Below are 72,089 nucleotides of genomic sequence, written 5' to 3'. Positions count from 1 at the left end.
AATCGGGGAAAATTGATTTTATGAAGAAAAAAAAATGTATATATTTTTTTTTTGCTTTACAAAATTAAGTACTCTAATTCCCTACGCATTTTCCGTCAATTATCTGTTAAAAAAATAAAATTAATGAGGTGCGATTATACACTGCCGCATATTTGTGCATCTTTTTTCCTCAACCTCAAAGTATTGAATCTTACTTATTAACCACAGGATGAACTTCCTAAGATTGCTTCTGTGTCTGTTAGGTTGTTTATTTTACCTAGCTTGAAATTTCCTTTTACACTTTCAATGCTACGTAAAATAAACAGCCATACAGGCAAAGAGGAAGCCTTCATTAATGCCTTAGCTCCTTTGCCTTTATTCCATTGTCTCGAAGTTATTAGCGTACTGTAATCAAGATTTCAAGAAGAAATATTTGGTTTTTGAATTAATACAATAAAAACTTAAAAAGTTATTACTTCTTCGCGTTTTTAATTTAATTGCTAAAATTGAACTTTCAATAAAAAAACTTTGTTTTTTGCCGTTATACTATTTGCTGTCACCGCAGATTATAAAGGTTTTCTTTTCTTCAGACTTAAGTGATTCTTTAATTTTATAACTAAGTTGTATTCTTCTTTTATATATTTTGAAATGAACTAATTGCTTTTTTCCCCCTTGCATTTCAAAGTTGTTTGTTACAGAAGCAATCTAAGATTTTTTTTTTTTTTGTTGCATACTGAAATCATTTGAAATAGTTAACTTGTAAACTTAAGTAAATATCTTTATCTTTTTATTGTTAAAATGCTGTATTCATTCATTAAAACCTATGTTCTTGATTAAAGAAAAGCTCCCTATGAATGGATGTCAAATGGTTTCATCTGTTATGCATAAATATGTCAATTAGTTATATAAGAATAACTACAATACTTCTATTCTTTCACTATTACTCGTTATTCTTGCAACAATTATTATACTGTTTGAAAACTTAGTTAAAAATATTTTCAATTACTTTTTAGTTCTATCATAAATACAATATGTTTTTAAGAGTAATTTTAATATTTTCTTAAAATTCTTATGCTAAGTGGTTTCTCGAAATAATTTTTTTTAAAAAACTTTTCTATAATCTTTCCATGTAGAAAAATTTAATTTAACTGTTTTGTAGGGGTTTCCCCCCCCCCCCCCCAAAATTGACTTGATATGTTTTTTTTAACTATTTTATTAAAAAAGTAGCATCTTTTTAAAATATATCTTTAGTTCAACAACTTTACACACTTTAAAACGTTTAAAATACTGCATTTTATACAAACATACAATGGATTTCAAGTATAGCAAAGAAAGAAAACCATTGTCATTGGTAACGTAAATCAGGGAAATTTGGTGAACTTAATCAGGGAAAAGTCGGGGAACTTTTTTTCACAGTTCCTGTCGCCACCCTGGAGAAGCAAAGGGATGCAAGTGGACTATTTTAAGTTTAGAGTAAAACATGTTTAAAGAGATCAGATTCTAAGTAGGCTTTCATTGAAATTTTTTTCTAAATCATGCTGTATAGCAGCACCTACCAGGGCTACTAGTACAATCTCTTGCCCCAAGACGGAGGAGAGGTTCACCTACCATTTGTACTTGTTATCTCTAAATTTTTAATTTTGCCACTTGCATCCCTTTGCTTCTCACTACCTCATATGTGTATATTTGATTGATGGTATTGTAGTCTCATGCTGCTCTGTCAAAGTTTCATTTAAAAAAAGGTTAGTGAGCTTTTTCATAAATTTATGGCAAAATATTTCTTGCTGTAGGTAGCTTTGATTGAAAAGGCAGATTTTTTTTCTAACAAAAAGATAGTTTTCAACATTTCAACTCATATTTTTGGGTTATTTTTTAAGTTTTTATTTCAGAATAAAATTTAATAAGTGTATTGAGATTGCTTTTCTCACATAGAAATCAAACGCAAGTGAAAAAGAAGAGGTTTCATCAAAAAAGCAGAAAATGGATCAAGTTAATATGCCTACTCGACCATACTTGGATGCTACAGTTGTGCCCATTTTATTGCAAGCACTATCTGCTTTGGCTCGAGAAAGGTATTAAATTCTAAAAAGGAAAATATATTTTCCAAATAAAATTGATTGAAATGCATTTTTTAAAATAGAAAATGAAAATGATTTAAATAGGGAAGTATTTGATTTGGTAATTTTATTTTTATATGATAGAATAAAATGCCTTAACATATCTGTGATGAAAAAAACTGAAATGTGATAAGTACTTAAAAAAAAATTTTTTTTTAAGTTCACGACACTGTGATGTCATCGCTCTTCAACAGCAAGAAGCTTGGTGACTTAGTTGGCTGACATTCTTTATCAGCACAAGCTAAAGATCTTGGTGCAATGGGGGGCAAACAAGTTCCTTCAGGGCTACCGTAATCCGTGAAAGTCGCCAAGTAATGCAATTTTAAAGATTTATATCTTGTTTTCTCGGAAAAAGTTTCGAATCATAGCTTACACCTGTGGCTGGTTATTCTTATTGCTATTTGATGAATCCAATCTTCTCAGTGAATTAAGACCTAGATTAATCAAAACTGCAAATGCAAATTTGCTTAGAATTGTGAAGCTTGCAGTGTTGTGAAAGTCTCGAAACAATTTCTAATAGCCAAAATAGGAATATTGAATAGGTTGATACTTTCCTATTTCAACTGGTTTTGCTTTTATCCAAATGCAATGCAGTATACATCACTGTCTTTCTCTTTTAAATGAATTGAATACCTTCTTTAAAAAACTTTTCCCTCCTACAATGATTAGCAATCAATTATCACATCAAAGCAGGGTTGGGAGGTGTCTGCCGATTAAAACCTCTGGTAAAATCTTGCATGGTGAAAACCCCTTTCTGCTAAATTTGAGGTAGTGAGAAGCAAAGGGATGTAAGTGCCAAAATTAAAATTTGAAGATAATATTCACCTATAGTTGGACAACCTCTCCTCCGTTTTGGGCCAAGAGATTACTAGGGGGCTACAAGATACTTGTAGCCCTGATAGATGCTGCTGTACAACATGATTTCAAAGAAATTTTCAATGAAAGCCGACCTACTATCTGAACCTTGAACGTGTTTTACTCGAAACAAGCCCACTTACATCCCTTTGCTTCTCATAATATCATTTGTGGCAGAACTTTAGAAGATAGTAATCATTGATATTGTAAAGTGAATGCTTAGGAAGAACATTTTTTAACTAAAATACAATTTGTTTACAATATTATCACTATTCAAAATTAAATACTAGATTGTTTGCACTCTAGAAGTCTATAATGCGGTTTTGAAACCTAAACATTTTCAATTTATTATGCACAAATAAGAAATTTGAGCAGATTTTTTCAAGTTCATCAGACCTAGATGGCATTACCATTAAAGAATAAGCAAGATTTGTGAAACTTTCATCTTTGCACAATTTTTTCATCTGGACCACTATGTTGTAGGTAGTTGTCAAAACTAAACTGGAAAAATAAGTTTCATAAAATTGTCCTGATTTGTTTTGCAAAACTATAAGATAAGGTACAAAATCAGGGTCAGTATTGGCAAATAAATTTCTAGCACTTTCTTCTTGAGCGTACAGAATTGGCAAGTTTCTGCCGAGGCGGTTAAAACCACTGGTAGAAACCGGTTAAAATCGGCATGGCAAAAACCACTTTCTGCCACATTTGCGGCAGAAACTGGCAAAAACTCACAAAATGACAAAAAATTAATTACTGACATACAATAGAAAATGCTTGGAAAAACATAATTAGTTGTTAACCCCAAAACACACTTTAATTACAATATCTTCACAGTTGAAACTTAAATGCGACATTGTTTTAACCCTGCAGTTGCTTCTTAGAAAAGGTGTTTTCTAAAATATAAACAGTTTCTCAATTTAATGTGCACAAACAAGAAATTTTAGAATATTCTTGCTACAGAAGAACTATTAGGCAATGCATCAAGAAACAAGCAATGTTTGTGAAACTTTCATCTATTGTATATTTTTCTAAACTGTTCCACAATGTAGTAACTGGAGTAATGGTAAAAATTTGACTGGAAAATAAATTTTGAGAAATAGGGCCAAATGGCCTATTTATTTTACAAAGCTGTGACATAGCGACAAAATCTACGCTAATATAGGCAAGTAAAATTCTGGCACTTTCTTGAAGCACACAATAATTTCAATCACAAGCAATTTAGATGAAGCATATATATAAGCAAACAAATTACAATCAGTGATGCCTGTTTAATTCTGTATGTCACTCCTATTTCCTGAGCACCTGTATTATTTCTCGTCCTTTGTTCTATTAATCCAAATTTTTCGAGCATCTGCAGTTGAAAAGTTCCTTTCTGAACTAAATCAAGGCCACTAGCATAGGATTTTAGTTTTTAAAATGATGAAATGAAGTTTCATTTTTTATTTTACTTAAACAAATATCATTTTTTAATTACCTGAGTTATTAAAACTGCTTTTTAAGTTTCTGCCACTGGCACGGCAAAAACTAGTTTCTGCCGGCAGAAAACCAACCCTGTGAGCGTATGATAACTTTAATCCCAAACATTTTAGATGAAGCTCAAAAGCTAGCCAAAGATAATCAGGGGCTGCCTTAAATCTGTATGTCATTTCTTTTTTCATAAGCACCCATGACATTCTCGTCCTTTGTTTGATTAATCCTAATATTTCTTGCATTTGGCATTGAACAGTTTTTTATCGGAACCTCAAAGGCAATAAGAATGGGTTTCATTTTTTTACAATGATGTAATTACAATTTTAGTTTACTACTGAAATGAATCATTTTGTAATTGCTAGAACTGTTAAAGACTTTTTTAGTATTTGCCAGTTATAACCAGCTTCTGCCTCCAGTATGTATTCATTAATTGTTCACTTGGTTATTGATTCATTTGACAAAAACTAACTTACAAACTAATTTCATACCAAATTTCATGAAAATCGGCAGAACGGTTTAGGCGCTATTCTTGTCACAGATCCGGGCAGGTATCCCAACAAAGATCCAGACAAACTTTGAGTTTTTTAATTAAGTAGAAAATATTTTGTTTTCACTCTTTCTCATATATAGGGTATAATGAAAATGTTACAATTCAAGTTGTGTTAACATTGTTCCCTTTTGTACTGTAATTTTCAAAACAAATTTCTAATTTTTTAATTTTGAAAAAGGTAAGCTGTCCTCTTAACTACTTTGTTCCCGATTTTCCTACTTGAAAGATGAAATGCTATTTTGTATGAGATTGAACGAAGATTCAATCCACATACTAAAATGCCATGTAACCATTCATTCATACAGATTTAAAGTATTAAAAAATTACATCTGTTTAATATTATGATGGATGTATTTTTTTTCCTTTTGATTTTTCATCAAATGTTATCTGTATATATAAAGTAGCTTGTCCTGACTGACAATCATCGCACTGCCAAACCTACTGAGGCTAGAAAGCTGAAATTTGGAACATAGGTTCATTTTGTGACGTAAGCGTGTGCTAAGAAAGGATTTTTGGAAATTTCAATTTTAAAGGGGTGAAACAGGATGGGAAACGTCGCGCACTAATATGCGAAGTTCTCTAGAACATGTTCCCGAGTTCAGGGTCGAACCAGGTATTAAAAAATTCGAAATTTTACGAGGATCACTAATATTTCAGCCTCAACCACGTAGGACACTAATTAACGGAGACATTAATTAAAAACTCAATTTTACGTCCACTTGAACATACATCTATGCCAAAAAATGGTTCGATTTTTTTCGGCTTTTGTACCGCTGAAAAGCCCATAAAAAATAATTATTTCAAAAATATTGACAAGGACTAATGCCACAGACATCGAAAAATGACTGCAAAAAAAGTTATAAGCGTTTGAATTAAAAATTAATTTATTTCAAAAAGAAATTTCTTCCTCCATTTTTTTTGCGCAAAATTAATTTTAGCTTGAAGAAAAGCTGGACAATATTATTTGTTGCCATTTCTTGCTTAAGTATCTAGAAGTAAAATTTCTTGCATTCTGTTTTTAATGCATTGATGCTTTGTCTGTAACACGGCATTTGAAACATGTTTCCCTTTTGATTAGGTTTCCGCAAGTCAATGTTTTCATGTACGATTTTAATGGATGTGTAGCCTTTTTGAAAATCTGACTCTTACTGGTTATGTTAACGTTAATTTTAAATGTGAATGATATGTTTGATTTAATGGTGATATTGAGGAATATTTTTCTTATTTGAAAGAGTGTATTTTATGCTATTAGACGCATTCTCTTCGCTCGCTAACATCTATGTTACGGTAGTGTGGTCGCTTGACACTAAACAATAGATTTGCAGAATTATTTTACATTTGTAAGATGCTATTTGATGTTTAAAGCAACAGTAAATCTAATTTAATGTTTTGGCGAGTAGTTTTAAATTCCTAAGAAACTTTAATAGGTTTTTTTTTTTTTTTTTGAAAAGGTGTGTACTCATTTTAGTTAAAGAAAAAGGATCCTATCACATCATTGGGAGAGGAGGGGATGCTTCGATTTTAATTATTTTTTATTTAACGGACTTCCTTTAAATTCATAGCACGGGCATCACCGTGCGGGTACTGCTCGTTAAAAATAAAGTTCTTAAACTTAATCAACACATGTTTTTGTGACATAGTATGAATGTAATGAAGTTCAACTTTTTGTTTTAATTGAATTTTCATCTACTGTAGCTTTCGTTTTTTTATTCATTTTTCTGTATGATTATATTTATTGCAAAATCAATTTTCTAGGCCTCAAGATCCAATACAGTTTCTAGCTGATTTTCTTGTCAGAAATAAATCACAGTATGCTCCTCAAACTGCAGATGTGAATGAATAATTCTACCTGCTCGACCCCATCAAATCATTATATGCAAGTGTGTTTCCAAAGCTCATTTTCCTCCATTTCAGAGATTCGTTTTTTTTTCTCATCTTTTATATAATTGGGATTCACAAGTTTTATGAAAAAGAATTATTTAAACATAAATAACTTCAAAACATGCAAACATCAAAGTTCAATAATTTTGTGCATTGAAATTTTCTGTTAGCAATTTATTATGTATTTTCATGTTTCATGAATTTGAATTTATTGTATATATCTTACCTATTGCTGTTATGCAATTTAAAGATGTAGAATATGGTAGCGACCTTAAGTTATTTGTTTGTGTGCAAAAGATGTATTTTTTTCCTTTTTTGCATTCAATTTGAATTCAACTCTTATGTAAAAAGACCTAGTTAAAGCTTGTGTAATTCATTTGGGAAAATAAAGTTATTCTTAGGACATATGAAAAGTTTATTTTCTGCTTATATTATTTTTGGCATTTGAAATAAGTGATGTTTCACACGATCCAGGGTAGCAGCGAAAACATTGCTGTTGTAAAAAATGACTTCTATTAAAAAAACCTATAAAAAATATCTGGCAATTAATTTCCAGGTCATTTCTTATAAATTTCAAACTTGGTTGGTTCAAACTAACAAAACTGAGAGATTATGATGCTTTCTGCTACACTTTGCTGGTGGTAGATCTATGATAGTACATTTAATTTTCAGTTAGTGGCCACTGGTTAGTATACACTTCTATTTGTTAGTGTAGTAGCTACTCACGAAGCACAATGCTTTTAAAAGATGAAAAGGTCCATCTTCAGAGAGTTTTACTTGTCCGGGTTTAACGATTTTCCTTATTAAAATGGGGGTGAAATTTTGGAAATCCATACAATTAGCCCTGACACAAAGTTTTTACTGATTTACAGTTACTAAGCTCATTATGCTGGATGATTTCTTCAGCAATTATATAAAATACTAGCTGCGTGCCCGGCGTTGCACGGGCTACCTAAAAAATGTAAGAGCAGTCCAGTTGATGCTTTTGTAGTACACTGACACTAGTTTCTAACGCGTTAAGGAATAAATAAATGCGCGTAAAGCAAGGTTTAACTAAGGTTAGGTAACTAAAAATAAACTGCATGTAAATCACTCATTTACTTTACGACGTGCACGGTCCTCCTCGAAAATGAAAGTTATGTCATGTGACGCGTATTTAACAATCAGGCTTGAACAAAAAAAAAAAAAAAAAAACAGCAAAATTTTGCTGCAGATTACGGCAAAATAATCGAAAAGTAAACAACTTAAACACCCTGATTACAGGAAAAGCCTTAAAACAAAAGCCTAATTTTATTTCTTTATATTCGAGAAAAAGAAATGGCAACAGATCTTTCATCTCAATGATTTTCTTCACGCTGTAAATTTTAATAAAAGCGTTGTTGCGGAAAGTTGAGATGAAGCACTGAATAATAATTTGAATGGAGGAAAGCCTTCGAAAAATAGGGATTAATTATAAATCGAAAAATTATAAATTCAATAATTTTGATCCAATTAATTTCAAAAATGCTTAGAATGTTTCAAAGTTTTAATTGTTTTGTTGCAGATTTCTCAAGGGGCATACTCAGGCAGAGGTCTTTTAACACCTCTACAAACATATTTCACACATTGAAAAATGGAAATATGTCTCAAAAATATTGTTCAAGCATGCTTTTACACTTTGCACTTTTAATTAAAATTTAGCATTGTGGAAAATTGAGAAAAAAGCGCAATCTGAATTTTCTTAAAAAAATTTCGAAAAAAAAAAAAATAATAATAACGACTTCAAAATTGCTCTAAAAAGTGAAAAATAATTTTATTCTTTGAACACCATCGATAATGCTTTTAAACATAATTTTTGAAGTTGGCGCAAAAACAAAACGTTAAATCCAGTGTAACCATGCTTTGTTCATATTTTTTTCAGAAAAGCATCCAAAGTTACGAATGAAAGATTTATATCGTTATTCAAATATGCTGTCATCAATGCATAATGTCATCAATGTATGTGATATTTAGAAACTGGGCGTGGTTAAATTTATAATTATAGTTGAGTTACGGCTGTGAATGATTTTATCTATCGTTTTTGCGCCAACTTCAAAAATTATGTTTAAAAGCATTATCGATGGTGTTTAAAGAATAAAATTATTTTTCACTTTTTAGAGCAATTTTGAAGTCGGTTCTATTTTTTTTTCAAAATTTTTTTTATTTCATTCTTTTTAGTGTAAATGTAGGTATTTCAGAAATAGTAAGAAGTTACCATCACGAAACTTCGCCTTATTTTTTTCATAAAAATGCTCCATACTAAAAAAAAACTATAAACACGCATTAAACTTTAGGCGATTGGCACTAAAAACTTATCTTTGTTCCTCTCTGGAATTCATGTGTAGTTAATCTAATTATAACCATTTAAGTATTACGTTTTCCCTAACTAGTTTCCATTTCACAGCATACAAGTTGCTTCTTATGCAATCCTGTATTTTCTTACTTATCCCTGATCATCTGTTATTGGCGTAGATGATAACGATAAAAATACTACTGTGTAGTTGAGGCAAACCAAATGATAGCATTGTGAAGGCTAAGCAGATCCTAATCACTGCATCATCTCGCTTCCAGGTTAGGTTTACCCCCACTATGGCGCAATAGCACTGAAGAAGGGAAGATTTCGATAATTCACATAGGCTTACTATAAATCAGCAGGATTACCAAAATCAAATTATTTATGCCAAAAATGAGACTACAGTTCCAGATTCCCGATTATAGAAATATCCTCCTGAAGAAATTTGATGCTTGCTTCAGAGAAGCCTTCATTCAAAATTATCACTACAATTACTATTAATGTTACTGTCTTATGGCACCAAACTTTCATAACAATGGGTTTTATATTTAATCATTTTATAGGGAAATTGCACGAAATTTGTTTTTTGCTCATAACTTTTTTTCTAAAGGACAAATATGGTCAAGCAAAGTGATGGGACCTAAGTTGAGCCATCCCCTCCCTATCCATTAAAAAAGAGTCGTCAAAATCGGTTCACTAGGTGAGACGCTGTGAGTGGACAAAAAAAAAAAAAAAAAAAAAACATACATACGGTATGAACTGATAACCGCCTCCTTTTTGAAGTCTGTTAAAAATACAAAATGTCAAACATTTTTACAAGTTGAATGTTTACTCCTTTCTCTGTCATCTTCCATTTCATCCTTCACACTCAATGGTCTTTAGTATTCATACAAATATGATGACCAGCAACAGGCTTCGGGCCAATAAGGCTGGTCCTTGTTGATTTACTAGTCTCCAATCAAGATCAATAGCCGTCTTAAATCTGTCTAACCCCTTGCTCCCTCTTCTGATAAGCTGTTCCTCTACTAAGGTAGACATTTTTCCTAATTTCCAGGTTAGTCAGAGATTTGAATAGTTTTAAAACGAAGTCCTTTCTTCTGTGCACAAATTAACATATTCATTTTTATAAACAACTGAATCCCCCCCCCCCCCCCGTCTCCTTTACTCCAGGCAATACATATTAAGCCTTTTAAGTTATTATCTAAATCTGAAAGTAGTCTTACCCTTCTTTGAACCCTTACCAATAAAGAAATGTCTTGAGACAAGACCAAAACTGAACTCTACTATTGAACTCGCTAAAACTGAGCATACTCTAGATGAGGTCTTACCTAACTTTTATACAAAAGCAGAACCTTCCTACATTTGTTTGAAATAGATGTATTGATAAACCCAAGCATTCTATTGAATTCATTACTTGTAAGGCTAATTAAACTTGGAAGTCCTGATTTATTAAGACACCCTCTGTCTAACTACTGACTGAACCCTGTAAATAATAATCCCTACAAAACATAAATAAAATGGGAGCCAAGTTTGGTCGAAATTAATTTTGGGGTAATCACCTCCAAAGAGTTCAAATGTAACGGGTATCAAGTTTCATAGCAATTCCTCATAGATGTTGTGGTATTGCCCCGCATGTCCTTCAACTTATTTAGAAAACATGTTTTTACTTTTCTTCATATTGGATTTCAAACTTGCGGCAAGTTATAGTCGTCAGTTAACTATTTTCAAAATATTTAACTACTTCAATTATAAAGTAACTTGCCAAGTTTTAGATCCAATGTCAAAGAAAGTAAACTGTTTTCTAAATAAATAAAAGAACATGCGAGACAATACGAAATCTATGAGGAATTACTATGGAACATAGTAACCTTTGTAGATCTGAATTCTTTTGTAGGCGACATTACCTACCTCAAACATCCTTTCGACCAAACTAGGCTCCTTTTCCACATTTATGTTTTGTTAAAAGATCATTAATTTTTGAAAAGCTAAACCTATAAAGTTGTGTTCTAATTCTAACTTTTTTCTTCGTGTTAGCCGGTTTTAAAAAATTGTTTTGAAATTACATTAACATCACAAATGTCTGAAGCCTACGTTACCCCAAAGGAGGAATGGAATACTTCAACCGTAGGGTTCAATTGTAGAGAGTTTTTGAAAAATGCTTCACTCGATCAAAACATCTTCAGTAGCTAACCTCATTTTTCGGCCTGTTTATGCTACAGTTCAACCCACACTTGCAACTGTTAATAAATTTCATAGATGTATTTTTGAAACAAGCATGGAAGTTAATAAAAAAAATAAAAAAATCTTACTCTGAGTTAATTTAAAAAGGCCCGGGAAAAAAATAAAAATTCCACATGATAAAGTCAAACAATGATTTCATATTTTGTATGAACCATTAGATTCAGTTTCTTATGAAAGCAACACAAGTTATGATAATTACTAGCTGCGTCGCCCGGCTTTGCACGGTCTACCTCGAAAATAAAAGTTATGTCAAGTGACGCCTGTTCAACCCTCAGGATTGGACAAAAAGAAAAGAAAAAAAAAATCAGTGAAATTTTGCAGCAGATTGCAGAAAATCCCCAGATTACAGGAAAAGCCTCAAAACAAAAACAAGAATTTTACCTGTTCATATTCGAGAAAAAAAAAATGGCAACAAATCTTTCATCTCAATGATTTTCTTCAAACGATATACATTTTAATAAAAGCGTTGTTGCGGAAAGTCGAGATGAAGCACTGAATAATAATTTGAATGGAGGAAAGCCTTCGAAAAATAGGGATTTGATTTTGTAATCTAAGAGTCATAATTAATAGTTTTTAATTGATATCTCCGCTAATTATTATCAGAGGATTATGTTAAATAGCCAAACATGAAGACGGGAAGATGACGAATCCATCGATACCTGGTTCGATGGTCAGTTCACTGTCGTTCGGGAGAAGAAGCTTGGACATAGATAGATAGATAGATACTCAGATTTTATATGTATAAGATTTTTCTGTATTTTTGGCTATCTGGATTGGATATTGAAAGCATACTTTTACTCACGGGTGATTTTGAGAGCAAGATCTAAAAAGTGTGTTTTCATATGTAACTTTTTGTTAATTCAATTATATTTTAACTATACCAATCAGCTTGGCTAGTCAAAAAAAAAAAAAAAAAAAAAATCATTTTCATATTTTAGAGAATTAATTTTGAAGCATAATGGGCAAAACAAACTTTTATCTTTAGCTGTACTGACAAAAGAATACGACACTGGGTATTGATTGTAACAGAAGTAATTATATAGTTAATTTAGAAACAAGATTTCCTGTTCTTTTTGATTCCAAAAATCATGTATTAAAACTTTACTAGAAGGTAAAAACTGTTCTATCAAGATGTTTTATATGATGATTTATAGTAAAATGAATGAAAATTTTTTATCACAAAAATTTAAATTGTTTTTAAACACAAATTTTTATCAATGGATTACTTCCTGTTAGCCAATGTGTTTTTGCTACATACTAAGGTAGTTAATATTTAAGAAAACCGACCCCCCCCAAATGAAATGCCGCCCCTGTCTATTGGGCATACAAAATTTATTTCCTGTTTAAATAGAAGCTTCATCTGGTACAAATTGGCCGTCCTTTGCCGTGCAGCTCTATCCCGAAATTTTCTTCGCAAGTTTTGTAACAGCTTCATTCGATTCTAGTCGCATAACAATGTCATATTTTTCTTGTATGGTTAATAAAATTTTTTTTCTTAACGGAAGTCATCATAAAGAAGAAAACATGAGTTTCAAAAATAAGAAAGACAAAGCGTAAGTTATATTAGATCCCTCGGCAGGTCAAAACACAACTTCACTGATGGCACTCAAGAAAATTCCGATTGAAAATGTAGCAGCAGAAAAAGAAAACCGACAGAATAGCACAGAAATTTCGAATTCTGGCCAGCTGCCTAACGTGACAGAGAACAGCAAATGGGTTTTCCTTCCTTTCCGCTTTTCTGGAATAGAATTGTCGACAAAGATAAGTGACACAAAGTGAACTCCCCCTTTTCAAATCCTGCTACAAAGAAAACTTCTCGGCTCTTGAGATGACAAGGAGGTGATTCTTTGCACTTGTTACAATCAGACGGTGCAATAACATTTGATTATACATCATTAAACATCGCCCTAAATTTTTGTCAAAAGTGGGTTTTTCTAAAACTATAGGAGTTTCAGTATTTTCGAAAATGAAAATCAAGATAATACCTGAAATACGGTAAAATACCAGAACACAATCATCCCTTCTATAACAGAGGAGAGGTTCTCTTACCATTTGTACTTTTTGTCTCGGCACTTACACCCCTTTGCTTCTCGCTGCCTCATATGCATTTTGATTATGTAAAATACAACCTCAATATCTCAAATCTCTTGGGACAGGAAAAAAATCGAGATATCAAGTTATCAAGGTTTTGGAAAAATTCTTAACTCGGGAGAAACGCTGAGACAAAAAGAACTACACAACCCCCTTCATACTCACACTCTCCTTCCCTTATTATCTTGCTCCACTTCCCTATTCTCGAAATTTCCAAGAAAAGCGAAGAAAAACTTTAGGCAATCGTCTCTGGAACTGGTTTTACTGCAAAATTTGCCCAAGAAAAACAACAATTGAAACTTGCTTCAGTGCAAAAATTTCGACATTTGAAGGGTTTCCAAAAATATTTCGACATAACTATGGAAAATACATAATAGTTTTATGAAAAATGCCGGGGAATTTTTTTTTTTCTCGAGGCATCAAAGTTTGACTGTATTTAATATAAATAAGCTAAACAAAACTGAAAAGAAATTTGAATCAAGTAACACAAAAAATAAATATTTTTTTTTAAAAGCTTTATTTCATGATACAGATGAAAGATGAAAATGTTATTTAAAAAAGTAATACTTTACTAATATACACAATTAAATCTTTTTCCATACAAAAATATATTTAAAAGTTTGTGAAGCTCATCTTCACTTTAAAACTAGAGAGAAAAAAAAAATTATTTTTTCTTTGCTTTCGGCTTTGTTTCATTTCTTTTGTTAAGTATTTCCAGCATTGCAGGAGTAAGTACAGTTCCAGGCTCAAACTCTACTGGTGTATCAATTTTCCTCTTAGTTTGAGGTTTTCTGGCAGGCTTACTTACATTTTCTTTACCTGATGTTTTCGGCTGAGGTTCTTCCAATTTCTTCACAGGTTTCTGAAAAATTGATTTTTAATTAGAAATCAACAGTTAAAAAACTACACTAGTTGCATGTAATAAAAATAAAGCTAACCTTTATAGAACTTTTGAACTCTAAAGTGCCATCTTTAGAACTTCCGGTCTTCTTTAACTGATCTTCTAATAACTTTCTGCAGTAATTATAATTAGGCTCTTGTTCAAATTCAAGATCTCCAACATATTTTAAAAGTTTTACAATTCCTTCTGCAGAAAGTCAAGAAGTGAGTAGATTAGAATATGTCACTAAATACAAAGTCATATTTTAAAATTAATATTGTTTAGTATTGCCATCTCATTCGAGTTTTTAAGCTACCTCAGAAACCCGGGCCATTTCATGAAAAAGGTACCACAGAATCTTTTTGCATTTGCCATTTCGAGGCATTTAATGCATTACAGTCTTTTTGGCGATCTTGTTCTTAATGAAGTTAATGTTGCAAAACATAAAATTTGATAGCATTTCAGAGTGAAATTTTCTTTCTATTATGCATAACAAGCTGAAATTTTGCTTTCCTTTGAAAATATTTACTTTAGCTGCTTAATCATATCTCTTACTCAAGATATTGAGAAAGAAAAATAAAAATGTACACAAATCAAATTTTTAAATAGCTTAATCTCTTTATATTAAAAAAAAGTAAGGTCAATGAAAATTTTGAAAGTAAGTCTGTGGCGAGCCTGCGTCCAGGAGACCCCATAGCACCTACAGCCTTGAAATTTTGTACAAAATTACTTCAAGTTCCACCAGGTTTGCACCAGGGGTTTTGTTTTTTAAAATTCGAATTGGTTCTTTTGTAATTTATTTTTAAGCTTAAATTTTGCATAAATAGCCTATTAAAGTGTGAAAAATTACTTGCACATATTAATATTATATTTTGTTGGAAGGGGTAGAATTTTCTGTGTTCTACGCAATTTGTTTCAATGCTCTAATTTAAATACGGGGGGAGTTATTTGCGTTTTTAGCTCGAACATTTTTAGGAGGCTTCGCTAAAATTTAGGCACTACTTTGTTCATTAAAGCTATCAATAGAAAGTGAAGGAATTGTCCCACAATTTTCTTTTTGACACCACTGGAAAGAGCGGCTTTTTTTTACTCCAGATCTAACTCGACCTATGGTCAAAAAACTTAACTTCTATCTCCAAAGAAAAAAAGTTACAAGCAGTTTTAATCAAGTTCGAAAAAATCTCATTTCCATTCAAATGATTGATACTTAATTTGGCGTTGCCATAGTTATGTCTTTCCGATTTGTTTGTTTCTTCCTTCTTATTCAAATTTTAAAGGAAAATCTTAGGCTTGCTCAACGCAATTCAAGCCCTGAGCTAAAGAGTAAAATATATTACTAGAGACCACAAATATAAAAGCAACTTTTCAAATGTACAAAACTGCAGTTTTGCAATGCTCATCTTAGCCCTCATCGCTCTGCAAGTTAGTACAAATTATTTTGAAACCCGGGGAATGGATGCTTTTTGTTCCACAGAGAGCTCATATTTTAATCTGTTTCTTTCTAACTGACAAGTTAAATTTTTGAGAATCAAATAAGATTGCGAAGCAATCTTCGGGGGTTGGTGAGAGCTAGCAAGGAGGAGACAGACCCCCTAGTTTTGCAAAAAAAATGTTGAAAAATCATTACTGACTAGTGATGGGCATGATTGAGTTATTTTGGTCGCTACTTTAGCTACCACTTTGATAGGTTGCGTAAGTATACTACTTTCAATCGGGGAGCATTTCTTAAAAGACGACAAAACATACTTGATGTAAAACACTAAAAAACATTTGTTTAGTAAGAACAGGTAAATGCTAAAACATTGAGAACACTTAAATTGTAGCCACGAACATTACGAATCCACACGTAGTTCTGCACGAGCGCCGGAAGCACAACCAACAAACAGAACGTGCGAGGAGGAAGTGACTGACAATTCAATAGCGGCGGTTTCTCTGACGCATTGTTTAGTGGAAGTGGAAGTTAAAGTTTATAATTTTTCCACCACAGTACTCCCCCCCCCCCCAAGTGCCAAGGGCACTGAGGGCTACGAATATCTTGGGTTGAATCTCACTCGTCATCCAGAGCGAGTTATTATAACAGGAGCTTCAAATGTTGGAAGGGTTGAACAGACTGATGAGCTGGATCTGGCGGTGGATGGTCTGGTTTGTGGTTGAGAAAAAGGCAGGCTTTAGTCTGTTAATATTGATTATGGAAGGTTTACCTTTGATGTTTAAGGTGAAGGTCTTGTCTGTATGTTGCATTACTAGGTAGGGTCCATTATATTTAGGTTGAAGAGATTTTTTAACACTGTCGAAATGCAAATACATAAGTGGCTTTACGTAGAGAAGGATGAATGAATATCGATCTTTTGTCGTGAGAAGCAGTAGGAGCAGGTTTTAACGACTACATGTATTGACGAAACTGTTGTAACAAATCGTGGGGTTCAATATTGATTGTTGGTTCCTCTAAGTACTCTGCTGGTAATCGAAGAGGCACACCATAAACCAGTTCTGCGCAGGTGCACTGAAGATCTTCCTTTACTGTCTCTCACATTCCTAATAGAACCAGGGGCAGAGCACGATTCCATTTGTCATTATGGCAGCAGAGTCCTTGTATCAGGGTTCTGTGTTAGCTCTCAATCAACCCATTCCCAGAAGTTTGGTACGGTGATGTGTGCGTCTCTTGAACTCCCTGTACTTTGTTAAGTACGGAGAACAGGTTTCTGTGGAATTGCCGGCCTTAATCGGTTGTCATCATAGAGGGCACTCCAAATTTGGCAATCCAATGAAAAAGAAAGGGGTTTGCGACAGTCACTGTGGTCATGTCGACGATAGGGATGGCTTCAGGCCATCTTGTATATCTTTTAATACAGGTGAGCAAATAGTGGTAACCATCAGACAATGGAAGTGGGCCCACGATGTCTACGTGGACATGTTGGAACCTTTGGCGAGGTAGCTCGAACTGTTGGATTGGGCTGTGCGTGTTTGATCACTTTCGACTCTTGACACTGCAGACATATTTTAGCCCATTCCGAAATGTCCTTTGACATACTCAGCTATACGAATCGTGATTTGATTAACCTCCTGGGGGCATGAAATCCAGGGTGGTAAAGGTTAAGTAAAACATCGAAGACTTGCTTGTGGTGGTCTTTATCCTTGATAATGTGTTGGCAACCACATTTTTGTCCCCGGCGATGTGCTGAATATCAGTTGAAAATTGTGCGATAAAGTTTAGCAGAGATTTCTTTATTTCTGTTGATATAAAATGCTAAAACTCATAGCAGCAATGACAATTTCACAAAAATAAAATTAACACTAACGTAGGTGCAATTCTGAAAAAAGAAATAAAAAATTGAATAAATAATAAACATCAAAAACTGCGTGCTTAATAAGCATAAAACATCTCCATAACAATTCTGAAGGGAACAAATTGCCTGTATATACAGCTTCCATTCCTCTCATAACATTCATACATATAGATTGGAATTTAGTTTTTAAATCTTCAATGTAAAAAACATTTTAGGGGTAGATACCAAACCCTAATGTTTCTCGTAACATGCTTGAAGATTAAATGCGTTTTGAAGACTTCAATTTCAAAACAATTCAGAAAGGAGGCTTCCAAGTTTTCCAATTCCGGAATATTGATCCCGTATCCAGCACAATATATAGCAGGATTAGATGAGAGGAGCCCCCAATGAATTCCCTATTGTTATCAAAATTATCCTAAACTTACACTAAATTTTAGAAATAATCCGAAAACACCCTCTTTTTCCCTTACTTTTACAGAAAAATTAACCTAATTTGCGATTTCACACGTCAGCTTTAAAAATTCTTCTAGGTACCGTAGATGGTTTATCTGACCTCTAATGCACCCCCCCCCCCCCCAACCTCATATCCGCTCTAAAACTGCTTTTTTAAACTTCAATTTCAGAAAATTTCAAAGTGGAGGTCCCCCATTCCCTGCAGTCTATTTCTGATTTCACCAAAGACAGTCTAAAGCTGCTTTTTTAGAACTGGTAAATTTTGGTGCATTTAAGGCTCCTTCAAAACAATAAATTGTTCACATAGGCGGTTCGTAAAGGGGGGGGGGGGGGAGCAACCATTCCCTCACTTCCAAAGTGAAAGGACTTGTTCCCTCACTTTTCAGAGTTAAACATAAATGATCGAGAGGAAATTGGTTTTTTTAGTGCAGCGGTTCCCAACCTTTTTCTCTTTGCGAACCCCTTGGAACAGGCAAAAAAGTTCGCGAACCCCCTGATGTTGAAATTAGTAACATGTAAGAAACAATAAAAAAACAGCATGTTTGCTTTCCATTTTTTGCAGCATTTGATTGCAATAAACAAAAATATAATTGTAAAATATCATTAAGTGCAAACATTAATAAAAAGTTAAAACTACATCTACAAGAAAAATTATAAACAAGAAGTTTTATAAACCAACTATTTTTTTTTAAGCATACTTTAAATTGGGGAAAAAATCCTTAATGCGATATTTGTGGCTGTTTGACGGAACAAAGAAACTGAAAGTTTGGTTCAATGTCTGACAGTTTGAGTCTTAAATCAGGCTCTGCATTCAATCTGCTTCGGTATTTATCTTTGAGATAAGTATAGGAGGAAAATCCTTTCTCACACAGATATGTTGTACAAAATGGTAATAAAATTCGAATTGCTTTTTTGGACAAAACGGTATAGTCATTTCTTACACTGAGCCAGAAGTCAATTAACGAGAGCTCTTTAAAGGTAGTTTTCAATGAATTATCACAGGATAACTCGATGAGCATTTCCTTTTCAGGTAATGTCAGGGTGTTCTCTAAGCATGGATTTTTTCAAAAGGATTGCGTATCCAGTTGTTTGAGAGAGGGACATTGCGCCTATTAGGAAAATACTCGTCAAAAGTTAGTTCAAGATGTTGCAGATGTTCACATACATTTCTTTAACGCTTTCATCAAGTTTCATTGAGTTTTCTGATAAAAAACTACTAAGAGAAGTGAAACAAGAAAACTCACCCATTTCCAGGCATTGGATCCAGAAATTCAATTTTTTTACCATAGCTTCAATTTTATCATATACAACGAAAATATTAACAACTGCACCTTGCAAGGATAGATTTAATTCATTTAATTTTGAAAAGATGTCAGCTAAATATGCAAGCCTTTGCATCCAAAGAGGATCGAATATGCAAGTGGACAAGTGAAATGGATGATCAACAAAAAATGCTTGGACTTCTGACTTCAATTCAAATAAGCGTGTCAAAATTTTGCCACGGGAAAGCCATCTAACTTCTGTGTAAAGAAGTAAAGTAACATGAAGGCTTCCCAATTCCTCACAAAGCGCGTGAAATAGATGGCAGTTTGTGGCACGTGATTTTATGAAATTTACAATTTTTACCGCATCATTCAAAGTAGCGGATAATTCTGCGGGAATACGCTTACATGCTAATGCTTGTCTATGAATGCAGCAATGAGTCCATTCAATTTTCTCGTTGATCTTCTTTACTCGCACCACAAAGCCAACAAATTTTCCTGTCATTGATTTTGCACCATCCGTGCACACACCCACACACAAAGACCAATCTATTCCATTTTCTTCAAAGTAACTGTTGACCAGTTTGAAAATTGCTTCTCCAGTTGTGTTGGTTTTCAAAGGTTTTGCAAATAGTACATCTTCTTTAATTGTATCGTTAAAAATATACCTAACATAGACAAGTAATATTGCAGCGTTTGCTACATCAGTCGACTCATCAAGCTGGATCGCAAAATTATTCTCTTTTATTCTATTCACAAGTTCTTTCTCCACATTACTTGCCAAATCAGTAATTCTGCGTGATACTGTGTTGTTTGATAGCGGAACCAGGTCAATTTTTTTTTGCTGACTTTTCTCCCAGCATACACTTAGCAATATCTTTAGCACACGGTCCAATTAAATTTTCTGCAATTGTATGTGGCTGTCCAGATCTTGCAATTCTATAACTGACTCGATATGAAGCTTCAAGGGCCATTTTACTATCTTCGTTGGATTCTAACAGACTAAAGTGTAACGTAGAGACGCTACACTTTTTATTATATTCCAATTTTCTTTTAAAATATTCTATAGGTTTGTCCTTGTGTGTCGGATGCTTTGTTTCGAGGTGTCTTCTCAGAAGTGACGGTTTCAAACTGCTGTTCGCTAGAACTTCGTTGCAGAGAAGACAAAGCGGTCTAGGTTCAGACTCTTCTCCAGTAAAATAAAAGCCCATTTGTAAATAGTCACTGTCATATTTTCGCTTTTTTCCTTTTTTCTCCCCTAGTTCACTTTTCTGTTTAGTCGGGGGAGGCGGCAGTTCATTACAGCTATCTATTTCAATATCCTGTGTTGATTCGAAAGTTACTGCTGATGTTGAGGGTTGATCGATTGACTGCTTGTCTATTTGTCGCTCAACCAAACTACCAGTTTTCAACCATCGATCCATAACAGCAGAAAGTTATTAAATCATAAAAATTACCAAAACGATTATAACTTCACAAACAGAGTAGCAAGTTCACGTAGCAAAACCAATTGAAAACAAAATCACTTGTTTTCAAGCATCTCTAAAGTATCTCTAAATACGTCTGTTAACAACTATTTCCCCAGAACTATGAGCATACTGATGTTATATATTTTTGAAAACGAACAGATGGGTAAAATCCAGTAATAAATTTTAAGTTTGGAGCCTTTTGCTGTCATGTCTGCTATTCGATAACTGAATTCGACGGAAATTCCTGAGTTATATTTCAACCAGATTAGAAATAATACCCCTATGATGCATTGTTTGAGAATTCTTTATTTTTTTCGACATATGTATATTATGTATATTGTTTGATTGACTCCACGCGATGGCGCCTTTTAAAGGTCATCGTGATCCCCGCCACAGCTTAATACAACGTTTATGCATGGCGCCTCGCAATAAAGAAGGAAGGATATCTCTTTTTGTTGTCTATCGAAAAAAAAATGAGAAAATTTCTTTTTAACCAAGATTATAAAACCGCTGAAAGTTTTTTTTTTTTTTTTTTTTGAGCTTAATACAAGAGTCTGGCGCGTTTTCAAATTAAAAAAAAAATTTAGTAACTATGTGTGCAAATTGAATATTTTACAATTTTTTACCAAACTAGGAAAAATCCGCCATTGCACCGAAATTTTCGCGAACCTCCTTCCTGCACCTCGCGAACCACCGGTTGGGAACCTCTGTTTTAGTGTGTGGATTGATTTATTTCACGAAAACAAAAACTAAAAATTCCAACTAAATAGAGTTTTCTCACCGTTATTTCACGATAATTGAAGTTTGAATTAGAAGAGCGAAGTCTATGGTGGCCACATTCCACATTTGGAGGTCATTTAATCAATCATGTTAAAATCCCATAATATAATTCAATTTTACAAAAAAAACAAAAAACAAAAAAAAAACAGCTGCAGGGGCACCGCCCGCTAATCCTCACACTTCTTTTGTCCCACCACTTTTTTCGTGCACCAGTCGCCTATGGTCTATACCAGTGGTTGGATGTAGCGCACTACAAGTAGCGACGCTACTGTAGTAGCTACATTTTTGAGTAGTTTGTAGTGTAGCGCATTACTTTTTTAAAAAAGTAGTGTAGTGAGTAGTTAACTACAAAAAATAGTAATTTGTAGCGATTTTTGGAAACTACTTTCAAATAAACTGAAAAAAAAAAAATCAAGGTTCACACGAATTTGACTGGCGCAAATTTTACACAAGTACATCAGCGGATGCAATGAGAAATAAGACTCATTAAAATACGAGTTGACCTCAGGCATTTCATTTTGACGCCAGTAGTTTGCCGTTTAAATTTCCATATTTCACTAATATTTATAAGAAAAAAGCACTTATTTTCATGAAAATGAAGATATCGGTGATTTCGCGAATTGAAAATTTGTGAATTTTATATAAACAGACCGAAGATTGAAAAACAAAAATATTTTAGCAAGGCTTAAATTTTCGACAGTATTCTTCAAATAAAAAAAAGCTACTGAAAATGTTATAGAGAAGGATGAAATTGAACTGTTCTGGAGGACTTACAATAAATACGAGCATTATAGTGTATGAGAGTATAATAACGGACATTTTTCTTAAGTGTCTTCTGATAAGCTAATTTATTAATCTTTTTTTGTTCAATCCTCCTACGGTGTGTGTGTGTATTAGGGTTCCCCCCCCCCCAAAAAAAAATCGAAAGTTGATTTTTCAAGTCGCGCTCTCTCTTATATTTTATCCTTTTACATAAAAAAAAAAAAAAACATATAATTTGAATAACGGCAATAAGTGCCGATTATGTCTGAAAGTGTGAACCAGCACTTGTGTAATGCTAGGCCAAATTAAAATAAAATGTTTTTTTAGAAACTCAAAATTTCTGTTCATAAAACGTTGCTCCTATACCCCACATATGCACCACAAAAACATTTATTGAAATTAAAAACCATTTAGATATCCCACACGTGGCCTAACATTTATATTTTTCTTCAAAAAATTAAGTTTTTGATACATATTTTTAGTAATGCAAGATTTTACGAAATTATCAAGTTGAAAAATATAAGCAGTAAAGTAGAAAAGTAGGTAATTAGCGCTAAATAGAAATTTTTGTTTTCCTGCAATTTTTAAGTCTCCCACATAGTACTCAAAGATATGGATTTTCGCCAGGTTGACTTAAATTTTTCATTTAAAATACAGTGAAACCCCTCCTAACGGACACCCCTTTAATGCGGACACCCCTCTTATGCGGACAGTTTTTAATTCCCCGGCAGAGAGACATTAAACCTAATGTATAAGGAACCTCTCTCGTACGGACACCCTCAAATACGGACACGGACACCCTTTTTGAAGTCATTTACATTGATATATCCTTTTTTGCGGACAGTCTTTAAAACTTGAGAATTAAATAGCTACTCCATTGAAAGGCTTCATTTAATGCAAAGTCGACCAGCTTATACGGAGATAAAAAAAAATATTTCTTTGCAATTTTACTTTGCATCTACTGCGTAGCAAAAAATTTTCAGCTTGACACCGAAATGCATTTTTCATTCCAAAAAACATCATCAAATCGTCAAAAATAAAAGAAAAGAAAAGAGAAAATGATTATTCTGCAAGTTTCTGTCTGTATACCCTCCCCCGTTGCCTTGTTCCTTTTCAGATGACTAACAAGCAGGCGTGTTGTGTCTAAGTGGAGCCGAGTTGACGCGCCATCTAACAAAAATATTTTATAGAGAGTAAAAGTAAAGCCAATGCAATATCATAAAGTAAACTTAAGGGTCAAAGCATTCAGTTGTTTCATCGTTCTCATTGAAATGGCTCTGAATACTCATCGTCAGCGTCGTACTCTTTCTCTTAAAGAAAAAATTGAAGTTATAGATTTCGCAGAAAAAAATAAAATTGGAATACGGAACATTGCTGAAAAGTTTGGTGTGGGACGCACACAAATTTGCTGTATATTAAAAGGAAAAGAGAAGTTTAAGAAAGAATGGTTCATAAATGGAAACCAAGAGAAGAAAAAAGATTTTCCTAAAAGTAATGCCCTTGCAGTGGATGAAATTGCGTTTAAATGGTTTGTGTCCGCAAGAAGCAAAAATATTCCGATTTCTGGCCCTATTTTACAAGAAAAGGCGAAAGAAGCAGCTACTGAAATGGGTATAGAAAATTTCAAAGCTTCCAATGGATGGTTAGATCGTTTTCGAACGAGACATGATATCGTTTTTAAAAAAATATGTGGTGAATCCATGGATGTGGATGCTGACGTTTGCGAGAAATGGTTTGAGAAAGTGCCTAGTTTGATTGAAAATTACGAGCCATGTGACATTTATAACATTGATGAGACCGGTTTGTTTTATAGAGCTCTGCCAGATAAAACCTTAACTTTACGGAAAGAAAACTGCTCTGGTGGCAAAATCTCCAAAGAACGCTTAACAGTTTTGTTGGGTGCCAGCATGGGTGGTACAAAATTAAAACCAGTTGTCATCGGAAAAGCAGCCAGCCCTCGGTGTTTTAAAGGACTGGATATAAAAAAATTACCTGTAGACTGGTATTCAAATAGAAGAGCGTGGATGACAACCAGTGTCATATCTGATTGGCTTGTAACTTTTGATAAGAAGTTGGGGAGAGAAAAAAGGCATATTGTTATTTTTATGGACAACGCGCCCTCCCATCCCAAAGACTTTCACTTGAAAAATATAGAAATAGTCTTCTTGCCAGCAAACACAACATCGAAATGCCAACCTATGGATGCTGGGATAATTCAAGCATTTAAAATTCAATACAGACAACTAGTTATGAAGCATTTAATCAATAAAATGGAAGAAACTAAAACAAGTAGCGAATTGTCCAAAACAATTGATGTGTTAGATGCAATCAGCTGGGTTAAGCACGCATGGAAGGAAGTTAAAAAAGAAACAATAGTAAGTTGCTTTAATCGCGTTGGATTCAAAAAAGGATCTGCCAAAGAGGAAATTGACAACGAAGGTGATTGTGACAATGATGGATCCGATTTGCAGTCGTTAATGCAACAAGCAGGGTTCACAAATGTGACCGCTGAAGACTATGCTCCCATCGACGACCAAGTTTTCACTGAAGAAAGCGAAACAGAAATTGCAAGCATAGTGCGCGAAATTAACGAAGATCATACAGTTGAGGATGACGATGAAGATGAACTGTCCGTAAAAGAAGACGTTAAAACAATTAAAAATGTTAACGAAGCTTTAAGCGTATTAGATGGACTCAGGGAATTTTCAATTAAACACAACGATCCTAAAGGACTAGACTTGGTACAAGAACTTAAGATACATTTCGAAAATGAAAGACTTTCATCGATCAAAACATATCAACAGACATCAATCGAACAATTTTTTAAAAGTACAAATTAGGTATGTAATTTTTATGCGAACCTGTTATTTAAATCTCTTTGAGTGCGCAAAACTGTAATATTTGAATTTAACCTGATAAAATAATTGTTTATTATGTATATGTTGGTAAAAACTAGTAAATTAAAAAAAATCTATGCATATGAAAGAGTAGAATTCACACATATTTCATTTAAGATTTCAAAAAACATAAACAAATAACTAAAGTTAATTAAATTAAAAAAACCTCTGTAAAGCGGACACCCCTCTCTTACGGACAAAAAAGTTTGTCCCGTTAGTGTCCGTAATAGAGGGGTTTCACTGTATATTATTTTTTATTCTTCGTTTGTAATTGTTGATCTGTAAATGTTCGCCAGTAATTTTTGAACTTGATATTCTATTTAAATTTATATGTAATTTTTTAAAAGATAACTGAGAAAAAAAATCAATCTTTTAAATAAAATTAAAAATTTTAGGTCAAGCGTGTCATATCTAAATGTTTAATTTGAATAAACGTTCTTGTGGCACATGTGGGGTGTTGGGTACAGGGGGGCAACGTTTTATCAACAGAAATTTCAAGTTTCTAAAATTTTTTTTTTCCCCCGATTTGGCCTAGCATACAAGTACTGTTTTAAACATTCAGATGCAAGTCGGCACGGGTTGCCGTTGTGCAAATTATATGAAACTTTTTTTCAGGATTGTTTTGACACAAGAGGAAAAATACAAGAGTGTATGCTACTTAAAAAATTGACTTTCATTATTGTGTATGCTTTTTATTTAGTTATTTTTTAGAAAGTAGCGAAGTAGCGGCTACATTTCAAAATAGTTTGTAGTTGCTACATTTTGGAAAAAGTAGCTGTAGTTGTAGTTAACTACATTTGTAACAAAGTAGTTGTAGTTCGCTAGAAAAAATAGTTTTTCCAACCACTGGTCTATACATATAAAGCAGACGGTCTTTCGTTCTTTCTTTCTTTGTACCAGATGGCTAGAAGCCCCCATAGCACCTACAGCTCTGAAACTTGGCACAAAAGTCGAATGTACCCCGGGGGTCTGCACTTCAAAGCCCGAATTCTAAATTTCTAATTAGTTTTTCATAATTATCTAATTAAGCTGAAATTTCCACGTTTTTTGCCTAACTAAGGGGTAAAAAATCCCCCACCCCTTAACATTATATGTTGTTGGAAAGAGCTTTCCTTTCCGAACAAGACAATGTTTGTTCCATTTCTCTCAACTAATTAGAACAGGAGATATAAGCGATTCTATTTGCGATCCTAATTAAGCCAATTTTCAAGGCTAAACTTGATTTTTGTTTCTGCAGTGACGTCATCTTTGGTATACGGTTGCGTTCAAATAGTAGAACCGGTGAATTCTTTATTTGGTTATTACGCTGTTGTCATTTTTGTTAAATTCATTGTGCGAAGGTTAATTGATTTTCTTTTTAATTTTAAAGTTGGCTTGGCGAATTCAACGATAAAACAATGCAGTTGCGGATTATTTGTTTATTTCGCAAAATATTTCAGATTTCAAAGGATTGCACTTAGGTTTTCAAAGGGTGTTCACGCATTTTAGTTTAAAAATATGATTACTGATTATTTGACATCAGACGGGGGGGGGGGGGGGGGGGGGGGTATTCTAGATTTTTTTCCTTTTCTCAGACAATAGCTTTTCTGTAGTTAAATTTAACATACGGGGTGCGGGATTTTTTAATTGTGTTGTTTTTCTGCTGGGGAGTTAAATCCTTTTTTGTACGGGATACGGGATTTCCTTTTTGTCCTAGATGTACTGTAATTTTTAATCGCAATTGCTTACCGCTGTAGGCGTCAAACTTGGCGTAAAAACAGGGGGAGGGGAGTGGATTTTTTATTCAACGGACTCCCTTTAAATTCTTAGCACGGGCATCGCTGTGCGGGTACAGTTAGTAGTGTATAAAGAATCTCAGAGCTACTTTTCTTACGTTCTTGAAAATTCACTTATTTTTGTGGGCATTCATTCATTCATCAAAAAAAGAAATCAAACGTGAATTTAGAAACTTGAAGGAAGACGACCAATAAATTGCTGCAGTTTTGATTCCTTGCCTGCCTCAGAAAAATCGACGGCATTTCTCCAATTTGAGCAACCATTCTGTAATGGGCCCCGCCATCATTTTCCAATCGGGCCCCGCATGTGCTAGCCGGCTCTGAAGTTTAGATGTCTGAGCTGACAAGGCTATCCCAGAAATCGAAGTTATAAACAGAAGAACATTTACAAATAACCTTTGCAGATTTCTGGGAAGCTTACTATATTTGGAAAAATTCTCATTCTCTTGTCCTTGTCAATGATTTCTCCAGCACTACATTTTTTCATGATGTTTGGAAGCAATTTCTATTATAATAACTTTTTTCGGTTTCTTTGTTGTCTCTCACTCTTTATGTCTCCTGGCTTCTGATTGGTTGTCTCTCCCCCTTGCTCTGAGCCTGGGGTTGACATGTTGTTTGCTGATTAGTTGTTTGTTGTCTTGTGTCCTGAATTCCTATTGGGTGGTCCTCTTTGGTATAAATACCGGCACCCATGTAGTCATTGTCAGTTCTCTCGCGACTTTCGGTTGAGTTAGTGAGCTTTTTGCACTGATGAAGAGGCTCCATTGTAGCCTTGAAATAGCTATATGCTGTATTTTCTACAAAACTTGCTTTATTTATGTTGGTTTTTCACTTTAATCAAGAAGACTAGCTCCCAATAATCTCAAAGCTGTGAAAAAAGAATTTGAGTGTTTTCCCAGGGCAGAATCTGCCCATCTAAAAGCCCTTTGGCAAGCCCCTTGCATGTCGTAAAAAAATCAAATGTTGAGTATCGTCCCTGTGGCGACTACCGTTGTCTTAATTCTATAACTGTACCGGATCGCTACCCTGTCCCTCACCAGGGCCGCACCTTCCCTATGTGCAAGGTCGTGCGGAGCACGACGGCGCCAGTATCAAAAAGGCGCCGAACTCTACTAATCGAAAATGCTCCAAATGAGTGGAAAAAATCTCCAACCAAAAAAATGAAAAAAATTCAACTTTTCATTACATCTAATAGTGATGGTGAAATTATACTGCTCATTAAAACAAGCAATCCTCCTCGCTGCCTCTCTAAGAGGGAAAATATTGCCTTGTTGTGTCCAAACATGCTACGCAAAAGCGCAATCTTTTACACTGAAAACAAATGATGCTAATTTATGCATTCTTGAGCATTTTTCTTCATTTGTGGAGCCGTGAATGCTATTTCGGTATATCTATAATTTCACAAGGTTGAGCATACAAAGCGCAAAAAATTTGCTATTCCCCATTTTGGTTCTTGCAGTGAATATGTTGTATTGTAATTTATGAACCTCCGGAATGCTGAGTTGAATGTTTTTCAAAAATATTCTTTATTATTGAAGAGAAAGAAAATGCTTCTTAGGAAAACAAAGTGATTTTAAGAAGAAAAAAAATAATGATGTTCGGGAAAAACTTAAGTTCCTTTCAAAAAGAAATCTTTGAATTAAAAATTTTCAGTAGTTATAGCTAATTGTTCAGCTACTCCGACCTCTGTCTTATTTCTTTTCTTTTTTCTTCAATATTCTTTCTAGTTCGTCTGAAAGTAAGATTGTCTTCAAAATGCTACTCCTCCATTTCTCTCCCTCTCCCGCCGCCAAAAGCATTACGGAGCATCTCAAATTTCGTTTCCAATTCTGCAATTTCGCATAAGTTCCAGGGAAAGTCCTCGAATACCAAACAACATCGTTTGAAACTGCGTTCGAAAATCACCTAAAATTGCGTTTTTGGAGCTCCAATTTCGAAAGATTTCCGGCTCTAATGTTCCCAAATATGGTCTTACAACCGCGTTTTTAAGACTTATCAATTTCAGAAAACATTCGGGCAAGGGCCTCCGAACCGCCTTCCTTTAATATCATTAAAATTTAGGTTTTTAAAACCTGACTTACGTAAAATTTAAATGAAATAGCCTCTGAACTCCTGATGTCACAGAATATTGCTCGAGTTTTTAGGACTTTAATTTTGAAATATTTTCCAGGGGGAGCTCCAAAATCTCTTTCCCGTAAAAATCTTCAAAGTTGTCTACAGTTGCGTTTTTGGAAGTTCAATTTCAAAAAAAATTGGTGGGGAGAGAAGGAATTGATTTCCGTCTCTTTTACAAAAAAAAAAAAAAAAAAAATCGGGTAGAATCCCAGAGTTCCATCTTTTATTCTAACGTCAATAAATTTGGCCTATAACCGCGTTTTAAGGCTTCAACTTCTACAAATTTTCGCGGAGCACCTTGTACCGTTTTTCCCCACAACACCACCAAAGACCGTCTAAAATTGCGTTTTTAATGCTACAAATTTCAAAAATTTTAAAGTAGAATATTTTTTTTTTCAACGTGCTCCTCTAAAAATCCCCTAAAAATATCTAAAATCTCCTTTTTTATCATTTTTGTGTTTTTAAACGTTGTTCCATTTTTAGCTAATTTTCCTCTAAAACTATTTTGTAGTTGCACCACTGCTCCTGTTGTCATGATTTGATATTCATAACTATTTTATTAATTATTTATCACTTAGAGATTAGATAGATACTCACAGTGGCGTGAACTTTGGTATTTCAAACATTTTTCTTTTTCCAAAATGCATTATTAGCATAGCAGAGGAGCTGCTGAACTCTAAATAATTTCGAGACATGAAGTAAAAACGTGCACCATATTCCAAAATTAAATATTCACACATTATTTTTTTAATAAATTAAATGCCAAACGTATTTTTTTCCATTATATATTTGTTTACAAAACCTCTTTCCAGGTGTTAACTATATTTTCCCCGAACGCCATAGCATAATGGCGCTCAAAAAACATTTGCACGACGGCGCTGTTCAGGCTTGGCGCGGCCCTGTCCCTCACATTCAGGACTGTTCTCAAAGCTTTCACGGAATATGAATTTCCAAGTATTACCTTTTAGAAAGTTACAATGTAAAGGAGGAGCAGGGTGGCAAATACTGCGGGAGAGGGGGGGGGAGGGGATTTGGTTGTTTAAAATAAGCCTTTGATTCAGTTCAAACTAACGTTTAAACCAAACAACCTCATGTATAAGTACAGTCAAACCTTGTTATCACGTTACTCAGATTTCACAACACTCCGGATGTCACATCACTTTTTCAAAGTCCCAAACTTATGCCATATGATTTTAATGTTAAGTGGCTCCATATTTTATGACAATTTTTTTGGTGCAACTCCGGTTACGACAACACTTCGAGCTGCACAAACTGGATCAAATATTTCTTTTCAATCGAAATATTTCCAGTAAAATAATGAAAATATCTAGAAATGTTTGTTGTAGGAACTTCAGGCTCCGACAAGAGATTTGACCAAGCATGACACCTCAAGAATGGCGGGGGTGGGGGTTGACTAGATAAGTTCTGAAAGGTACAGACTTCAGGCTTTGATAAAAGGGACAATAGAAAGGAATTAAAAGCAGGTGGATTATAATACTGGATGAGGGAAAGAGCAGGAGAAGAGAAAGACTATAGCTACCTTAAGCTGTAGGTGGCCACTACAAGTTTCTCCCATGAGAGAAAAAAAGATAAGAACTCCTAATTAGATTGAAAAGGGACACACAACTCTAAAGTGAATAAAAGAATTCAAAGGGTTTTTCACCTTGGAGAGGTGGGGCTTAGCCGTCAAGATCTAATAAAATTGCAGACAAAACTGAAGTCTTGAATTAGTTTCTTTCTTGCTGATAATTTCGTGGAAAGGAGGAGTGTTAAAAATAGTCATCAAAAGTTTAGCAAACAGTTATTAGAAAGTATTTCAGGACTGAAAAAAAAAAAAAAAAAAAAAAAAAAGAAAAAGAAGTATTTTAAAAATAATTTTGTTATATCTACGAATAATTCAAATTTACATTACTTAAATCTAATTAAAAACATATATATTTATGTATTTAAAAGACACAATTAATTTCTTCCTTCATTAAATCTAATTTTATTGTTAACTAAAGCTTAATTATGAATTTTAAAACTATTCTGGTTATGATGACATTTTGTTGACAGTCCCAAAGATGTTGTGATAATGAGGTTTGCCTGTATTTACATCATGCCAATCCTGATAAACTAGTGTAAGATGCTTAAATTTATAGATTTCTTTATAAAAATCCATTACCTGGGCAATTTTTTTCAGGAAATAAAACAGTTAAAAAATGGTCTATATTTTCCATACACCTGAAAAAAGCCAAGCAAAACATAAAATTACAAAAAACACACACACAATAAAAGAAAAGATTTTATTGCAATGAAATAAGCAAATTCTTTAACAACAACTTTCTATTGATTAATTATACCAGTCTTAGCTGATTAATTTGCAATCTTTATGAGATTTTAAATAAATATCTGCATTCAAAATAAAAAAAATTAATTTTAAAATAAAATTCAACTTCTAGCAAAGAGACTGACATGAAAAAGACTAAATGCATTACTATAATTATTACTATGGCTTGTTCCAAACTGTATATTTTATAAGTAATATTAATATTTTATAAGTTTTTGTTGTAATAGAAAGCTATTTTAAAAATTAAAAAACTTTAAAAACAAAAACAGCAATTAACTAGGTTTGTTCCATTTCTCTATTTTAACTCAGGAAAATTTACAAGGGGTCTTGAGTAATCCTAGTTCAGGGTGGCGACAGGAATTGTGAAAAAAAAGTTCCCTGACTTTTCCCTGATTAAGTTCACCAAATTTCCCTGATTTACATTACCAATGATAATGGTTTCCTTTCTTTGCTTTACTTGAAATCAATTGTATATTTGTATAAAATGCAATATTTTAAACGTTTTAAGTTGTGTAAAATTGATGAACTAAAGATATATTTTAAAAAGATGCTACTTTTTTTAACAAAATGGTAAAAAAAAACACATAAAGTCAATTTTTTTGGGGAAAAAAAACTACAAAACAGTACATTAAATTTTTCTACATAGAAAGATTATAGAAACTTTTTTAAAAATACTTTACTTCCGGAAACCACATAGCATAAGAATTTTAAGAAACTATTAAAATCACTCTTAAAAACATATGTGTATTTATGGTAGAACTAAAAAGTAATTGAAATTATTTTGAACTAAATTTTCAAACAGTATAATAGTTGTTGCAAGAATAACAAGTAATAGTGAAAGAAGGTAGGAGCAATGTAGCTATTTTTATATAACTAATTGACATATTTATGCAAAACAGATGAAACCATTTGACATCCATTCATAAGGAGCTTTTTTCTAATCAAGAACAAATGTTTTAATGAATGAACACAGCATTTTAACAATAAAAAAATAAAGATATTTACTTAAGTACACAAGTCAACTCTATTTCAAATGATTTAAGTATGTAACGAAAAAAAATCTTAGGTTGCTTTCGTTACAAACAACTTTGAAATGCAAGGGAAAAAAAGACAGAAAAAAAAAGCAATTAGTTAATTTAAAAATACATAAAAGAATACAACTTGGTTATAAAGTCTGAAGAAAAGAAAACCTTTATAATCTACGGCGACAGCAAATAGTATAACGGCAAAAAATAAAGTTATTTTTATTGAAAGTTCAATTTTAGCAATTAAATTAAAAACACGAAGAAGTAATAACTTTTAAGCTTTTATCAGTATTAATTCAAAAACCAAAGATTTCTTTTTGAAATCGTGATTACAGTACGCTAATCACTTCGAGACAATGGAATAAAGGCAAATGAGCTAAGGCATTAATGAAGGCTTCCTCTTTGCCTGTATGGTTTATTTTACGTCACATTGAAAGCGTGAAAGGAAATTTCAAGTTAGGTAAAATAAACAACTTAACAGACACAGAAGCAATCCTAGGAAGTTCATCCTGTGGTTAATAAGTAAGATTCAATAATTTGACGTTGAGGAAAAAAGATGCACAAATATGTAGGGCTCGACCGATGGCATTTTTTGGCCAAGGGCCGATGCCGATTGTTGGCCGATTGCTCAAAGATGGCCGATGGCCGATTGTTTTCCTCCAAATGGCCAAATGCCGATGGCCAAAAAAAAAAAAATCAAACAGAAATAAATTGATAAGATTGTCAGGGATTTAAAGGATCATTGATTCATTTCACTTTACTTCCTTTCTACAAATAAGGAATTGTAATCACAAAAAAAAAAAAAAAAAAAATCAGATTTCGACCTAAACTTCTATTTTACGATCACCCAATTTATACTTCACAAGTTTTTTCGGCACATCTGTACATAAATATGTACCTAAGAACATATAAATAACCGAACTATCCATTTTGAACGCCTCCTCAGTTAATTATCGCAAATTCTCTTGTAATGTCTTCATGCGCGTAAATTTGTGTCACTCAAAAACGTTATGAAATAGTAAGTTGAAAACTCATACGTACGTAGTATGATTTAAAAGTTCGAGGACAAGTTGTACAAAACCTTACACTGAATAGTTCCCTTTACTGAGGCACATCTATCTACAAAATAGTCACCTTAAACGACTATGCACTTCTGCCAACGTTCGTATAGCTTTTAGAAGCACTTCTGGAAGACATTTTTCGCAACCACCTGTATGGCCTCTTGCGCTGCCGCTTTAACTTCATCGTGGAGAAGAAGGTAACTTTTATATTGAGGATGCACGGTTCGATTGATCAATATGCTGATATGACAAACAAATAACAAAACGTTTCGTTGGACTTAGCTCCGTGCAACTTTTACCTGTTCCCAGCAAAAAACATTTGCATGGACACCGCTTTCTTCCGTCAGGAGAAGATAAAGCTGCATCATAGAAGGTAGTGAAAAATGGCTTCCAGGAGTGTTTCCAAAAGTTATATGAACACTGGCAGAAGTATATAGTCCCTCAAGGTGACCTTTTGAAAGTGGATGTGCTTCGGTAATGTGAACTATTCCGGGTAAGGTTTTATGCAGCTTGTTTACGAACTTTTGGATCGTACTACATACAATCTGTATAGGGTATAGTTATGTTTCTCCTTTTTTGACTGCTGTATGATGAAAGAGAAAGAACAACAACCAAAAAACAAAAAAAGAAAGAAAGAAAAAGGAAGAAAAACAAAGAGACTGTTTAATAACCAATTGATTTGTTTTTTTTAAATTGAACATATAACTAAGATTTCAGTAATATTGTAATAATGTATGGATTTAGGTACATTAAACATAGTTAAAAAACATTAAACAGGGTGGCGACAGGAAATGTGAAAAAAAGTTCCCTGACTTTTCCCTGATTAAGTTCACCAAATTTCCCTGATTTATGTTACCAATAGTAATGGTTTCCTTTCTTTGCTCTACTTGAAATCCATTGTATGTTTGTATAAAATACAGTAATTTAAACGTTTTAATTTGTGTAAAGTTGATGAACTAAAAATATATTTTTAAAAAATGCTACTTTTTCAACGAAATGGCAAAAAAAAAAAAAAAAAAAAAAAAAAAAAAAAAAAAAAATCAAGTCAATTTTTTGGGGGGAAAAAAAAGACAAAACAGTATATTAAATTTTTCTACAATGGAAAGATACTTTGCTTCCAGAAACCACTTAGCATAAGAATTTTAAGAAACTATTAAACTCACTCTTAAAAATGTATGTGTATTTATGGTAGAACTGAAAAGTATTTGAAATTATTTTGAACTAAATTTTCAAACAGTATAATAATTGTTGCAAGAATAACAAATAATAGTGAAAGAATAGAAGTAATGTAGTTATTCTTATATAACGAATTGACATATTTATGCAAAACAGATGAAACCTTTTGACATCCATTCATAGGGAGCTTTTCTCTAATCAAGAACATAGCAGGGTTCATACTCAACTTGGAAAATCAAAAGTAAGGAGTTTTTAAGGAGTTTCGCAGGAGTTTATTTTATTTTTTAAGGACTAGTTACCTGTTTAAAGAGGTATTTTTTAAAACTTATTTCAGAAAAAATATGTACAACTCTAATATTATTTATTTATGTTTTCATACAAAACATTGAACGCACAAACATATTAAAATTATAGTAAAATATGCATTTACTGCATTTTCTTTGACGTGAGCCGCCTCGGTATCAAATTCAAATGCAAGGGGGGGGGGGGGGGGGGTACATAAAAGAATTTATAGAAGCAAAAAAAAAAAACTTTGGAATGGTACTTTAACAAAACTACAAGATGTTATTTTACAAATAACTATCTACATAATCGTCATAAATTTGAAAAAAAAATTCGGATGTGGGGAAGAAATTTGTCTAATGAAAAAATCGGATTTCCGGTATTAGCAGACGAATAAATAGCGGAATTTTGGTAAAATTTGGTACAACGTAATCACTCCTATCAGATTGGCGATAGAAAAACATCTTTAAAGCAAATGTAGAATAAAAAAATAAGGAGTTTGTAAGGAGATAATAGCAAAAGTCAGGAGTTTTAAGGGCCCTTATTTTCTTTTCTTAAAAAGCAGGAGTTTATAAGGAGTTTGTAAGGAGCGTACGAACCCTGCATAGGTTTCAATGAATGAATACAGCATTTTAACAATAAAAAATAAGGATATTTACTTAAGTATACAAGTTAACTCTATTTCAAATGATTTAAGTATGTAACGAAAAAAATCTTAGATTGCTTTTGTATCAAACAACTTTGAAATGGAAGAAAAAAAAAACAGAAAAAAAAAGTAATTAGTTAATTTCAAAATATATAAAAGAAGAATACAACTTGGTTATAAAATAAAAGAATCATTTAAGTCTGAAAAAAAGAAAATCCTTATAATCTGCGGCGACAGCAAATAGTGTAACGGTAAAAAACAAAGTTTTTTTGATTGAAAGTTTAGTTTTAGCAATTAAATTTAAAAAATGAAGAAGTAATAACTTTTAAGCTTTTGTCAGTATTAATTCAAAAACCAAAGATTTCTTCTTGAAATCGTGATTACAGTACGCTAATCACTTCGAGTCAATGGAATAAAGGCAAAGGAGCCAAGGCATTAATGAAGGCTTCCTCTTTGCATGTATGGTTGTTTATTTTACCTCGCATTAAAAGCGTGAAAGGAAATTTCAAGCTAGGTGAAATAAACAACCTAACAGACGCATAAGCAATCTTAGGAAGTTCATCCTGTGGTTAATAAGTAAGATTCAATACTTTGACGTTGAGGAAAAAAAATGTACAAATATGCGGCAGTGTATAATCGCACCTCATTAATTTTACTTTTTCTTTGAACAGATAATTGGCCAAAAATGCGTAGGGAATAAGGATACTTAATTTTGTAAAGCAAAAAAAAAAACTTCATAAAAACAATTTTCCCTGATTTTTTGCTATTTTTCCGAAATTCCCTGATATTTCCCTGATTTTTCCCTGATTAATAAAGTTCCCTGACTTTTCCCTGATCTCCCTGATTTCCCTGATCTGTCGCCACCCTGTTAAATTATGTTGTTTAATCATTCAAAAAAAATTAAGAATAAAACTCTGAAATTGTCAACAAATTTCGCAATTAAAGTGGAAAGATTGCACGTAGACATTTTTTAGTCATCAAATAAAACAAAAAAGGTAACAGATAAATTACAATATTGAATCAGAATAGGAATATTTTTATACTTATTTAAAATTAATGAATAGAAAAGCTTGCCTTTTTCATACAAGCTATAACAGTGACATAAATTTTGCTGAAAAAAAGAAATAGCCATGAAAAGAGCGAGGTTCTTAAAACGCAGTTACAATAAACAAACTCAATATTTACACCAAGTTAATAACTGAATACATATACTACTTGATCTGATGTTTGCACACATAATATTGAACAATTTGATTGTTTAACCTTTTATGAAGCTTTACAAACAAGTTCAAATTAAATTTTTAAATTTAACAATAATTTTCTGAAATTAAAAAAATTGCATAATAGAAAATCCTTGAACCTTTTCTATAAAAAAAGAAAATAACTTATTCATTGATTTTATATAAATACATAAAAATAGTTACTTACAACAGAAAAAAATCGATTGACATTTCTTGACCGAAATAAATAATCGCGAAATATTTAAGAAATGCTTGAAACGACGAGGTAGGGTAAGGGGGTCACCCTCTGATTTTGGAGTAACTCACACTTTGGCCCCAACCTCGGCCTCATTTTTTTTGTACAGAACCGCTACCACCAACGCCTCGGAAGAGTTTCTGAATCTACTTCAGTACTTACGAAAAACAAATTCAAAAGTTCCTTTGATTTTCGAATTATGTCACCATTCAAAACGTCTTTAATCAATTTCTTAAATTAATGCTCTAAATTCTTTCTAAGCAATAGATAAAGTTTTAAATAAAATATCCAATTTTATGAATGGTGTTACTTTAGACAACTCAGACATACAACTAGAGTTTAATTTCAGGAATTGAGGGAGTGGGAGGAGGGGCACGCAAGTGTTCTCGGAAATTCAAAAAATAGTTGTAAAAATAGAGTTCAAAATAATCATAAACATTAAGCAGAAAAACCCTTTCAAAACTTGCACCCGGGTTTGTTTTGACGTGCAGTGGCGGATTTAAAATATAGCAAATGTCGCAATTGTGCGAGAGGGCCCATAACCATAGGAGCACCGTAGGAGTTACAAAAATGCTTATGATAAATACTTTAAAACTTCTGTGATAGAGAAATAGGGTCCCAAAATGTATTTCGACGGGCCCCAAACTTGTAGCTCCGACGAAGCGATACTGAAAAGACTGCATTGCTGTGATTCATATTACAAATATCGAAAAATTAAAAATTACCGTCGGTTCAACGGGAATCTCACAAAATGAAGCGAAATCGGTTTTGCCATGTCATATTTGTTTCCATGGTCTCCAATTCAGCAATATATCAACAAGTGATCGTCAGTCTGAGACGCTATATTAGTTTTGCATTGAAATAAGTAATTAATAGCTACAAAAAATGAGTAAACAGCCTTTTCAGAACACCCGATTGAAAACAAAAAGGGAAGTGCACAACTGGAACGTACACACACCTCACATGCGAAAATTTATCCTCCCTTAGCTTACCATTTTTGAGTTATGACTTATGAGAGATACATAGGTAAATCCAGCGGCGAGAAACAACGCAATAATTAACTTATTTGGTACCTGAATGCAGTATTAAAACCTCTTTCAGGGGGGACTAAAATAGAAATTCATACTGAAATTTAAGTAAACAATTTTATATGAAAACAATAACTCCCTTTACCTTGTATTGAAAAGTAAAACAGCCAAGGTCATTTTTTTTTCAAAAACATCGGCCAATTCCATCGGCTTTTCGATGTTTTTTAAGGCCGATGGGCCGATGTTTCCCGCAAGTTAGCATCGGCCGCCGATGCCTAAATTATTAAACCATCGGCGCCGATGCATCGGTCGAGTCCTAGAAATATGTGGTAGTATGTAATTGCACCTCATTAATTTTACTTTTTTTTTGAACAGATAATTGGTGGAAAATGTGTAGGGAATTAGGATACTTAATTTTGTAGAGCAAAAAAAAAATTTTTTTTGCCCTCATAAAATCAATTTTCCCGGATTTTTTGTTATTTTTTCGAAATTCCGATATTTCCCGGATTTTATCCTGATTAATAAAGTTCCCTGACTTTTCCCTGATCTGTCGCCACCCTGTAGTTACCTAAAGTCTTTTATTTTCGAGTGTACAATTCCGCTGACAAGAACTTAAATTTCAGTAGGCAGCTTACTTTATAAATGTTTTTTTTCTAATAGCACCTGCCAGTAGCTGGTGTTTTTCATTTGTTTAGAAACCTAATACAGTTCTTGAAAAGCCATCCACTATAAGGGGCAAAGGGTGATATAATGAAAATAAAAATTCTTTTACTAAGGCACAAGGGAAAATCTTGAAGGCAGTTAATTTTTAAAATGGAAATTTGTCACGAATTGTAGTATCACATTATTGTCTCTCAAGCTATCAGAACCAAAAGACTTTGTTTACAATCAGCCTATAACCAAGAAATGTTTTAGCTCAGAAATAAGCTCATTGAAAATAGTATTTATTTTAATTAATATCATCAAAAACATTTTTTCAAGTATAGCCTTTAATAAACACTTTGCTTCTCTGTAACCGTTTAACTGTTCAAGCTTATGAATTAACCTTGAGAAACCACGCATGTGGATCATGATTATCAATGTACCATTTGAATGCTGGTTTTACAGATCACCTGGTGAGTTTTTCGATTATAATTTTTGGTTTCTTATATTTTTTATATGGCTGATTTTGTTACTTTCCTACAACCGGACGGGACCGTTACATGTGAGCTTCGGATTTACTTTATTTTACTCCGAATTTAAGATTTATATAGATATTGCTTGTGCTGAATGGTACAGTGAAGTGTTATTGTTAATAGCTTTTAACAGAGGCAAAACACCCCAGCTATAGTTTTAATTATAAGTTCTCATTTATTTGTTTGCAGAGTAGCAGTTGGCGCGTTTAGCCCAATGCTATTCTGTTTAGTAGATTTTCAGAACTTATACAATTCTTTTAGTCTGAAGTTTTAATTTTTTTGGTTTTTCAGCCATAAGATGGAATTTCTACCACTGAAGAGTACCGACTCCATCACTTTAGCTTTCTATTAACCTTTGTATTGCTGTTACTAATTTGTTCTGTTTGCACTTTTATTGTTTCTCTAGCAAATTATTCACTTGGCTTATTAGGTTGGCTGCTTTTGCCATCTATAAGCTTTTGGGTTGTTTTTTTTAACACACACACACATATATGTATACAGTCGCACCTCCATATATTGAACGTCCACATAACAAAATTTTCTATAGATCGAAATCCCAGCAAATTTTCTATGTCCATTATATAGAAAAGTTGTTTCTATGTATCGAAAATTTTTCGAGACATACATAGATTTTTTTTCCCACTTTAGACTGGAATGAAAAATCTCATGAAAAATGAAAGTTAGGGGAGAAAAATTACGTTCAGGGTCACCTAGTCTTTTTAGCTTCAGTGGAAATCATTCAAAGTGGATTGATTTTTTACTTTTTTCTCGATTACATTGTCAAAACAAAAATCCTCTAGTGTTGCGGATCAAGTTGAATTGCCGAAGGAAGGAAGATGTATGAAGGCGCAATAATGTTCCTTTCTGGTAAATTTAGTATTTTTGAAAGCAGAGTTCCTGCTATTATGAGAAATAAAAAAACTGTAATGAAAGTACTGAAACTTACAGTAAAAGCACTCAAAAACATGAAAGGGCATTACAGTTGTCCAAAATTAGCTTTAATTTTAATGGTTTAGGAGTTTTTTATGATAAACTAAGATCATTTCTACATATCCAAATTTCTATAAACTGAATTTTTTTCCGGCAATTCGCTACTTCGATGTATGGAGGTCCGACTGTATTTATGATTGAAAACAAAATCTTCTGAAGCTGAACTCTGTTGTTGTTACTAAGCTAGATTTTGTTAAAATTTCGAGTCATTTAATTGAAAAGATTATATTGCTAACCAGAATACTTTCGTAGTTAAGGTGATAGAAAACTTTGCCCGACTGGTTTTGATTCATGATAAGAAAGAAAAATCTGTCTACCCTATTGACATTTTTGAATGACTTGTACCACTTCCATACAGATACGTCCCCAAAGAAATGGGACTTGCCAAGGGTCGGCTTTCACCATAAACTGAAGCATTTCCTCTTGCTAAGCATAACTAACACTGAATTTCATAAAAATTGTCAATGAAAACAAATGCATCTTGTACCTACTTTTAACTGCCATTGCTTGAAAAAAATTATATTTAAAACATAGCACAATTATATTTTGTATTTGCATCAAAACAATTAAATCATATTAGTGACAGAAAATGATTATTCGTAAAAGTTAAATACTTTTCTTTCTCTCTTTGCAGTTTGTTATTGTCAGCAATATGTTTCTCCCATGGCAGTTCTCCTCTAAACCATTGAAGTAAATTAAAAACATAATGTCTCCAAATCACTGCGTCGTGAAAAATGCTGTGAAAAATAAAAATAAATAAGCACTGTAAGCAATATAAAAGCAACTTTTATAATCACAGGAGCTACAAAATATTCAAATTCTCATCTAGCTCCCGGTTAAAAAAACCTAGTACATGTAATTGCTTTTTAATAAAAATTCTGCCACTAACATGAATAAAAGTGGCCTTAAGTATGTATTATAATTCTGAGAGATCAGATAATTTTAATCTTAAGTGCAGCTTAACCAACTGTATCATATGTTTAGTTGGATGTTAGGCGGGCATAACAAAATCCCATGACAGCAAATTAACAACTTCAAAAGTTTGTTTAGGTGATAAGTAATTACTTTGCATTGGTTCATCTTATCAGCAAGTTATGGTTTGCCAATAAGGATAGATTATGCAAAAAAAGTTTGGTTGCTAAAAGTTCTCCGCATTGGCTCTTTTGATTGCATTTCTAAAAACTATGCTGTTTCTTGCAGCAGGGGAGTTACTGATGTTAGGATTTCTTCAGTTGTTACTGGTAAACCAGAAAATAAGTTTTGATTATTTGGTTTTTAGATGAAATATTGCTCTATTCATGTATTAAAAGCTTTTGTGACACCATTTCTTATTGAAATTGTTTAACACAGTGGATTATTAATTTTACTATCTTTACCCCCTTCTCCCAAAAGTTTTTTTTTTAATAAACAGAACTTGTCATTCTTGATACAATTTTAGAGTACAGTTGAGTCCCGACTTACACGAGGCATGTGTTCCAAGACCCCTCGAGTAAGTCGAAATTTCGCGTTGTGGAAAGAACGTATGTGTAAAAACTTTTATAAACTTACCCAATCATTTTAGACACTTGTAAACACCAACTTAAGTTAAAAACCATTTCTTAACTATACATTACTGTTTCTTACATAAAGAACTAAATTTTTATTTGTATTATAAAAAACATTTTATTCAACATAAAATACTGCTATGATGCGCATAATCAATGATAAAGAAAGACATAAAATAAACCAGTACAGTATGTAGTAAGAAAAACAAACGCCCTGTAGTTGCACTACAGTAGATCCAGTTAATGATATTTGTAACTTTAAAAAAGTGAAAATGATGATTTATGCTCCGTGAGCAAACCGTTATTCTAATATATTTTTAAATACAGTTGCTTCACTAGTTCTTTTTAAAACGTTTCCATCTATGGCAATACCCCTCTTTCTGGTTTCTTTAATTTACAATAAAAAAACAGCTTCCAATGTCATAATTTTTTGCATTTTGCTTGCATACTATTGCTCGGTGAACTTTTATGGATTTAATTTTCTTGACTTTTAATTGTACGTATGGAAAATTCACTCATACCTATTAGTTGTGCTACCCTTCAACGCATTTGTTAATTGAGCTTTAGCTTTTCGAGAAGCATTAGTCTTTCTTTAATTGTCAGAAACTTTCTCTTTTTCTTTCTATCTTCACCAACTTTAGATGAAACAGCGCTCTCTAGGTATCATTATATTTCACTAACTTTCGCATTTAGAATGAAAAAATAAATGGAAAATGTTAAGTAGTTGTTTGTATTAGAAATGTTCAGACTAGTACGGTGTGGGGTACTTCCGCTCTCAGTGATGCTAAAGGGATGAAGGTCCATTCACGAAACCTAATATTTAGTGTCATCGAAGCCCGTACTAATGCTCCCGCCGCTCCTTTCCAAAAAAATTCATGTTGCAGGCAAGCAATTTGCATCAGCAATAAAAAATTACTTACTCATGAAAAACTCGCGTTATAGCCATTTCTCGTAAGTCGGATCGCGTTGTAGCGGGATCCGACTATATCTAAATCAATTTCAAACCTTTAAAACATTTCATCTGAATCTGCCCACATCTGTTTAGATTTGATTAATAAGCTGATTGTTTACCAAAAACATAGTAAACTTCAAAGCTGGAGTTATCATGGCACTAACAATAATAAGCACAACTTGTCTGGAAAAATAAAATTCTCTGACCCGGATGAATGTGAATGGCATTGTACAAAACCTTTTTTTACTAACTTTTAAACAAATTATCAATTTTCAGGCCTCAACTGATAAAAATGTCAAACGATGGCATCTCACTTTTCCTCTATTGGTTTAACCAAGCAATGCCAGAGACTCGGCATTGAAAAGCATTATTTAACAATTAGCGACTTAATGGAACAAGCCAGGGTTTGGGGGAAAAAAGATTTAAATATCATTTTTTTCATTGATAATTACATTTTTGATTTTCAATACATTTTTGTGTTGTTTTGCAACATACATGACACAGTTTGTTAAATGGTATATTCTGATATTCTTTGGTATAAAAATACAGATTAACAGAAACCTGGATTATATGTACTAACAGCTAAGAGAATATTGAGATTGTACACTTCAACTATAAAACCACCAACTGAGTTTCAAATTTTGGTCAAATTTATTAATGTATATATTCCATCCTGGTTTAGAATAAAATCCAACCATACTAATAGAGACAGAGTTAAGCCTGCGTTGGAATTGAGTGGGGATGCAAATGAATTCACATTTTCGAGTCAGAGGGGTAAAATGGCAAGGGTGCAAGTCTTCAGTTACACAACATTAAGTATACGGGATAAAAAATAAAGGTAAAAACAAAATTATTGATTTCCACAATGTAGAATAAATGAGTAAAGTGTTATAGAAGCAAATGCAATTCAGATTTCGAAATGCATAAAAAATAAGAACTATGGGTAAAAACAGCTAAAATGCGTACATTTTAAGTCTATTTGATAAAATTCTGTGTTTAAGTATGTTCTAGAACTCTAAACCTGTGAACATTTGTCAGTTTCCATGAACTTTTGATACAAATATAGCTTAACAATCAAGAGTACTGTTTGACCACGGATGGTATGGAATTGGTAAACATCCAGTTAAGGCGACTCCATCTGAATGAGGGTAAAAATAAAAATTTCATGCGCGTATTCCGCTCATTTGAATGAGACTCTGCTTAATTTAGAGGCTAACATACATCTGCAAAATCTGACATCCCTGAAAACTAATAGATACTTCCATTTCCGCGTGTAAACCAGATGTTTGCCTTTCCATACAATCCGTTGTTAGACGGTAGTCAAATACTTGAAGTAGAACTGAATTTTCTGAAAAATAAAGGCAATGTTGATTATTTTATTGTATTAGGCTGATGAATTTTTACCCACTGGTTTTACTGTCAATAAAAATTTTTACTTTTTATGAACATACTGAATAAACCGACCAACAATAAGTCGAAAGTAAAATCTTTTTCTAATTGATTTGAAAAACAAAATGAAAAATATATTTATGGATCATTAAAAAAAAATATAAGGAAATCTTGAAACTTTTTCAGGACAAAACAAAAGCAATTTATACTAAGTTTTATGAAACAATGAGCTTTTAGAGATCAAAAGGAAAAAAAAAAAAGACCTTATAACTACAATAAAGCATTAGTAATTCATACTATTTATACAGAAAATTTCCTAGTTACAAAGATAAACTAAAACGATTTGAACATAAAATTTTTGCATAGTTGCCTACTAGGAGAAACCTCAATGTGTAAAGAGCATATGCTGTTTTGATAATAAATCTGTAAATTAAGTCTTATAATAAATTTCATAACTGCATGTAACATACTTGCATGTACAATTTTCAAAAACCTTTCTTTTTTCAAATTTAATTGCACTACTTGGTTACATTATAACTATTTTTTACAATAACCAGAAATACATTGTCTTCGGCAGTTCAAGTAAAATATTTTTAGAGTTATTCTAACTAACCATATTTCATAGCCAAAACAACTGATATGATTGTCAAAACTTGAAGAAAGCCTGAAAATAATCCTTGCATTCGAATTACTCAAGCTTTTCAGAGTTCTGCTTATTTTTTTTTTTTTTTTTTTTCAGAAGGAAGTCCTTTGACTTCAGAAATCTATCACTATCCTAAATGTTTCAGTTACATTTAGTTTTATCAAAATCCTCTTTAACTATAACAACATTTTGAAAACTGGGTTTGCTTGAATTAACTCAGATACAATTGGATAGACATTTTTGAATGGGCATAGGAAAAAGATGAGCATGCAAGTCCTCAACAAAAAATTAAGATATAGGAAAGGTTGTAAATAATGGTCAACACAAAGTTATTGATTTTTAAACAGTAGAATTGCATAGGAAACAGAAATGAACAAGTATTTTGAAAGCTGATGCAGTTGGATTTGACATAAATTAGGCCTGATGAGTAAAAGTGGGCAGGTATGCTTTTATTTATTAAGTATTTTGGGTATAAATACTGTCACAATTCAAACTAAACAGGTTGAGTAATTAACAAAAAAAGTTAAAATTCCTGTATTTTTAAAACATGATATATCTTACATCCTTTGTGGGCATCTCGGCTGGTAAATTCAGGTGTTCCATTATGGGCTTTCTTTGCATCAGGTAAGTTCTCCTTATGTTTACCATCACGCTCATATTTACATGCAAGTCCCATATCAACTAGATATACCTATAAAATTAACGAATTAGAAACAAGTCTTGTAAAGTGTGGATAATAAAAGAGTAAAACCTTATTTTGGAGAGATGTGAATTGTATTTGTAAAAATGCAATTGATTTAGCCTCATGCAATTGTTATTTTTTATATGAGAGTAACATGGAACTTCTTTACCAGTACAAGAAAATGGAGCTATGTGAAAATGAAAATGCCACTTTTCTGCTTTAAAGGCTTTTCAGCAACTTATGCTTTAAACCATGTAACACTTGTTAACTCAAATGTTTTTTGAAACTACAGTTGAGTCCCGACTTACGCGAGGGACGCGTTCCAAGACACATCACGTAAGTCGGAATTTCGCGTTGTGGAACAAGGTATGTTTAGTAATTTTTTATAAGCATACCCAATTGTTTCAGACGTTTGTAAACACCCCTCATATTGTTTTAAACCATTTATTAACTATATATTGCAGTATCTTTTACAAAGAACCGACTTTTTCTTTATTTTTGAAAAAAGCGTTATTATTTGACATAAAATCTTCAATTTAGCACAAAATCAATGATTGATGGGGTGATTATCAATGATTGATGAACTTAAGCAGTATGGTACTTACAGTATGTACACCACAGCATTATTATAGCACTGAACAGTATAGATATAGTAAATATATTTATAATTTACAAAAATTAATAAAGTTTATGCAGCGCGATCAGAATGTTATCAGTTGTCTGACAGCTCATGCACATCAGACAACTCATCAGAAGAAGAAAGAGTGGTGAGTTCATCTTCAGCTTTTTTAAGATCATCACAGGTTTTTTTCGGTGGATCTATCATCTTTATCAGAAAGGATGTTATCTTTGGTTGCTTTAGTTTTTCTTTCTTTAAGGCAAGTAAATTGTAAGGAGCAATTGCAGATGCAAGGAGATTAGCGAAGGTAATAGAGAGCATCATATTCTGATCATGCGTCTCCGACAGCTTTAGCATTTCTGTTGCGTGTATGCTCATTTTGTTAAGGACTTCAAAATTCAGGGAAAGCAACTCCTTTCCATTCTCTTTATCTTCGTCCTCACTTGCAGATTTAACAAATTCTGCAAGGTCCGTATCTGACGAAGCTTGGTCATGGCAGTCGATGAGCTCGTTGATATCCTCTTCCTTCATATCGGAGAACCCTTCTCCACCCAGGTGCTTCGCCAACTCCACTGCCTTTTGAATTGCTTCATGGTGAATGTCTTCAGGAGCAAAGCCTCGACAGTCATGCACGACATCCGGACAAAGTTTCTTCCAACTTGCATGCATTGTCTGTGTTTTCATGGTTTTAAATGATGTGCCTATGTTGTGCAGTGCAGAGGCAATTCTGTACTGCTTCTAGTACACTTTCAGGTTGAAATTTTCCTCCGTCCATTGCCTGCACAAGATTTTGGAGACACTCCCTTGTGTAAATGGCTTTAATAACGCCCTGATCCATAGGTTGGGTTAATGACGTCGTGTTCGGTGGCAAAAAACGCACTTCAACCCTTTCCTCAAGAAGGTTTGTTGCATGCCCTCCAGCATTGTCCATTTGAGGGCCTTGAAAGGCAGACCCTTGTCCTCAGATAATCTTTAACCTGAGGAATGAATGATTCGACAAACCATCCGTTCGTGAGGGATTTTGTAATCCAAGCCTTTGAGTTGTGCATCCAATGAACTGGCAGGGTGGCTTTGTTTTTGTTTTTCAAAGCCCTTGGATTTTTTGACTTGTAAATTAAAGAAGGCTTTAACAAAAAGCCAGCAGCATTGCCGCACATAACCAAAGTTGCACGATCATTATTAGCCTTAAACCCAGAGGCCTTTTCTTTGTCTAAAAATAAATACGTATGAGATGACATTCGTTTCCAGAACAACCCTGTCTCCTCCATATTAAAGACATGCTCAGGTTGATAACATATTTCCATAATAATCTTAGGGAAAACATTTTTTACATAATCTTCTCTTGTGACTTATTAACGGTTATTGCCGAGCATACTTTTACGGGAAACTGCACTCTTCTAAATTCAAAAGGATAGTCCACCTGTGATGATGTTCTTAAAAACTTCGTTTCTAGTTTTGAAAAAATGAAAGCAAAAGACAGAAACATTATTATTTGACTTGAGAAAAGCCTTGAAGAATCACGTGTAAAATAAAATCAATATCAAATTTAAAATTCACTATCGACCAAAAGTTGAGATGAAGTACTGAATAATGATTTGAATGGAGGAAAGCCTCCAAAAATAAGGGATTTAAACTTCAATGACAGGTTTTAATTTCACAGAAATTAAAGGGTTTTAATTAATTTCTCCTGAACTAATTGATATTTTGAAAAATCCTTTCTTAGTGGACACTTTCGTAATCATGTGGACATGCCTGCAAAATTTCAAGTCTGAGGCTTCAGCGGTATTGGCTGTGCGTTGATATATATATATATATATATATATATATATATATATATATATATATATATATATATGTTGATTTTTATATATTAAGATTTTAATGGGTTTTAAAACAAGACTGAGCATTTTGTTCATTGTATTGGTATTTGTTGTAACGGGATTTCCCTGTATAACTTACAGTTAGTTTCTTAGTGGCCTGAGATCAGCAAAAACCTAAAAACTGCATAACCACTTCTAAGTTATGCGGATCTTTCGACCATCCACCGTATTATGTCTGATATGTTACATAACTTGTTAAGACATTAAACATCAAATAAATTATTTTGCAAATATAAATTAAATATAATAGCTGAAATATTTTGTTGATAGCTTATCTTTTTCTTTCTTTTTCAATAGAAATACGAGAGACAGAATCAAGAAATTAACGGTTAAAAAGATATTTCTGGGAAACATTCATAAAAAATATTACACTTTTTTGTGGATGGGTTGAAATCCTTGAGATATACCTAACCAAAAGATGATTATGATGCAACTACAGCAATGCCATAAAAGAGAATGTCTTCATTTACTTTTCAGCAGAGAAACACTATATTGAGTTAAAATTAGGCACAATGCTTTAAATTTTTTGGCAAGTAAAAGTTTAAATTAGTAAATCTAAACATAAAAAATACCTGATTTTGGGTTCCCTTTTTACGCCCAAGCAGCAAATTTGCAGCTTTTATATCACCATGGATATAACCTTCACTATGAATGTATTCCAAAACATCCAGCTACATTAAAATAAATACAGTAAACATTTGCAGAAGAAGATACAAATTAAACATTAATAGAGCATTATAAACTTCATAGTTAAAATAATATTTTTCAAGGAAAAAATTTCTGTCAGCGTTACTTAATTGGATAAAGGATAAATAAATGCTGAGATTATAAAAGTAAAGATTTCTGGAACCAAAATATTTCTGTAGAGACAAAATGTTAAAGAACCCCGTTTAATCAAAGGTTTTCCCCAGATAATCTCGACTGATCTGTCATTGCCATTATTTTTACTAAGAAAAATTTTAAATAAATTAAATGGGAAGAATTTTCCAGTTTTTAATTTCATTTTAATAATCAATCTGTTAAATAGCAAAATTATATTTCTCAAAATCCGTTGAATCATTGCACATAATATGCATTCTATTGAATTTAATTTTAAGCATTTGTTTCGCATAAAATAATACAGAAGAAAGCTAGACATTGTACATTTAAATGACCATGTAGCAAGAACTTACTCTGCATAACATGTTGGTTTTTAGCATTTGTCAGTCTTTTGCAAGTTCTAAAACAGCTATAATTTTATAAACTTATTCTTTGCTTTTTATGAATGCCTGTGTCTAAACACGATTTTCAATAGTTAAGTTTACAATAAACATGGTTCATACTCGATTTGTATAAAAAAATTCCATGACTTTTTCGCGACTTCAACAAAAATTTTCATGACCTCGTTACACGAAGAGAATAGCAATATTTAATCTCAAACTTGTTAATTTTTGGAAATGAGCATTAGCAAAACATCTACATGAATGCCACAGCCTCATTAAAGCATTTACTTGTAATGGAAAAAAATATAAGTGTACACTTAAAAAACTAAACTGTTCTTACTTGTCTTCATCATATAAATTTAAGTAAAGTAAAAATGCAGTGAAACGAATATGATGATGCTTAAATGTCTGATTTTTTTTATAAACAGGCAGAATGATATTGAATGGGACAAAGGTTGAATGAATCATCACTAAGTTTTAATAAACTTGCTTCAAAAATTGCCTTTTTTTGTCAACGGTACATTTAATCATCCACGTAACTTGACAGTATTTTGGTTCTTTAAGGTAAAGCCACATAGTTTAGTTTTTTATGTTTCTAAACCAGATTTTTTTTTGAAAAACCATTCAGTAATGAATAAATTTTCTAATTAAAAAGTATACGTGTTTTGTTTACTTATTTGCACATTTTCAAATACATATAAATTCATAGGTTCAGAAATTCCAGAACATGTTTGATTCCCGACATTGAACTTAGCAGTTTGTTGCACGGATTAGTTTTGCGGACCGTACGTTGGACACTACTCTTTTAGAGTATTAGAATTCCTCTTTTTCTGTATTCTATCGCCTGACTAAAGATCTTTATTTTCTAAAACCTTCAACAAATTCAGATAAACTCTAATTATTTAATACTAAAGTTCTTACAAGTGATGGAATTGAACTCTGGTGTAATTGAATTGCTTTTTTTTTTGAGTGGGCGTGGCAAAACTAAGAACATGAAATTTCACTACTACAGAATATGAAACATAAGAAGTGTTGAAAATAACAGTAAATTCAAAATAAGTGATGTCCAAGCAGTAAAATCACATCGCAAAAAAAGGCAAGCAGCTGCGACAGAAGTGGATGCAATGAGATTTCAAAATTCAGGTTTGATTTTGGGATTGTTCAATTTTCCACTTTTAATAGCTTTTATGTGGTATACTGTTAAATCACTCAAGATTTCTAATGCTCATTTAGTTACTGTTACTTTGTCCAGGACATTTTTCCATGACTTGAAATAAATTTCCATTACTTACAATGAAAATTTCAATTTTCCATGACTTTTCCAGGTATGAAATTCGTTTATTTTTTTCCATGACCCGTACGAACCCTGAATAAAAACCCAGAGATAATACAAAATGCTTCTTAAATTTTTACGAGACATTTATGAACACTCACTTCTTAAATATGATGTAAAATCAGGATTCGTGATTTTTAAAAATATATTTCAAGGATTTGAAATATTAAATATGTTACATTAGAAACATGTACGATATTTTAAATATATAAACAAAAAAGAAAAAGAAGGAAAAAAAAACATACATATGAAAAAGATTAAGTGCAATAAGAATTCACTTTTACTTATTTAATACTTTATGTTTTCCACAGCCTCTTCAATAAAATCATAAGTCCAAGCTCGCTTTCCCACTAAAAGCTATGAAATAAATCTGAATAAATATATCCATGCAGTTTACTAATGAAATTCGGATAATTTTTCTAAATATTTCATAAATGATAGACTTCAGAAATATATTATTAATATGTAGTGTGAAAAGAGGGAGGTTTGTTTTGAATAAAATTAAAAGTTTGTTTTCTTATTGTATGTTTTTAGCAGAGGAATTCTATACTGAACAATTATTGTTCATAGCTATATTAGCGAAGAATTTTTATTCTGTTTTTCATTTAACTTCGGAATAACAGCAATATTTCAAGGTTTTGAAAAAATAGTTTATTTCTAAAGTATTGAAACAACACACACAGAGTGTGAACTCACTCATACATAGACAGGCATAGAGAGACCTAGATGGTTTAGTTAATCTAAGCCAAAGTTGTATACGCAAAATATTTTTTATTTAGAACAAAAAACACATTCTAATACTGTAAAATCACTTTAAATCATTTCAATTTATTTCATATGAAAATCACATGATTTGATCCATAATTTGATTTTAAGCTGTAACGAACCCTGTTAAACTGTATCTTATTTAATAGCAATGTACATTTATAACTTCGAGTACTTTCCAACAACTGTTTTACTGCTTTATAAATAAATTGTAAAATTGAAAGGAACATGAAATTTTAGAATCACAAAACACAGCTCTCAGAAAAGCAATAAAAAAGAAGCAACATGTATGGAGATAATGAATAAAATCATATTATTGAATGAGTAGCTGTTCCCACAAGGCTCTGCTCTTGTTATTAAGTTAAATAAAAAAACTTTTAGAGCAATTTCCCTTTCCACTCCAAAATGCAAAGATTCTGTTTTGTTAATTAAAATGTGCACACATAATTTTGTCAAAGGTCCAAACATATTCCATAAAGTAATAAAAAAAAAAAATCAAGATATAATGATAGCACCTGTCCGTAAAACTTCCAAAAAAAAAAAAAAAAGCTATTTATAAGCTATCTAATTTAAATACCCTTAGAATAATTCAAAATTGCTGTAGAAAAGCATTTAAATAAAATATGATAACTTTTAACTCTCCAATCCGAAAGAAACTGCCTATAAAAAATCAAAGAAATAGAAATATCACTAAACTTAGATTTATCATCTCAAAATATTTATAAACAAAACAAAAAATTATACAATAAAAATAAGTACAATATTTGTACCTGAAAAAAAAAAAAAAAAAATATTTGTTAACAAACATAAGATAGCAACAGTTAAAAATTTTAAATCATTAAGATAATATTTCCGATCATTTCCATACAATTAAAATCATGAGAAATACGCAGACGACAATCTATTACGATTTATCTTTCTTATTGTTGCATTAATAAAGCTATTTTTATTCGCTAAATTAATAATGATAATAAAAATAAATCAGCACCTCTTGGCGCGATTGGCGCAAAAATTGAACCAAAGCCTGTTTACATATGGATTCACATATATTCCAAATTTCAACCAGAACGTAGCATTACTTCTTGAGATAGGGCACTCACAATGGAAAAAAAGAACGGGCGATTGCGCTACCCCCTTTTTAGCTGTTGACACCAAAATAAAATCAGCTTTTATACCCACTAAGGGCTACTTGCCGATAAATTTTTCTTTCATTCCATTCATTATTTCTTGAGATACAGTAGTCACAATTGACGACAAAAAACGTTCTATAGCTCAACCCCCGTTTGAGTTATTGACACCAAAATTGAATCAGCACCTGTTCCTGTTACTGGCAACATATGGACCAAATTTTGTTTGATTCCGCCAGTTACTTCCTGAGGAATAGCAATCACGCGTAACTCAAAAAACGTCCCATTGCTCCACCCCCCTTGGTTGAATTCGCGCCAAAAACCAATGGGCACAAGTTCACATAGGGGCACATATGTGTTCCAAATTTCGTTCGATTTCATACGGTAGTTTTTGCTGTAGAGCGGCCACAAAAAACTGGTCACACACAGACGTGACACACATACACACACACAGACAGACAGACATTTTCCAAAAATAGTCGAAATGCACTCAGCACACCTCAAAACGTTCGAATCCGTCAAAATTCGAAATTCGAAAATTTGCACGAATCCAATACTTTCTTCTATATATTAGACATAGAAGAAAGTAAAAAGGTTGAAAATGATCATGTTACTTGCTATCTACTAGTACTTGCAGAGAGAGTAGATTTTTGACAAATGTAAGGTATTGGACAATGTGACCACAACAAGCAATCTTGATTGCTGAATCAGAATCAAGTGAAAATCTCCTAACCCAAAGAATGAAGAATTTTTAAAAAAATAGTAATATAAGAACAAAATGAAAATCTGTGCCTCTCCTGAAGAATAAGGTATTTATTGAAATATCTGTTACAGTTAGAGAAAGAAGGCAAATCATTCCCTCCCTCCACTAAGAAAAAAGTTTTATCATTAAAATATGCACTCCAGTTGAATACTGATCATTTGAAACTGCTCATATGTTTCTACCAATGAGAATCATGGAATTTATGAAAAACCGCATTTTCACAGTGCCGCTAATTTCAGTGAAGAGCAATACCAGGAAAATGACAACTTTTATAAAAAAAAAAGGAAAGTTTTTATGAAAAAACTTTCCTTTTTTTTCATTAATTTTATTGGAATGGTTTTGTAAACTATATTACTCATTATGCCTCATTCAGTGTAGCTTTGGGGGTCTTCGTGAAACAAACGTCGCTTCAAATACCAAAGAACATGAGTTTGATTCCCACTAGTGCTATGAGAGGTATTTCCTTTCTTTGTGCTAAAAATCTTTCTCGTGTTGTCTTATGTGTGAATAAGTAAAAAAGTTCAAAATCTTGAGGCAATAGCACTCCATCTTTCCATGGTTATTAACTATGGACGCATAAACAACAATGACAGTAGCTTTATAAACCTAAATTTCAGCTAAGCCAAAAAATATTCGAGCTAAAAACAAATAACTCCCGCTGTAATTAAGTTAGAGCATTGAAACAAATTACGTAGAAAGTGGAAAATTCTACCCTTCCAACGATATATAATATTAATGTATGCAAGTAATTTTTCACCCCCACATTTGGTAATTTACGGGGAAAATGGGCCTTAATTGGAATAAAAAACAAGTATTTATCTGATTTTTTTCGAATAGGTCTGCAAGCCTTTTCCGGACTTAAAGAAACAAACTGAAAACTTCGCCGAAGTCAACCGGTTAGTTCTCGAGTTTTGCCCCTTCAAACGCACAGAAGCATTTTGGAGATTTCATTTTATATTACGTAGAGATAAATATGTACCTTTTTACATGTGCTTATATAATCAAGGAAATACAAAAGTGAAATTAGGAAAGATTCTTTCTGTAATATAGGTTGTTAATACTTTTACATAAACATAACTTACTATAGCTAGTCCGATAAGACAAATGGTTTTAGTAGGAAACACACGTCCATTTTCATTCAGTATCTTTTGCAGGTCTTTGTCATATCTTTCAAGCACCATAAAACGATACTTAGAGCCATTGTACATGAAGGAGCCAGACCCATAACATGGAGACATTCCCAAGTATTTCAATTTGTTCTGCTTAATCCATTCAATCACTAGGAAGTTCAAAGGAAATAGAATTAATGAGCACTAGAGCCAAAAAAGATAATACATACATCAAAACCAAACATAAAGAGAATATAATTAATTATGCTACCTTATTATCTGATAGGTTTAACTAAAATTACTCATGAAACCCATCAGTTGTTGATGAAAAATAATTAAATCATTATCTACGAGCAATCTATATTCCCAGCTGTCATAGTTTGTATCAGAATTTGAAGCAGGAAACAATAGCTTTATATCCACTGGAAAGCTGAAGAAGTCAACTTTGGTATTCAGGGTTTATTAAAAGATATTTAAAAAAAAGGCAAATATTAGAATTTTTAAATGGTTAAAAGTTTGAAATTTTAATAAAAAATTAAAGAAAAGTCTGAATTTAAGACATAAGTCCGAAGAATCTGAACTGGAAATACAGTAAACTCCCGATTATCGGCGTTTAGATTATCTGCGTGTCCTTTCACATTTTTTTTTTTGAAACTTATGATTGTTTTGTTGTTCGCTTTTAGATTTTACATATAATTTTTATATTTGATGTTATTAGATGCAATATAGTAATGTTTTTAGTGAAAATTTAAATGAATGTGTGAGTGTTATTAATATTTTTTATCTATTGCATACACTAAGTACCTACCTTTTTACCAACTGTTTGGATTATCCGCGGTTTTTGCTTATCCGCACGGTATTCACGGTTATTGTGCCACCCTATTCCGCGGATAATTGGGAGTTTACTGTAAAAAATTTATACTCAAGACTCGAGATGAAAATAGTCAGGAAAAAAAATCGGAAAATTTCCAAAAGAGAAAACAGAAAAAAAAAAAACATTTTTTTTACCCCCGAAAGGGTTTATTTCTACTTTGGAAAAATTGAAAAAATAATTTTTTTCAACTTTTCAGGAAGTTATAATTGAAATTTTCAGCAAAAAGTGATTAGAAATTTCTTATACTTAAAAATTCTGATGCAATTTCCTCCCTTCACCCCTCCTTGTATGTTAAAATACTGTCTAACTTTCATAATGCAAGTTGTTGTATGATAATATAATTTGCATATAGCACAAAAAAACATTTAAAGTAAAACAGAGGTGCAACTGCTAGAAAATTTTCATTCAAGTGCAGCAAGTCCTTTAATCAATTCTATTCCCTATAAAGCAATTGGTAAAGAGAGTCCAACCTTATGTGTAGTTTAGGGTAGACATTTAACTCTAAAACAGGCCATACAGTGTAATAAATTTGATTGAGGTCTAGCGAGTAGAGCGTCGACTCTAAAGACAATATCATGTCAAAAACAATGCGCCTTGCAATACTCATCTTTTTGGCTGTATGAACTGGTGTAGAGTCAAATTGAAATGTCCAGTCTACATTGCTGAGCTGAAGTGCTCTTAGGTCCACAGAAGTACAACAGCTTCTAAAATGTCCTTCTGGTACACTTTTTATTCATTTTATAGCCCTCGTCCACATTAAAAAAAAAAAAAAAAGATTTTTTGATGCTTGTGCTGATCTATCACAGACAAAGCCCGACTTCGGCTTTTGGCTATGTTTTACTAAAATGTTCACTATTTGTTTTTGTACACTTTTTGGACATCGACTATAATTTCTACTCCACTTGAAGCGACATACCGCTTCAAATACTGTTTGTCGAGGCACAACAAGCAAACAAACTGTCATTCTATTTGCTTTAACAACTTTAAAATAGCAGGTCTTTTGCTTAAAATTGTAAGAAAACCGAAAAACAACACATAAACTAGGAGATACACTCTAAATTATTTTCTAATAAAGTGAGAGACAAAAATGAATAAGACGCTCATTAAATTACTTTTCCATTCAATGATGCAATATTTGTCCAAGTTTTTTTTTGCCGCACCTTGTATGCTGCCCTGCCAAGCACAACAGTGGAATCTGCAGTTGAGCTCAAGCAGAGAGATCGTGTTTTAAAGTTTGGCTCTTCCACATATTTGATTCAGGTCTTTCTCTTTTTTTCTTCGGAATTTATAAAAAAAAGTTTCTGATGACCCTAAAGCATTTTCTTTATGAAGTAAAATACGAAACAGAGAAAAATTCGTTATAATAACTCAGTTTGTTTCAATTCAAAAGTGTAGGTATGACTACTTTTACTACTGTGCTAATCACGGCTGTTTGAATAAACTGAAACTCCAGTTTAAGTTCTGATTCAGCTTTAGAAACCATTACACAGTTTTGGTTTGGGGTTTCTGTGGGAAAGGAAAAGAAAAACCAATTTAGTTTTGATTTGGACTTAGACTGGATTGGAAAAAATCAAAACTCAATAGCTTTTATTTTCAGACAGTAAAGTTACATTGTAAGGAAGGGAAATCATACTTATTTTTCTTTGAAACAATATCAATCATGTTCGAAAGTCAAAAATTATAATTATTATTTTAAGTTTCAAAGGCAATCAAAAATCGAAAATATAATTGTTATGATTAGACACATATTACTCATTATTATTGGTTGAACGACAACTTGACTTATTTCTCGTGTTTGATCAAGAAAGCTCTCACTTATATAACAAATAAGGTTTTTTTTCCTAAAAAAACTTAACTTTTATGTGTATTTCTGTCAAGCAGAAAAAGATGTGTAGATTTTTTAATGTTTAACCCTTTATACGAGGGTAAATCAAATACAAACGGTAATGTTGTTATTCTTCTTAAAATGCACTTTCTAGCCAGATGATGTTGTGTAGAACAGATGTTTGGTTTATGAGTAGTGGGGAACCGGCAGGTGAGCGTGCTGACTCGTATTTAACAGTTAGTACAGCAATGACCAAGCAAGAGGTACCTTCGGCTGTTGGGCAACGGATTATCATAAGTTTTTAACCAATGAAGGCATTAAACCGTCAGAAATTTTTACCTGTTTGAAGGCACAGTTTGGAGACAATGCACTATCTCAGAATCATGTGTATGTGTGGGAGAGAATTTAAAGGCAGACGAGAACGAGTTGAAAATGAACGTCATAATCGATGCCCAAGATCAAGTCTCACAGATGAACAACCGTAAGATTAGACATCTTATCAAAGATGATCCCCGATTAACTGTTGAAAAAATTTCATCACAAGTGGGTGTAAGCTATGGAAGTGTTCAATCCATAATCACTGATCAACTTGGTTTCAGAAAAAAGTGCTTGATGGGCTCCAAGGTTATCGACTGCGAATCAAAAACAGGTCAGGTCAGAGATCGCTAAAAGGTTTATGAATAGTGTTATATCCGTGCCTGAGGTGTGCCGAGCGTGTTTAATTAACACGGATGCAACAAATACGAAAAATGGGTTTATTTACAAGACATAAATTATGAGCTGTTACTTTACACCGACGGATGCAATCGCCATGTTCTCGACATCACAAAAGCAGTCCGGCTGTTGCCAACATACTTTTGCTATATCAACATCTCCCTCTTTTAGGACATGACGTAGTCCTTGTAGTTTTGAGGCAGTTTTCAGGCTCTTTGTGGTCTGGCTCTGTTTGGTACTGCCGATACAGATGGATCAGCTCTCCCGGTGTCAGATGAAAAAGAAAACTCACTCAGGAGAGATTCATCGATTTCTGAACGGTCCGCAATAAGGAAATTGAACCACGTGTCCTGATCAGGCTGTTCTGTGGTTCTGAACTCTTCAGTTAAAACACTGGAGTTAGAACGTGTTACTGTGTCGTCATACCGGAGGCGTAGCTGATTAGCATGGGAACGGATGAGTCGTACTCTGTCATTTAATTTGAGAAATACGTTGTAAAGTACATTCCCTTTACGTTCGATTATTTTCCCTGGTTCCCATTTCCAGGTGTTATTTAGGTACACTTTAGCATACACTAAATCGCCTTCCTTGAAGTTTCTATTTTCTGCACATTGGTGCCTGTTAAATTGAGAATTTTGCTTTTCATTGATCCTGGCAGCTGTATTTTCAGATGGACGAACCAAGTCCAAGACAGTTCTTGATTTTCTTCCCAGCATCAACTCGGCCGGTGATTTGTTTCCAATGTATTTATTTGGTGTATACCTGTAAGTGAACAAAAATGTATTTACAGCTGATTGAAGGTCCTCCTTGTTGAATTTTCTTAATTCCTCTTTTGAAAGTGTCTACAAATCTCTCTGCTTGTCCATTTGATTGAGGATGATAAGGAGGTGTTGTACTTTGCTGAATACTAGGGATGCACCGGATATCTTGCAACTATCCGGTATCTGGCCTATTCGGCTGATTTTTTAACTATCCGGAACTATGAGGTATCCGATCCGGTAAGCGACTCCGGATCCAGATATCCAACAGTTTTTTGCAGGATATCCGGGCAGTTATCGGGTAAAAATGTGTGAAATATCCGGGGTTGATGTGGGATTATCTGGTACGAAATGAGGGTTTAATTTTGAATTTACTTCTGCAAAAATTCCAGTTAAAGCTTTCACTGTTTCATAACCTTTTCGATGAAGCTTTCTCTTTTAATTGCTACTTCAAAAACAACCATTCCTCTTCTTCAAACTTCTGTTTGTAATGAAAAATCTAAAATATTCCCCTGCATTGATAAATAAAGATTCTTAAGTGTATATTGCATGAAATGAAGCATAAGTCTAAATGTCATATTCAACGCCGATCTTAACTTGAGTCCATTGGAAATTTTAGAATGTTGAATAAAGTAATAATAGCTTTTCTAACAATAATTATTTTAACTAAGACTTTCAACTGATATTTAGCATTTAAAATAGACAGTGAATATAGCAGTAAGAAATAACAGCTATAAGTTATTGCTTTAATTTCTTCTTTCTAATTTTTTAATTGTATAATATTTTTAATAATATATTTAAGAATTTAATTTGTATTTTTTAAGAATATGTATTTTTATTTTTTCTAGAACTAAAGTAAAATTTAAGTTTATTGTTCAAATATCAATTTATAAATTCATTTAAGAAAGATTGAACATGTTTAGCATATTTTTTAATATTATATATAAGATGTTAATTTGCATCATTAAGAATGTGTAACTTTATTTTTTGGAATTTAGTAAAATTTCAAGTTGATTATTTAAGAATTGGTTTATAAATTTATTTTTAAAAGCGTGAACGTGTTTAACACGACTCTTAATAGTTTGTTTAAAATGTTAATTTGCATCATTTACAAATGTGAATCTTTATTTTCTGAAATTAAAGTGAAATTTTCAGTTGATTATTTAAGTATAATTCAATTTATGTTTAAAAAAAAAATTGTTAACATGTTGAGAACGACTTTTAATAATATATTTAAGATATTAATTTGCATTTTTTAATAATGTGAATCCTTATTTTCTGGAATTAAAGGGAAATTTTAAGTTGATTGTTTAAGCGTAAGTTTATTAATTTGTTTTTAAAAAGTGAACGCGTTGAGAATGACTCTTAATACTGTATTTAAGATGTTAATTTGCATCTTTTAAGAGAGTGAATCTTTGTTTTCTGGAATTAAAGTAAAACTTTCAGTTGATTATTTTAGCATAAGTTTATTAATTTGTTAACTGGGTTGCCCACCTAGGAGGAGGGGTGTTTTAGGGGCATTTTCTCTTTTTTTGGGGGGCTTTCTATTTGGGAGGTATTTATGATTTTTAGGGGGTGGGCCCTTGCTCTTAGTGGGGCACCCCTGTATTTAAGATGCTAATTTGCATCTTTAGAGAAAATGTACCTTTATTTCTGGAATAAAAATAAAACTTTAAGTTGATTATTTAAGTTTATTTATTTATTTTTTGAGTCAAACTGGCCCTGTTTTAATATTTTCTTTTTAACTTGTATGTTAGAAAAATTTTACATGTGTATTATCTGTAATAAAAATGATTTCAAAGCAAAGTTTTATTTTTTGTTATTTCTAAATTGAAAACAAGAAAATATTACTTTATGATGAAGTTTAAAAAAATTTCTACATGTCATGCAAATCTAATAACAAATACAACTCATTATACGACCTTTAAGATTTCAACTATGAATAATTAAAAGTTTAAACCATGTGTACATTACATACAGAATTAATTTTTGCCGAAAGTTGGTCTCTTTCGAAAAAATCTGTCGAAATAAAACAATATTTTAATGTTTCATTTTATATATAGCACAATTCCTAAATTAAAATATAGAGGCTCTAAAAAAGTACATTTGAATGTACTTAACATGTTTTTAAAGAAATGATATGTGGAACAAGTTTGATTTATTGTATCGAAATGCCGGATATCCGAATCCGGCAGGTAAGGGGGCATCGGATATCCGGTATGCGGCAAAATCACTATCCGGTGCATCCCTACTGAATACCATTTTGTTTACAAAAATGATCAAAAAGATGACTGGTGAACTGTTTACCGTTGTCTGAGACTATTGTTTTCGGTACTCCATATCTGGCACAAGTTTCTTCCATAAATTTTACAGTTGCCGGTGCAGAAATAGATTTTGTCGTGAAAATCTCTGGCCATTTGCTATGTGCATCGATAATAAGCAGGAAATAATAACCTTCTATAGGCCCTGCATAATCGACGTGTACTCTTTCAAATGGTTCTTTTGCTAATGGCCAAGAATGCAGTAATGTTTTGGTGGGTGATTTTCTAGAAATTTGGCATGGATGACATCTCTTAACGTAATTTTTGATGTCTTTATCCAAAGAAGGCCAAAATGCATAACTTCTAGCATATGATTCCATGTGTTCCATTCATGGATGTCCATTATGCAGCTCTTTTAGAATTCCGCATCGGAATTTCTCTGGAATAAAGACGCGTTCACCTAACATTAGGCATCCTTTTACAACTGAGAGGGACTCTCTTCTGTTAAAATATGGTTTCATTTCTTCTGGAATTTTATTTTTCTGAGAAGGCCAACCATGTTCAAGAAATTCTATTACTTGTTGAGCTATTTTATCTTTTTAAATTTCAGTCTGAATAAGCTTGTGTGTTATGTTCACTGCTTCAACTGAGTTATCCAAAATTTGATTTACTGTTGTTTCCAAATGAACTGAAGCAATGACAATTTCTTCCTCGGGTTGAATTTTTGAATTAATTAGTCTTGATAAAATGTCTGCGTAGCCGAAAGAATCAGTGGAAATATATCTAATTTTGAAATTGTAGGCCAATAATGTGCAAGCCCATCTTTGAAGTCTGTTTGCAGTATGGGTTGGAATGCCTTTTGGTGATCCAAAGATGCGTAAGAGAGGTTGGTGGTCAGTTTCTAGGGTAAATTCTCTCCCATATATCATCTTATGGAATTTTGTTACTGCAAATATTAATGCAAGTCCTTCTTTTTCTATCTGACTGTATTTTTGTTCTGTAGCCGACAAAGTTCTTGAAGCGTGGAAAACAGCTTTTCTGGAACCGTCTGGAAATTCATGATATATAGTATCATGGCTGCATTTTCTTTGGATTTGGATGGAGACCGTTGCCATCAATTATGTGACCCAAAAATTCAATTTTCAGTAAAAATAGTTGACATTTTTCTGGACGAACCACAAAATCGTAATCTTGAAGCCTTCCAAAAAGTTCATTTAATTGCTTTTTATGCTCAGAAGCAGATTTGCTTGCAACCAATATGTCATTAAGATAAGCACTTGTGTTTTTAAGTCCAGAAATCATTGCATCAATAATTTTCTGAAATTCTCCATGTGCTTGTTTCACTCCTAGGGGTAATCTGTTAAACTTATAAAGTCCTCTATGAGTGTTTATAGTGAGCAATTTACCCGAATCTTCATCTACTTCAATTTGAAAATATGCTTCAGATAAATCTATCACACTGAAAATGCAATTTCCAGCTAAGTTTGCAAAAATATCATCTGGAACGGGTAACAGGTGCTTGTTCGTTTCCAGTGCATCATTCAGTCCTATTGAATAATCAGCACATATTCGTAATTTCCCATTTGGCTTCTTGACGACTACGGTAGGAGCTGCCCATGCTGAATAATCAATTGGCGAAATTATTCCTAACCTTTCCAATCGATCAAACTCTTCTTCAATTTTGGGAAGTGCAGGTATAGGACACTGGTCTCTTGTTTCTGAATACTGGTCGAACACTTTTCTTTAATTGTAGTGTCACCTTGGTTTTTGTACAGCGACCTAATTCTGTTGAAAATACTGCAGGAAATTCCTTCATAAGTTGCGGGGTAAAATTAATGTCCGGAACTGAGCGAACACTGCAACATATACTTGAAATCGGAACGTCCCACAAATCAAACAGTTCGATCCACTGAATTCCAAATAAATTAAGATTTTGTGCTTCTGTTACGAAACAAGTCCCAGTCTTCGTAGTGTCATTTATTGTTATTTGACAGTCAAATTTATGGGTTAACTTGACGAGATTTCCAGATGCATTGTTGGCGGAAAATGCTGTTTTGTTCGCCGTTGGTTTTCCTATTTGTTTCCACGTATCTTCGGAAATAATAGTAATGTCAGAAGCTGTATCGAATTGAAGTTTGACCATTTCATTATTTATTTGCACGGAAATGTATTTTCTTTTATCTTCAACAGAAATTTCATTTATGGCAAAAACTGCTTCTGTATTAGGCGAAAAATATTTCCCTTTCTTCTTCCGTCCAGCCGCAGTAGCTTGGCGTCTGCTGTTACAATATCCATCTTTATGCCCGATTCTGTGACATTTTTGGCAATGATGTTTTGAATAATTACAATTCTTTGCAAAATGCATTTCACCACAAAACCAACAAGGATATTTTGGCATAATTGGATTATCATTACGTGGATTTTGCGATGATTCACCAAGCTTTGCGCTTTTCTTTTTATCAAACTTGGAAGCAGACGATCTTTTGTTGCGGGTTTCTTGAAATTTTTCCTCGCCAAATTTTGCTAATTCATCATTTGAAATTTTATTAATTGATGATTTTGCTGAACTGCACTGTTGTACCATGGCTGCATCTTCTTTTAATGAAGTGAAAGTTTGGCATTCTTCTACGAGTTTGCGAATGTCAACTGGTGATGTAGGGGATTGTTTATCCATTAATTGTAACAGTCTAGCACGAATTTCATAATACTTTGGTGCGTTTAATCCACTTATGAAAATTAGGCATTTGAACTGTTCGATGTCCAGTTGATTATATTCAATATCCTCGCAATTTTTATTTACAATGCCTGCATATGAGGCGAAATCATCGAAGTCTGATTTTTTTATTTGAAGATAGTTGTATCTTTTGTCAAATACTGACTGTTTAAGACTAAGAATAGATTTCAATTGACTCACTGTATCAGCAAATGTTACATCTTTGACTTTCTTTGGAAGAATGTAGTTGACATATTTATTATACGACGGTAGATCCAATTTCCTTAAAAGTAACCTAACTTTAGCGGCGTCATCCAATTTAGCTGCATCGGTATTGAAAGTTTCTTCGTACCGTGCGTACCACTTATCGAATGTTAGTCCGCGATCTGCGTCGTAAATAAAGTCACTAATACCTTTCGCCAATGTTTCCATTAAAAATTCAACATTATCAACTCCATTGGATGCTGTAGTTGCTGATGGGCCTTGATGTTGGCGAAATGCTTCTTCCAAAAGTTCCAGCCGTTGATTTGTTGTAAATGCTAGCTGTGTTAGTTGCTTCAGTAATTCATCAGTGTTAGCCATTTTTTTATGCTTGCCGAATTCTATTCAATTTAATAGTCCATAATTCGTGAAAATCCTCGTCGCCACTTTGCTTATATCCGTGCCTGAGGTGTGCCGAGCGTGTTTAATTAACACAGATGCAACAAATACGAAAAATGGGTTTATTTACAAGACATAAATTATGAGCTGTTACTTTACACCGACGGATGCCATCGACATGTTCTCGACATCACAAAAGCAGTCCGGCTGTTCCCAACATACTTTTGCTATATCCAACAAATAGATTTCAGCAAGAAGGGGAGGCATTTTCAAAGCGCATAGTGACATGTGATGAGACGTGGGTACATCACTATACCCCCCCCCCCGAATCCAAAATGGCCAGTATGGAGTGGAGAAAAAAGAACAAAGGTTGCCCAGTGAAGGCCAAAACTCGTCTCTGCTTGAAAAGTCCTAGCAACCATTTTTTTCAAATCTAAGGGAATTTTATTGATAGATTTTCTGCATGATCGACGTAAGGTGAATGCAGCTTACTACTGCCAGTTGCTACGGTCAGCAAAAGCCGCCCAACTAAAGGAAAGATGGGACATGCCCATCAGAAATGAGATACTCCTTCGTGACAATGCCAGGGTTCACACTGTGGCTTTGACAAGAGATAATCTGGAAAAAATGGGCTGAGAAACTTTCGAGCACCCTCCTTATAGCCCTGACTTATCCCCCTGTGACTATTTTTTATTTGCCCGTATGAAAGAATCGCTGGGAGGACAGCGATTTTGAAGCAATGAAGAAGTCAAGGAACACCTGCGCAATTGGCTTTACACCTGCCCTCAAACTTTCTATGACTAGGGAACAAAAAAACTTCCAAATCGGTGGCAAAAGTGTTTGGATCATGCAGGAGACTATATTAAAAAATGTTAAATAATTTATGAAAAAGGTTATTCAATAAAGATATGAAAAAAAAAAAACCCGTTTATTTTTGATTCACCCTCGTATGTTCCAAGAAACAGAGCTATTAAGAAACCCTATTTTTATTAATAAAAAAAAATCAATTTTTCCATTTTTTCCTGAAAAAAGTTTTTTTTTCCACCACTTTAAAATTTCCGGAAATTTTACATCTCTAACTCAGACTTAACAAATACTTGTACAATGGGGATGACTTTGACACAAAATAAAGATTGTACCAGAGTGTGCCCCATTTGTAACAACTGACACTGAATAAGTATTCGTCATAGTAATTTTAAATATTCACATTCATCTGTTCCTTACTTAAGTCCTGAAAATTAAATTCAAAGTTTGCAGTTCAGGGGGTAAAACTGACTGGAGGGTCAAAAATACTGACTTTACTGACAAAAATTTAAAAAATACTGACTAAAATTTAAAAACTTAAACTTTGGTGTAACAAAAAAGAGTGTCATACTTAGTGAAATAGATGCTAGCTTTTTTTGAAAAGTACAGCAACATAATGTAAAGCTTATTTGGTACAAATTTTGACTTAAAGTTGTGAGTTTAATTTTCATCCTTACTGAATAATGAGTAAAAATTTTCTGAAACTAGGAAAATAAATTTAAAAAACTTGCAACAGCTCAAGGTATTACTAAATGATTAACAGCAGTGTTTCACTCACTGGAAAATACAACTTTAAAAATTATTCTGATATTGAGAAAAAAATTTTAAGAGCATTTCAATGATGATAAAATGCAGAGTATAATAACAATGTAAAGCAGAATTATTAATGGTTGTATAAATTAAAAGATAAAACATCCAGGCAATGTGTTTATGCAGTGAAAACAGATCATATATAGTCTGGAAAATCTGCAAATAAATTGGTAAATACTACTTTATACACACAGAGGTTAGTATATAATGTGTTCTTGTGTGTATTTATCATACACACAATGCATTTTAAAATATTGGGGGTGTGAGCAATGGGACTGTAGTGTATAAAAAATACAGTAATTTTTTTATGATTCTTGAGCTTTACTTTTGTTAAGTATGTAAAGCAATTTATTATACTATTTTCAAAGCTCACTCTTGCATTTATGTACTTAAAGAGAAAGTATCAGGAAGTAAAACTGTTTGGAAGGTCAAAAATACTGACTTTAGTGACCAAAATTCATTAAACGCTACCTAAATACTAAATTTTTTTAAAAAATACTGACTAACTTTCAAATAATTATCAACGATATCATGCGCTGTAAAATGGATACTTGTTTTATTAGTAATGTATGGCAACACCTAATTTGCAATGTAAATAAAATGTTGACTAAAAGATTGATTGATGGTTTCCCTTCATTTTTATTCAATCAACCAATCATCAACTTTCATCAATGTCTACTCTCTAAATATTTGAGACAAAAAATTAATTTTAGCATAGTAAATTTCTTAAAACAAAGGATTTAAATTGGCATTAATATTGAAGCATTTTAAATTTCTCAAAAAAACCCTTAAAATAGCCAAATTTGAGAAAGATTTTTCGTATGCCATGCTCTCTTTAAATAAGTGTGTTCAAAACAAATCTCCCTTTTACTTTGAGATTTATACCTTTCTTTCTATTTTCTCACAGTTGCATATGCTTAATTTTTGAGCCATGGTGAAAAATAGAGAATGATGAACCCTCTCCAACATTTTTAGAACAAGTTTTTTTTCCAATGATGGGGAGGGAGGGGGGGGGGGCAATCAGACAGACCAACAAACACATTTTCCTATCTCAATATCTCGCTCTCAATATTTTTATTTTGCAGCATTCATTAACTTATTTACTTGACAATTATTTATTTTAAAGATTTTTTTACAACAGTCTAAGCATATATTTGGTTTATCTTTTGTGGAAAGTAGACAAAAAAAAAAAAAAGCTAACAGCAAAATATTCTTAATAAAATAATGCAAACTTTTCCAGGTTGGCAAAATTGGGTTGCAGTTTTGGCAATGGCTCACTTTTTTGGCATTTTATAAAGTTTATCAAGAAAACAGGAAAAATATCACGGCCGATATTTTTCTTAAAATAAAATTGAATTCTTCGGGCAAATTTTCAAAAAAATACTGACTTTACAGACCAAATTTTGAAAAAAAAAAAAAAAAAACTGACAAACACTGACCAAGATTAAGAATACTGACTTGTACTGACCAGTTTTATGCCCAGCACTTACATTTTTCTGGTTTGGCAATTTTTTGATAACAATGCATCTCAACAAACAGTGGTCCATTTCCATGATGTTCCTAGAAGATTCAAACTCAAATAAATAAAACTACATACATGTGCTATGCATTAGAAGTTAATAACAGCATTAAAAATGAAATATTTATGAATTTAAAGTCTAGTTTAACATAGGTAAAGGAGGTTTTTTTTGGTGGTGACTTATTAGAGCAGACAAAGGTACAGTTGGCTCTCTGTTTAAGGATTTTCAAGGGGCCACAAAAAATTGCCCTTAAGGGGTCTAAGGTCTCTTAACCTTCAAAATTTTCAATTTTCTGGAAAAAATATATGTTATGCATAATTTAATTCTGAACAATTTGATACCTTATTTATTACCATACGCAAAAAAATTTCAAGTTATCGTGAAAATGCGTAAACTTTCCCCATAGAGATTTATGTTTACAGCAGTTGTTTAAGCCTCTTTTTCTCAAGTGCCGGTTTCTCATTTTGCGCGCATGATATCTTTGAAAGTTTCTTATGTATTTCCGTAAAACTTTTTGTGCATGCTTTTCCGGTTTATTTTTATGATCTGAACCTAAATTTATTTGTTTTTTTAAAATGATTTAATTCTTTTTTGAAATTTTATAAGTTAATGTCAAAATTTTGGGGGAAAATATTTATTATTTTTTTAAATATTAACTTTTATTTTTAGTTAAAATTTAGGTTCAGATCATAAAAATAAGCCAGACAAACACGCATAAAAAGTTTTACGGAAATACAGAAGAAACTTTCGAAGATATCATGCGCGCAAAACGAGAAACCGGCACTTGAGAAAAAGAGGCTTAAACAACTGCTGTAAACATAAATCTCTACCAGGAAAGTTTACGCATTTTCACGATAACTTGAAAAGTTTTTTTGCGTATGGTAATAAATAAGGTATCAAATTGTTCAGAATTAAATTATGCATAACATATATTTTTTCCAGAAAATTGAAAATTTTGAAGGTTAAGAGACCTTAGACCCCTTAAATAGAATGCTTTTAACACTACAGTGGACCATCTGGGACCGTGAAAAGGCGTCGTTAAATAGAGCATCCTTAAACAGAGAGCCAACTGTATATACAGGTAGTTATCAAAATAATAGAAACACCCGTGAATAAAAGAGACATTTTTGAATGTGCTTCTTAAGCATTGAAAAATAAAAATAGCCACAAGGTTTTTAAAAATTATAAATAGCAGGGGACCACGGTAAGCATTCGCCAATGCGCCAAAATCGTAAATTCGGCGGAAAAAATCTAATTTAGCGAATTTATTGGCAAAAAGAAATTTCTCTAAAGTTTCCATAGAAAAAAAATCCCCCTTCAGGTCTCAATCTAGACAAAAATGAGGTCCGTTTGCGAAATTTGGACCCTTCACAAAATTCCGACCCCTAAAAACGGACCTTTCACTAAAAGTTGTTTTATTCACCGACTATCTAGACACTCCGAGCAAAATGAGATACGTGCAGGCGCGTTGGCATCGGAGCAAGGATAACGTTTGCCACTCTTGCTTTGTGCCTCTCACTGATTGGAGAGATATCGAGTGCGTAGGTGGATACCAAGTAGAAATTGTAGGCGGATGCCTAGTTGCATGACCTGTTTGTTTCATTGTGTTCGCAGGAGGTATGGTTCGATGTCTTAAACATTGGACCAAGACAGGAATGTAGTCTTTACACCATTAAAAGCTTTTATTTCTACTCTCAAATTTATTAAAAAATGATAAATATCACTTTAAATCGTTTTTAGCCATTTTTCCCTTTTTACTGAACAAGTCTAATCTTGTTTCTTGGTCATTTTATAACTTTCGAACAGAAAGCGAATGTGGAGCAAGTGAAATCAGATACTGTTGCTCAACTAAATCCTTTCTTCTTTCGTAACAAGCTTAAAGAATCATTTATTAGAATTTTTCTAAAGAGAAAATACTTTAGGTTTTTTTTTTTGAAAAATTACATATAATTTGTTGAAAAAACTACTTAATTTGCATTTTTTTTCTCTCACAAAATTCTTAAAAATGGACAAAAATTCCTGGATTGACCCCTGCACTTATCCTCAAAAAATTGTCAAAAATTAACCTATAATTCACTCTCAGATTAAACATTTCAACAGACAAAAATACATTAAAGTTTTAAAAAGTTTATCTTTGGCTAAGACTTTTGAAATTTGGCTAACACTTAAAATTCGGCTAATTTACTGGCTAACAACTTGAAATTCTTAGCACGGTCTCTGAATAGCAACATATATATTCTGGTTACTGTTGGTGGTATATAATGGCTAAACTGAAGCTCAGGAAGTCTTGGATTTTTTTGAAGTGCACGAAATGTCAGACCTCTCAAATTTTCAGAGACCAAATTGTTGGAGCGAGCCTAGCTGGGGCAATTGTGTCTGAAACATCTCAATGTTTTGGCAAATTTTAGAGGTACAGAGTCTAAAGTCGTGACAGCAAACACACATAGTGGTAAGACAAGCTTGGTACAGTAAAATAGAGCGTGGAAAGAGACTGAAGGGTATTGAAGCGGTTTATAATGTCTAAAAAGCAAACAGCAGCAGCAAAAGTGACCACAGAACTCAATCAACATTTGGATTCACCAGTGTCAGGGATTACACTTGGCACCTTCATTAACAGAAAATTTACGGAAGAGTAGTGATTCCCAAGCCACTTGTCACATATGCTAATGCTAAACGCTGTCTACAGTGGTGCCACACTAACAACTCCTGGTTGATCGATAAAATGAAGAAAGTAATATGGTCTGACGAGTCGTCTTTCACTTTTCCCTACTACAGGACAGGTACACATTTGGATCCAACACAAACGTATGATGGTGATTCTCTTCTTCCAACTGTTAAGCATGGGAGAGGATATATCATGATATAGGCAGCCATATTGTGGTTTTCTGCTAGATCAGTTGTAACCCTAAAAGGAAGGATCACTGAGGAGAAGTATAGAGATATTTTAGCTGACAGGTATCTATCGATTCTTTGACAAATACAAGCTGTATTACGTGCCAAAGGTGGTCCTACACCAAACTAATAAGGAATCCTTTATAAATTTCAAATGTTTCCATTATTTTAATAACTACTTGTATATCAACAAAGTCTTGGAACCTAAAAATACTTTTCAATGATAGTGGTCATGAGAGTAATAAGAAGAGTTGATTGTGAAGGAGTTACTTTATAGGTAATTTAAAGAACGTTTAATCATTGCATTTTGCCTCATTTCAGGAATGCCAATGCAGAGGATATTTCAGGCACTTACATCATTTCGTCTATATTAATTACCTTTTAATTTATTAGATCATAAAACTCAATATAATAGTAAAATATGAACACTTCTGGGTCATTCTCCAGAATGTATAACTTTTGAATGAAAATATTTTTCGAATTCTTACATAAAAGAGTTACCTACAAGAGTATCCATAAACAATGGCCTAGCTAAATTTCTATTATTTTACTCATAAATAAAAAAAATACATTATTCACGAAAATAAAAAATGTAAGAAAAAAACTTTTTGTATTTGAAAATAGAGGCCAATTTAGTATCAAGGAAGTACTTTTGTTAATTGTGCAAACATTGAGCTATTTTAATGATTAATGTGAATCTAATATTAAGTTCTTTTGACTAAAGTACAGATTAAATTTTAGTTATCCTTTTAATTCAAATTTGTGTTAAAAATAGTATAGAATTAATTTTTTTCCAAATTAGTAAATTTGAGTATTTACTGGTAATTTATAATTTTGGTAGACTGTCTAAAATTGATGTATTTCCCCTCCATTACTTATTCTCACCTCAAAAATAAAGACATTGATAAAGTTTGTCACGAAGGTGAGGAATTTTCCATTAATATAGGCCTAATGGATATACTTTTCACGGAAAGTTTTTTTTTTTGCTACAATCTGCATATATTAAGGCTCTTCTATACCGTCCATCTTGGTTTTCGACGCTAATGCTTTCTCTACGGGAAAATCTGCTACCTATACAAAGCATAACACGAGAAATTACTGGAATATTTTCATGCGGTTTGTTTTAAACGATGGCTATGACTTAGAACTAGAGATGCTCTTTTTTATTTTTTCTGTAGTTATTTTGAAATTTTTTTAATAACATTTTAAAACTTTAAACGACTATTTTCACACGTTTGAAAAATGATATGGAAAAACAGAAAAAGGAGCGCAAGAGATTGAACATTTCTCTTTAAAAACATATTTTGAGTTTGTTTCTGAGACAATTTGTTCTATTGATATTCTCCACGGAGTAAAGCCTTATTTTCGAAAAATTGAGAAAAACTGCGAAAAACACGCCTTCCACCAGACCACACCCATTTCCCCCCCACACCCCACTCTTAGACCATTAAGAGATAGACGAGCCATTCCATTCAGTCGCTATTGTATGCGCTGATGCAGGAGTAAGGACGACAAGTTTTACGACCCGGGGAGAAGATCAAACAGTTTCGCCGCTCTCTACCACGTGATTCGGTCATTTGGATTTCAGGGGTTTTCTTCCCATGTCTCTATTCTAGTAGGAGAGAGTCCAACTGAATAGCATGCCGTATTGCTGTGCACACAATTGCAATGAAAAAGCATGTGTTGGAGTACGAACCTGAAGAAAATCATATGTATAAACTAACAAAATTAATAACCGAAAAATATTTAAGGATACGAATGTATCATTACGTAAAAAACATCAATGAATCCCGAAGTGCACCAAAAGTACGCGGCAAATGCACAAAACTAATCTTGTTCAAAAACCAATAACTGGAAAAAAAAAAAAAAAAAAAAAAAAGAAATTTTCTTGAATCTTGTGTTACAATTAATTTTATTGCCACAACATTTTTTCTCTAAACAATTAAA

The 72,089-nt window shown here is 32.8% G+C and overlaps 3 protein-coding genes across 3 annotated transcripts; 1 reads left to right on the top strand and 2 right to left on the bottom strand.

Annotated features, from left to right (window-relative positions):
* Positions 1-1,911: 1,911 nt before the first annotated feature.
* LOC129233945 (protein dpy-30 homolog) lies at positions 1,912-7,257 on the top strand (the record flags this gene model as incomplete). The annotated part of the gene is given in 2 exon segments (XM_054867863.1): positions 1,912-2,051; positions 6,727-7,257. Coding segments are annotated over 2 exon segments (228 nt in total), but the record flags the coding sequence as incomplete, so codon positions are not given.
* Positions 7,258-14,015: 6,758 nt separating this feature from the next.
* On the bottom strand, positions 14,016-41,048 carry LOC129233944 (nucleosomal histone kinase 1-like). The gene is made up of 4 exons (XM_054867862.1): positions 40,978-41,048; positions 31,340-31,398; positions 14,434-14,582; positions 14,016-14,357 (listed from the first exon to the last, which is right to left on the bottom strand). The coding sequence occupies exons 2-4, from the start codon at positions 31,392-31,394 to the stop codon at positions 14,160-14,162; spliced, it is 402 nt and encodes a 133-aa protein (XP_054723837.1). The 5' UTR covers positions 31,395-31,398; positions 40,978-41,048; the 3' UTR covers positions 14,016-14,159.
* Positions 41,049-41,080: 32 nt separating this feature from the next.
* Positions 41,081-67,290, bottom strand: LOC129233943 (serine/threonine-protein kinase VRK1-like; the record flags this gene model as incomplete). Its single annotated transcript, XM_054867861.1, has 5 exons — positions 41,081-41,100; positions 45,453-45,582; positions 48,645-48,743; positions 54,345-54,541; positions 67,221-67,290. Coding segments are annotated over 5 exons (516 nt in total), but the record flags the coding sequence as incomplete, so codon positions are not given.
* Positions 67,291-72,089: the final 4,799 nt, after the last annotated feature.

This window comes from Uloborus diversus, unplaced genomic scaffold (assembly GCF_026930045.1).
Source record: "Uloborus diversus isolate 005 unplaced genomic scaffold, Udiv.v.3.1 scaffold_824, whole genome shotgun sequence".
NCBI classification, from domain to species: Eukaryota; Metazoa; Arthropoda; class Arachnida; order Araneae; family Uloboridae; genus Uloborus; species Uloborus diversus.
This window is presented reverse-complemented; position numbering and strand designations above follow the sequence as displayed.

Excerpts from the sequence above, each read along its gene's own strand:
- LOC129233944 (XM_054867862.1), bottom strand. The coding sequence starts at position 31,394 with ATGGAAAATATAGACCATTTTTTAACTGTTTTATTTCCTGAAAAAAAT. Across the intron at positions 14,583-31,339 it reads TCCTGAAAAAAATTGCCCAG|AAGGAATTGTAAAACTTTTA; the intron begins GTAATGGATTTT and ends GACTTTCTGCAG. Across the intron at positions 14,358-14,433 it reads AGTTCAAAAGTTCTATAAAG|AAACCTGTGAAGAAATTGGA; the intron begins GTTAGCTTTATT and ends TCAATTTTTCAG.